The 72,089-nt window shown below is 37.7% G+C and overlaps 1 protein-coding gene across 1 annotated transcript; it reads left to right on the forward strand.

The window, feature by feature from the left end:
* The first annotated feature begins 3,272 nt into the window (after positions 1-3,272).
* Positions 3,273-59,649, forward strand: gucy1a2 (guanylate cyclase 1, soluble, alpha 2). Its single transcript, XM_059330738.1, has 9 exons — positions 3,273-4,791; positions 14,975-15,036; positions 17,933-18,057; positions 21,220-22,121; positions 37,601-37,813; positions 38,866-39,138; positions 41,926-42,069; positions 52,049-52,203; positions 53,323-59,649. Exons 1-9 carry the CDS (start codon positions 4,471-4,473, stop codon positions 53,540-53,542), a joined length of 2,415 nt encoding a protein of 804 aa, XP_059186721.1. The 5' UTR covers positions 3,273-4,470; the 3' UTR covers positions 53,543-59,649.
* The last annotated feature ends 12,440 nt before the right edge of the window (positions 59,650-72,089 follow it).

Genomic DNA, 72,089 nt, shown 5'->3' on the forward strand with positions numbered 1-72,089 from the left:
TCTCCCTCTCTACCCATGTATAATAAATTCAATTTTATGGCTCAATATTTTAAAGACAATAATATATCTGCTATTGGAATGGGCCCGTTTTGCTTTGATTGTAGATATTTTTTTAATTCAGTGATCCAAGGCAAAGAAAACTCCTGAACCTTTACATTGCTTATTTGCATTCAAAATATATTTTATTAAACAGTCATAACATACAGTCATGAAAAAAAATTACCCCATTGTTTTTTTCAATTTCTTCTTCATTTTAATGTCTGGTACAACTTAAGATATATTTGTTTGGACAAATATAATGATAACAACAAAAATAGCTGATAAGAGTTTAATTTAAGAGCTGATATCTAGACATTTCCCATGGTTTTCTTGATAATAACCAAAATCACAATAAAATACCCATTGAAAATGTCTAGATATCAGCTCTTAAAATTATACTCCGAGCTATTTTTGTTGTTATCATTATATTTGTCAAAAAATGTACCTTTAGTTGTACCAGGCATTCAATGAACAAGAAATAAGAAAAAACAAGGGTGATCATATATTTTTTCCATGACTGTATAATAAAATATAGGTAAGCAATGTACACAAAATATTTCTGTAGAAAGGGTGGGCAATTTTAATTTCCTGGCTATCATTACCAGCATACAGAAACATTTCTAGGCCAGCCTTTATGGTATTGCATCGTGTTTTCTCAATCCAACTTAATTATGTTTCATTTAAGGGCATCCTAGAGGGCACATAATATTGTTTTCATCACTGGACAGGCACTCTAGAGGGCCCTTCAGTAATCCCCCACCCCCAAGTCCACCAGTGAGCGTGGACAGGCTCCTTAAGGGTACTATTATAATACACCCAATGGTTTCTTCAATCAAGTTGTAATAAACAGGAGTAATGCCACTGGGAGTCAGGGTTGGGCTGCCCCCCACTTCATTTCCATGGTAATGTTATTAAAATTTGATGTCATCCATGTTAGAAGTACCTATTGAGTGAGATTACCACGATACCCTATCATGCCCTTTTTATTTTTTCTTACTCCACAACTGCACAGTTACTGAGCTGTTGCCCTGTCTGCACTCAGCTACAGACAGCCGGCTGCTAGTGGCCTTATCTTCTCTGGAACAGTATGCTGCTCCATCGCGGTGTTGCTTTATTAAATGCCCACATTATTACTGATGGATGGCAGACTGATTGCTAAGAGCAAGCGACCAGATAAGGAAAGAGAAAGAGAGACAGCGACTGAGTGTGTGTAGTGTGTTAGTGCAGGCTATGTGTGAGAAAGAGAGTGTGTAGGTGTGTGTTCGAGAAAGAGAAGGAGCTAAATTCTATGCAATGTATTGGGGTCATGCTGCTCCAGAAAGTCAAATGAATTAGTAGGCACCTCCAGGAAATTACACTGCCATGTGTGTGTTTGTGTGTGTGTGTGTGTGTGTGTGTGTGCATGCATGCACATGCATGCACTCCAATGATGCATCATATCTGTTTTAGTCTCTCTCTCTCTCTGTGCTTGTCCCTTTGTGGCCCTCGGTGAACAGACATGCTTTGCCAATCGAGGTCAAGGTCATGGCTGTGATTAGTGCCAGACATGAGCATCATTCTGTTCTCTGATGGGGGGGAACAAGCATGTGCCACTGCTGCCAGCTCCATTATCTGCCTGTGGAGCCATATTTGTCCTTGAATAATACCCATGTTGAACACATTTGGCACATTGCCATGAACTTTGTTATTGGCCATGACTGTTGTTTGATTACTATCAGATGTTGCTTAATTGCTATTTCTAGTTAGTTAATTGAGAAAGGTTTGTCACCTGCCATGATGTCAACATGAGAGGAAACTGTAAATGACACTATGTAGTAATAAGAGGAAATAACAACCAGTGTAAACCGAGATCAAGTCAATACCAAGACCACAGTGTACTGAGACCAAGACAAGACCAAGACTTTGAGGGGTCAAGACCGAGACAAGACCAAGACCAGTCCCAGCCGCCTCCGTTAGCGTTGCTTTGCAGAATTTACAAGTTGCACTGTGTTTTCTTTTTTCTTTGTGGTTCAGGTAACCAAATTTTATTACAGACGAGTTGGCTGACATCTTCTCACGGCCTCTACTCCTCTCACATGACCTTTTGCAAGGGGTGTGTGAAAGGAGGGGTGACAGCTGTTAACGGTGACAACAATTTCAAATAATATATGAGTCATGTTATTGGTTGAACTCGAAGCAGTATGATTTATGCAAAACCACAGTAATGATATTAACAAGTAAGTCCAAAAATGCACAGTTGTCGTCTTGACCGGTCTTGAAATAAAATCCAGAGTTCGAGAGACAAGACCGAGACAAGACCAAGACCTTCAAAAAGTGGTCTTGAGACCAAGACCGATCTCGAGTACTACAACACTGATAACAATCCAACGTTTTACCAAACAAATATCTGATGTATCCTCACAGATGTGGCAGGATTAATGTGTTAGCTGGCCGCAGGGCAAACATTTGCTGGGTCTCAATTGACCCTCCCCATCTTCATCTGCTTCCTGAAGAGCAGTGCACACAGCCCACTACACGCCATTTCTCATTATTGCGGTCCAAAAATGCAGAAAATTTCATATGGGAATTTCCCTTATGAAAACTATGTACACCAGGTCCAGTGCAGACACTAGTTCCATTTTCAGCTCGATACAACAAAATCTTATCCAGACAGAGAAGCTACATTATGTGACTTTGGATCACCAGCAGCTGGGATATGACAAAGAACATTATGTAGCTGCTACATATTTGTCACAGAAAGGGGCTAGCCATAACAGCTAGCATTAGCATCAAATTTGGGGTCCTACATTACTATTTTCAGCTGCTGGCTGATCTCAAGGCATACATTGTCCTTTGTTTGCAGGGGCGGACACAGGGAATCTGAGTGGCAGAGGCACCAAAAATAAAAAGGGCCCCAGCTGCATGTGGTGAGCATGAAATCTGCTGATACTTTTGTACTTTTACTTCAGTAAGTTTTGAATGCAGGACTTTTACTTGTAGTGGAGTAATTAATACTCAAGTAAGAGACCTGAATACTTCTTCCACCACTGTATCTAGCCTAACTGTACCACATCTATCTATCTATCTATCTATCTCTCTCTCTCTCTCTCTCTCTCTCTCTCTCTCTCTCTCTCTCTCTCTGTCTGTCTGTCTGTCTGTCTGCCTGCCTGCCTGCCTGCCTGCCTGTCTATCTATCTATCTATCTATCTATCTATCTATCTATCTATCTATCTATCTATCTATCTATCTAGTTCCATGCTATCCTCTGATTGGCTGTGGTTTGTTGTCCAACTAAAACGCAGAGCGGGCGCTGATGCGTACTTCGCAGCTCGAGCTCTGCAGCTCTGATCTGCTCTAACATCGCTGGTGCGTGCAGCTGTTGGCTGACCGCGCGCGCTCACTCTCTCCCGCTTTTCGCGCTCCTCCACTGTCAGTGGCAGTGCCACCTCTGTTTGGCCGCACTCCGAGCGACGACCCCCAAAAGAGACAAGACCAAGCCAAAGCCCGGAGCAGCGGTGACAGGAATATACAAGTGAAAGATGGAGGAATGATGAGAGGACGGTTAGTTGGCGGACAGACAGGAGAACCGCTGTCGCAGAGGACAAGGAGGAGGAGGAGGAGGAGAAGGGACGGAGGAGAGAGGAAAGCAGTCACATCTGCCGTGACTTTGGGGATGTCTTTCTGGCAAAGTGAGGAGAAAAAGGGGAGACGCCACATTCTTCAGAAGCCAAAAAAATCACCAATTTTGCGAGAGGAATGATTAACATGTGTCGGAATTAACGTGGTGGACCAACATGTCGATTTCGGAGCGACCTTTTGTCGTTTTTCTGTTTTGCAATTTCGTCAGTTAAGGTAACGTCTGCTTGAACATAGTTGCCTTGCGAAGTCAACCTTTTGCTGTATGTAAGGCTTAAAAAATAATAAATAGCCTACTGTCGCTAGGGGTTTTGTATTATATAGCCTATATTTTTAATTTGAAGCATCGTTTAGAGAATGCTTGTCCTCCCGGAGAGATTTGTTTTGGGGGTAAATGAGGGCGGTTTTTAAGAGGCGAGACCCCCACCTCCTCCTCCCCCTTACATAAATGTTTGCGTGCCGTTAGTGCTCTCGTTCTCGGTCGACCCCCCCTCTCCCTCTCAATAGGTTGCCGAGTCCCACACGCAGACAGACGCATCTCGTGCACACAGACGGACCTGGACATCATCTCACGCGCACGCAAAACACACACACATCTCATGCATACATAATTATACAGACAGACCTTCGCCCCCCCTCACCCACCCAACCCTCTCACCCCCCTCACTATCTGATGACTCCCCGGCGTAGAGGTGGACGTGGTACGGAACCGACTGTAGCATCATCATCATCATCATCATCATCATCACCACCACCACCACCCTTAACACTACCACTGTCATCACCACCATCCTCCTCCTCTTCCTCACAACCACCATGTCCTCGTCGTCGCGCAAGATCTCCTCTGAGTCGTTCAGCAGCTCGGTGGGCTCGGACTGCGGGCTCGAAAGCCCCGGGGGAGACGCAGGGGACGGCGGTCTGGAGCCGGCGGAGGAGAGCCGAGGGTGCCCCTTCTCCTCCTTCCACTCCTCCCACAGAGCGGTGCTCTGGAACGGCCGCAGCCCGGCGGAGAGGTCGGCGTGCCCGGCGGGAGAGGAGCTGCAGCCACCCGCTGGACCCCACAAGAGGGTCACCAGGAGGAGACGGGTGAACCTGGACTCGCTGGGGGAGAGCCTGAGGCGACTGACCTCACCCACGGTAGGCCTGCAGCTCAGTCTGAAGAGCTTTACTGTGCCCTTACGAAATATCATTAAATATTCCTAAATTGTAGTGCCACATTCGTGAAGGCATAGTGTATCACTGCAAAAAAAGGGTGTCTAAAAACAAGATAAAAACACTAAATCGGAGGGAAATGATCTTGCTGCATGGACAAATAATTTCACTTGACAAGATTTCTTGAATTTAAGATTGTTAAATATAGAAATACGCATGTTAACGCAAATAACACTTAAAATAAGAAATTAACTCTTAAAACAAGATCAATTATCTAACACTTCTAAATGTAAGAGTTTTTTTTTAAATATTGGTAAGAACCAAATCATTTGCAGTGTACATACTGTGTTATTCAATAGGGATCCTATAGTCAAACTAAATTTGTAGTTTTACCATACATTTCTAGAGCATTCGTCTATGATCTGTCAAAATATTGGTCTAGTTTGTTGCTCATTAGAACTCAACATTATTAACTTAACATTATGTGATTGAGGATTGAATGAGGATTACAGAAGACATTGATTTAACAAAAATAAACAGTCAATATGATGGCCAAACAGCCAGAGGTGTTTATTCCATCCCACACAGCTGTCTCCAAAGTTGAGGAAGAACACTAAGATCAGGAAAAGACAACATTCAAGCTATTCCACCTTGCCCAAAAATCCCAGACAGTGTCTTTTCCACATATCATGCTGTGACGTGTGCTGTCTACGAAAAAAGCCTCTTTTCATCCTTCACTTCTGATACCCTGAATCATCTGGCAGATTATATAATAAATTTGTTGTTGTGAGGGAGAGAGAGAGAGAGGGAGAGAGATGCCCATGCTCTGTCTGTGTATATGTAATGATGTGAGGAGTGTGACGAGAGAGCCTGTCTCTGTGTGTCTCAGTTGTATTACAGGCTGTAATGTAATAAAGCAGCTATTAGAATTGAGGGCAATTGTGATGGATGGCGCGTGATTAGGACATTTGTGATCGCAGTGTCCTTTGTGATGCTACATCAGTTTGGGATTTGATTGCATCTTCTGTAATATGGCCCTTGTTTAGCCTATAGCTGGACAACAAAGTCAAATTCAAGTATAAAGTGGAAAATGTGAATCTGCATCAAGCAACGTTGTACTTTAATGGTTTCAAATTAGAAATTTCAACTTGAAAGGTAGATACCAAAGATGTGACATAGGATAGAATTTGTTTATTTCAAACTTATTTCAGGCAAAATATTTTCTGCCACTATCCACAGATGGCAGAATACTGTAAAATCAGATTTTTTTTTAAATACTAAAGATAAAAATTGTTTTAATCTTCAATAAGCTATAATAATAAGCAAGCAAAAAAGAAGAAGAAGTAGCCTACAAACATTGATATGGACACTTGTACGCTGTATTTCAAACTGACAAATTTGGAAATACATTTTTTTTACATCAGCTCTAATAGTTAACATTTCATCTAACAAATGCTGACTCACACATCTAACAAAAACAGAAACGTGAGCTTTTAAAGTAATTTTCTCGCTGGCTACCTGTAGAGGGTAAGATTAGTTTTTTAAATAGATGTTTTCCTACATATTTGGTGTATCTGCTCCTGAGAAAAATATCTCTCTTTGGCTTGCTTATTGTTTAATTCTTTCTTGTAAAGCTGTGTTGTCCGCAATTTCATGCAGCTTGTTTGGTTTTGTTGGATAGAGCTGCAAAGTGTGGTGTTGATTCTCAATGGTACCATCAGGACTAACAAACACTTTAACATTACTGTGAGCCATTTGAATCAATGATGATATAAAAAATGTTGCTTTATTGTTGGTAATGTGTATCTTAGTTTTGAATTCACAATATTTTTTCCTTTGAGGAGATATTAAGGGTTAAAAAGAGGAATATTGTGGGGTATTGCTTGGTTAATCTTGGAGCCCATCAAGGCCAATGTGTTGGGGGTTCTGGTGTAGGTATTTTGATAATGGATAACTACTATCTGAGCCTAGACTTCCTCTTGCATGCAACGATCATTGTTTACAGTCTGATTAGCAACTTTGGAAGCTCGAATAGAGTTGAAGTTGAGAGATGACTTCAATGACCGAGTTTTTTCTCTGGGTATGAATGCTGAAAAATACCCCCCAAAAAACGAATGAAACCTAAATCCTAGTCAGATGAGTTCAGATGGGTTCTGAGGTTACATTTCGGCCAATGAGTTCTGCCTCTTTTACCCTTCATACAGACTGTTTACCTGCATGCAACCAAAGCGAAACATGGTTTGTCAATGCTACTTGGACAACAAACAGAAACCAGAATGCTTATTTGATACCAAAAAAATCTTGTCCTGTTGGTTAGAGAAAGGCCTGTCACGATAGTTATTATATGAACTTATCGTTCGATATAAAATGGACACAATAGTTTTTTTCTTGACTCAATATATTGTCGTTTACACGCCTGACTTTTTGTGCTTTTTGTGTTGTGTTTAAAGTAAAGCTGTAAATGTTTGAGAGGCAAAAATATATATTTCCCAAGCAGCCATTCCATCTGTTTATATGTTATTTTAATAATAAAATAATATAATACATGACGTTTATCTCAGTTCAATGTTTTGTTAACAGAGCCTGAAAGTCTATTTTATTTGTTTTGGTTGTAGTTTATTTATTTATGTTTTATTTATCTAGGATATTTTAATATTTATTTTTCACATTTCAATTCCAATGTTTAATATTCTCAAGATTTTTGAAATTTATTGTTGTGGAAAACGATGAAAGTATTATGCTCTAATATGGTTATAAAAGTAAAAGACATCGATACAATACTATCGTTTGTTGTGATAGTTTCTGGGAAAATATATTGTCCTAAAAAATGTGTTATGGTGACAGGCCTTCTTAGATACCTAAAAAGAGAATATTTCTTCATGTCCCAGACATGTTTTTACCACTTGCTCATCTTACTTAAACTGCAACAAGGGTGACTTCCTTTTGGCTAAATTTGTTTTCTCCAGTAGAAGCCAAAATGGGCTTAATTGGTAAACATAAGTTAGGCTTTCATCAACACTATGTCCATATATTTCTGTAGCTGTGTTCCAAGAAAAGCAACAGCTATGGTCTATGAGATGAAATGAAAATCAAGGCAATAAAATTGAATTGATCCACGGAGCCAAAGATAGTGCTCCGTCATGCCAACAGTCACATCCCGTTTGAGTCTGTATCACGACTGTCTCACTGACAGAGACAGAGAGGGGTTGATGGATTGCTGGATGGATTAATAATAGATAGAAAGATAGATAAACAGTTTTTTGCTCCACTTGTGGCTTCTAATCTCAGAGTTTTGAGCCCACATGGGTTCCAGGTTTATTTTTGTTGGTTCCCCACATAATAGAGCACTGCTGTGTTTTCATCAGACGAGTAGGTTGTGGGAATAGGTTTCTCCAAATTGCAATTGCTCAGACCCTGTGGCCCCATTCCTTGGAGAAATAATGTAGATGTTCCAGAGAAGTTGATGTAGGAGAGCAGCGATTGTCAGCCTTTTTTTCTGCACAGGCACAAGCTCGCAAAAATAATGAAATTCAACAGCGCAACTAAAAACTGAAGTTGGTGCATATTGGAGAGGGCCACTGAGAGCCAACTTTAGATCTCAACTGTAGCTCTTACTGGCCCTGATCTTTAATAGATCTGTGAAAAAATATGGCAGAGGGAACACTTAAAGACAGGTTTGTGTAACACTCAATAATGATAGTATCTAGCATTGTGGAATGGTGTGTCTGTCTGTGTGCAAGTATGTTTTTGATTGCCTATAATTGCAATTTCAGGCATCAGTTGGGCAACAGTGGAGCCTTTTTTATTTAAATACATAAGGGTCATTATGGTGTTGTGCTTTGGTCACAGGGACAGGGAAAGAGGAAACATCCAACGTCTTTTTTCAGTATCTGAAGGGTGTTAAAATGTGTGTGTGTGTGTGTGTGTGTGTGTGTGTTGGGCTCTGAGTGTGATAGAGCAGCTTAATGCAACACCACATAGAATTGGTATTTTTTGCAAGTGAGCACCCCTACAGTTTCAAAGTGCAATTCACATAAACACTGCTGTTTTAAATATGAACAGATGTACGAGTGTTTAGCTGAGCTAGCTAAAACAGCTACATTTAGTTAGCAGCAGTTTGTGGTTAGCTTTACTATAGCAACAAGTAAAGCAGGAAATTCACTATATCACAGAGAGTTGGGGCAGAGCAGGTCATCAGTGCTGTAAAGCCACATTTTGCAGGAGATCATGCCCACCTGTAACAGTGGCATAGTGAAAGAGCATAGTGCAAGCATTTGGGGTGCAGAGTTGGAGTACAAGTCAGTGCAACATCAGAATTATTTTTTAAATCTTAAGATAAAATCGTTGCAGCCAGATGGTGTATTTCTCCTCACCACTTTTGAAATACACTTACGGTGATGGTGCCGTAATAGAAAATATTCCAATATCGCCACACATAAATAGTATATTCACTCACTACACAACACAGTGTTTATTATGTTTTTTGTTCTCTCTCTCTCTCTCTCTCTCTCTCTCTCTCTCTCTCTCTCTCACACACACACACACACACACACACACAGTGGCTGCGTGCAGTGGCAGTGTCTGTTGTTGACTGCAACGGACCGTGACAGAGAGAACAGAGCAAGCTCTCTGTGGTTGTCTTCACCCTGACCACACTGACCCAGAAGCTACACACATACACACACACACACACACGCACACACACACACACACACACACACACACACACACACACACGCATACACGCACAAACGCACAAACTTACATGTGTGCAAACATTAATTTTCTGTCTCCCTCCCTCTCTCAGTTTCGTGTATACACATGGAAGGTGGCCATTAGCTTAGTGACCCATGTTGCTGATCAAAAGGCCACGAGTGTTGGCCACAAATATGAAAAGTGTTAGACAAGTGTGTGAGTGTGCTAATGTGTGTCTTCTGGTAAATCCACATCCCAAATCTCTGGTCACATCTTCCCTATCAGGGACCAGTTTTACAAAACAGTATTTATCTTGCTTTTAGTCAAATGCAGTTTGGTTACTGTACTGTACATGCTGGCAGTTTCATGAAATTTCTCCACTCAGCTTTCTCTGAGTTTACCTGTTGGCTGTTTGCTGTGATCATCCTGTCTTAGTTTGTGTGCTTTCCAGAAATGGGATAAAATTCGGAAAGAAAGTGCTGATCAATACAGCCTCTAGAAATTTTCATTCATACCAGAGGAGATTAGTCATTAATAACTCCATTGGTAATTTTCTTTACTCAAAAAAATGAGAACAACATGCCTGTATAGATTTTACAAAAGTGACATAAACAACACTCTAAAACAATCAATATAACAAAAAAACTGTAAAACATTATTTGTCTACTCTAAGTCCAATAATTAAACGTCCTCTTCAATGATCTCTAGTATACCATCAGTGCAGATAGTTAAAACATGTTTAATTAACAGGGTTATAAATAACTCTGATTGCTTCTTTATAAATCAAATGGATTTGTCATGAAATTATCAAGATGTAATTATTTTTAGCATTTCGCCTTTATTAGTCAGTTGATAGTGAGTTACAGGTAAGGATTACAAATTGCATGCTTTTCTCTGATTGATTTAAAAAATACCCAATTGTCTCCTCAATTAGTGGCCAGAATTCACTTTAGTAATTTAACTGAAATAATGCTTCCCTGAAGGTATACATAATTGTCTCTTTGAACCAACACAGAGAAAGGTGTTATGAATACGTCTTGCAGATTTGCGATTTTCAGCAATTTGACTGGTTGATTCAAATCCTGTATGGAGGCCGGTTCAAACAGATCAAAACATATGTAAACACACTGTATAACAGTCTAAAAGAAAGCTGCACAAACATGTCCAAGCAGAATCCCATGCAAAGCAAAATTCCAGCTTTATAAGGACAAACAGAAATGTTTACGTCGTGCATCTCTTTTGCATTGCACAACATTTATTTTGCAGTATACAGCTGTAACTTATAATTTTTCATTATTAATTAATCTGCTTGTTATTTTTTCGCTAATCAACGAATCAATCTGTCCATAAAATGTCAGAAATAGCGAAGAACATCCATCCTGACATTTTTAGAAATACCTGAAAGAAATATCCATATTTGAGAGGCATGAAAAAATTACTTGATTAATTGATAGATAATTAAAATAGTTGATTTTTCTGTTTATTAACTAATCGATCCATAGACTAAAGGTAGCAGCTGTATTTGTCAGACACTTTTACAGTAAGTGCATTCAACCTTTTTTTAAGGGAACAGCAGCTAAATGTGAAATATTTTGCCTAGTTAGTCAGTTAGTTAGTTAGTTAGTTAGTTAGTCATTATACTGTGTACAACTCAGTGCTTTACAGTCACATTAATTGCTGAAAAAAGACCCAAAAATCCTGATAGAAAGCACATTGCAACAGAATTGTTTTCTTGGTACCTGCTTTATTACTTTCCTCCTCCCTGAGGCCTGATGAGTCTCATGCTGGCTTTATCTTGCAGGGTCTCATCTGGTGTTGGAGTTTCTATTTTCTTTAGTAGTGGTGGCAGCTTTCCAACTGTGCTGAAGCACCAGTACCCGCTCCTCTGTGACCATAGACCACACCAGTTCACGCTAATGGAAATTTGGAGGAGGAAGATGCAATTAAAGAAGGGAAGGCATCATTCACACAGACAGACAGACAGACAGACAGACAGACAGACAGACAGACAGTTTGACCGAACCTCACTGGGAAAGAAATCAGTGCAGGGCAACAGAGGAAGCTGAATGGAGAGAGTATTGGTGAGATTCTGCTCCCCGCCCAATGTAAAGAAACAGAGCAAACAAAAGTTTGGATAAGGAAGAGAAAGAATTAGAGTTGAAACCCTCAACCTGAAATTTAGTCAGATTCTTTAATTTTAATGGAACATTTTGTTATTGTAATCTTCCCTTACAGGCCATTTCTTGTCTTTAGACAGGATCATAGTTGCTTTGATTACATAATGAAATTTAAAATGCTAATAATTAATTCCCATAATTTTGTTTTAGAATTTTTATTGTTTATATTGTCCTTATCAAATCCTCTAAGTGTAGATACTGCGGTTTGTTTTAAACAATCTATACTAACAACCAGGCGATGTATTAGCTGTGAGCCATCTAAGCAGGTTTGTATGTGTGTGACTGAGTGAGATTAATGTGTGAGGAGGCATCGAATTGTGTGTACAGTAAACATGCCAGCGATTGCAACAATGCAGACTAATGATGATGTATGTATGTTTGCACATGTGTGCATGTGTGTGTGTGGCTGATAACAGTTAATGCCTGTGTGTTTGGCCATGTTGTAGGAATCTTGTGTGCACACACTATAATGTGCATGTTCTGTGGTAAATGAGTAGCTAAAATCAAGGACACTGACAGTAAGAAGAGATTGTCATGAGAAACACAGTTTCTGTTCTAGACGTTCACAGAAACGTGTAAGTGGGGAATAGAGAGGTGACAGGGAGTTTTTCCTCACAAATAGAGTGTGAAAATGTGGCCCCACTGGGTATTTTTTTTTAGCTCTCAGTGCCCGTCTTACTCCTGTTGTTGCTAAGTTGACGTAAGGCTCACTGGAGCTAAAAGAAAACATTTTTTTGTATCTGCAGGTGTGGCTCTGATTGTTGCAATATTTTTTGTTACAATGCAGAGAAAAACAAGTCAGCACTGAGAAGAGAAGCTGCAAACATTTGTGATACGAATTAGGGGTGTGGCATATTGTATTGTTCATAATAATACTGGTATATTTTTTATGATTAAAAAAAATGCATATCGCAATAATGGCAACATTCCTACTTCTTGACATAGTGACGTCAAAATAAAATAATAAAAATGTTTAATCACATTTTTTATGTTAAATCTTGATGTGAAAAGTACAGTACTTTAGTAAATGTACTTAGTTACATTCCACCACTGACATTTGCAGTATTATTTTTATTATTTTCTAATACTTCCATTTTGATGAATATGAATTTGAATTTGAATATGATGTCTTAGCCTTATTTAACCTGATCGTGAAAGAACTATGTTCACCTTTAAAACACTTGCTGACTGACACAAATGCACTGTCTCATGTTTTTGCTCTACGACCCCACAAGTCAGTAGTCTCTCTCTCTCGCGCTCTCTCTTGTCCCCTTTCTGTCAGTTTATACAATCACACACACACAAAATTACTCCTGTATCTGTCCGGAGTGGGCGGAGGCCTCAGAATGACCTCTCCAGCTGGCACACTGTGTTCTAGTATTGTCACTACAGCCTTGCATCTAAAGCCGTATCACAGATAATCACATTGGACCCGCCTCCTCAAGCTTAGGCTGTCAGTTACGCAAAATATGCCACACACACACACACGCACACACACGCACACACACACACACACACACACACACACACACACACTCTCACACACACACACACACACACACACACACACACACACACACACACAAAATACAAACATACACACAATACAAATAATATCTGTTTTGATGGGGGAATTTCCCCCACCAACATTAGGATATTAGTAGAACTCTTTTATCATGACACTGACAAATACAAAATAAACTAGGACTGCAAGCAGTACTGAACGGGCCCTCGCAGTACACGCGTGTCGGGGCATGCTGCCGTCGGGGTGTGTGCATTACAGGGGCCAGTCCACCCCTATGAATTTCATTGCCTTAAGCGTTATAGTGTGGCCACGGTACCAAATATGAAATTAGACTGCCACGACAGTGCCACCTAGGGCCGATCAATAAAACCTTGAAGTTTTGTACAATAATGCACAAAAACTATCCCTATAATCCTCATACAGTGTCTGAAGGAGGACTCTTAACTGATATGTATAAGTTAGAAGAGGCAGGTAGCAATGGTGGAAAGTAACTATGTACATTTACTTATTTATTAAGTACTGGACTTAAAGTACAATTTTGAGGTACTTTTATGTATATTTTATGTAACTTTATACGTCTACTCCACTACATTTTGAGGCAAATATTGTACTTTTTTCTCCTCTACATTTAGCTGACAGCTTTAATTACTTTTCAGGTCAAAATTTAAAATGAAAAACATGAAACATTTAAAATTATTACCCATTTTTATAAATTAAACCACTTAAAAGGTTATTAGGTAGTTAAAATGAGCGGAGTGGAGTCATTTCATAGTGTGGTATTAGTACTTTTACTGAAGTAAGGATCTGAATACTTCTTCCACCACTGTCCTTTTTACTTCTTTACTTTTTTTTTTTTTACTTTTCAGGTCGAGATTAAACTTATAAAAGATGCGCAAGTCGCTGCGTCGTGTACAAATGTGAAGAAATAGTTTAGGTTCCACTTTTGGTTTTCATCATAACTCTGTAGGCTTATACAGTCATGGAAAGAAATATTAGAACATCCTTGTTTTCTTCAATTTCTTGTTCATTTTAATGCCTGGTACAACTAAAGGTACATTTGTTTGGACAAATATAATGATAACAACAAAAATAACTGATAAGAGTTTAATTTTAGAGCTGATATCTAGACATTATCCATGGTTTTCTTGATAATAACCAAAATCATTATCAAGAAAACCATGGAAAATGTCTCTTATGGGCTATTTTTGTTGTTATCATTTTATTTGTCCAAACAAATGTACCTTTAATTGTACCAGGCATTAAACAAGAAATTGAAGAACAAGGGTGGTCTAATATTTTTTCAATGACTGATGTCTTTTCACAGCAGTTTTCGACGTTTAAATAATAATACTGGCTCTGTGCTATTCAGGTGTGTCGTAAACCACACAGTGTGACAGTGAGCCAGCATGCAAAATACCAGGATCCTGAAAATGAAGCAGCTAAATGGATTTCAGTCATTTGCAAATGTTTCCATTTACCCCTGTGTTTTTCCTGCTGTGACACATAAAAACTGTTGGGTAAAAAAGGACTATTGTATATGAATGTGTCCTGGCTGCAAATAACACATCAGTTTGGTGTGCAGGAAGTCTGTGCACAACTGTATGTCATGCTCTCCAAGGTCATTACAGCATGGATAAGATGTGAGCTATTTACAGTACCATCAATGTGTAATATTTCAATGATTTTATTGGAAATCACTGAATATGTGAGCTGTAATTGCATAAACAGAACTACACAAATGCCTGTCTAATATTTCCACTTCTTCTTGCAGACACAGACTGTTCAGGAGGCTCTGCAGCGAACTCTACAATTCTACAGACAACAAGAGATCAGGTAAGACTGTCTCTCTTGCTCGTCGTCAGTCTCTCTTTCTGACTCCTGTCCTTTTCTGTTAATCTCCATGAGTCACTTGCTGTCTACCTGCTGTTTTGTCTTAGCATCCCTATCATTCATTTTCTCCCCTTTGCCTTTATTTCCTCACCTCTGTCTGTCTGTCTGTCTGTCTGTCTGTCTGTCTGTCTGTCTGTCTGTCTGTCTGTCTGTCTGTCTGTCTCTCTGTCTCTCTGTCTGTCACACACCTGTTCAGTCTCTGTGAGCCCCGCACTAACTCTGCACCCCCTCATACTTCTCCTCTTCGTCTTTTTCAGTCACACAGACACACAGAGAGTCATACAGTATAGATACACTCCTTCACTTATTTCATCTGCCCCTGTCCCTCAAATCATTCAAACTCAGTACAGAAAATTCTGCCAGACACAACACGTACTAACATTGTCCATGAAACACAAACTGAATACAAATACAGACACTGGATTAGGACCTCTTTGGATTTTTGGGAGTTTCTTTCTTTTTGTCTCTGCTTGATTCATGTCATGGAACTGACACCTGGTTTACTTTAAGGAAATCATATTTTGAAACATATTAGTTTTGTGGTGAAGGTATTTTTCTGTGTCCTTGAGAAGTATAATTGTTGCTACACTGTTTTCCTGTGTGTCTCTTTAGGGATTTGAATGAGTGACTTTGGACTAAATGATAATGAGCATTCCTGAAAGTATTAGATTTTCAGTAGACAATTATTGTAGCCAAATAAAGTCATGATAACAATGTTGTTGTGATAGGTATATATATTGCTATCACTAAAATGTATCTTTGTGTTAACTGTCCCTTTGTCTCACTTTTGGCAAATCAAATCGACTGAAAATAAAAGTATAGGGAGAAAGTCTTTAACCGTAAGCGCCATAATAGATTGTAAAAAGTCAAGTCAAGTCAAAGTTTATGGTAACACTTTATATAAAGGTACACATATTCAACATTAATTAGTTGCTTATTAGCATGCAAATTAGTACCTTATTGGCTCTTAATTAGTCATTATTAAGTACTTATTAATGCCTTATTCTGCATGGCCTTATTATACAACCAGTAAGCTATTAACTAAGAGTTTCCCCTCAGTAACCTCAGAATTATTCCTTATTCGTAGTGAGTAAGAAGTTGTTGTATATGAGTTACGATCTTAATATGCTTTGCTTTGTTTGGACTTTATAAGGTGGTAGTTATGTAGGAACAGACCATATTCATTAAGTGTTATTAGGGGGGAATAATTATTATTGTGGTACTTACACCTTATAAAGTCCATACAAAGCAAAGCATATTAAGATTAAGATATTAAGATTGTAACTCATATACAACAGCTTCTTACTTACTACTAAACAATAATTCTGAGGTTACTGAGGGAAAACTCTTAGTTAATGGCTTACTGGTTGTATAATAAGGCCATGCAGAATAATGCATTAATAAGTACTTAAAAATGACTAATTAAGAGCCAATAAGGTACTAATTTGCATGCTAATAAGCAACTAATTAATGTTGACCTTAATATAAAGTGTTACCACCTTTATTTATAGAGCACATTTAAGTGCACTGTAGTGCTGTACATACAAAATACAATAAAAATCATACACAAATATAGTAATAAATAAAAACAATGAAAACAATAAAATACTAAAAAACAATAAAATAGTAATGAGAACTTAATCTAAAAACAGATTTAGAGTTAAAAAGGAAATAAAAGAATAAAAGTGAAAAGTAAAAAAGCCAAGGATTCTTGCCTAGTTTGGACTGAATGCCAAGGAGAATAAATAGGTTTTTAATAATGTTTTAAAGTACTCAACAGACTGTGCAGCTCTGACCTGGACAGATAGGCTGTTCCACAGCTTTATACAGGCAACTAGAATCACTTAAAAACGTACAACCCTAACCTTTAGAATTACTTTCACAATATCAGCATACATGTTATTAAAATATATTCTATCTGCTGGACCCGTACATGCATGAGTGGCGCCGAGGTTAGAAATGTAGTTTGTGACCAGAGGGTGTCTAGTCTGATTCCCAGACTGAAACAAATCTGTGTGGGCAGTGAAAGAGCATTACTTGCTCATTCCTTATTACCACTGTGGAGGTGACCTTGGGCACAACTCCCTGCCTTTCTGTTCTCCAGCTGCTTCACTGGATCTGCTCGGTGACCAACAAATATAAACCTGCACAGGCTTATTAAAGTGTCAGTTCATCCAAATCACAAAAAAAATGTATACACTTTACTCTGACTTTATAGTAACTATCCATGCAGATATTGTCTCTGAGATTTTTGCAACCACCCAAAGAAAATGGAATTGAATAGAGTTTGATTTATAGGGTTCACTGCACTGGAAAATGGCTTTTAGCAATGCCAGAAAAAAACTCCCTGTCATTTAGAGTAACCCACAACAGTCAAGAGCTTTTTTAAATGGATCTACTTTCTTATAAAGAAATAATCCCAAAGACATCCTGGTGACAGCACAGTTTGGAATATTATACAGTCTGATGGCCCAAAAAAACACAAAAATCATCCAATCCAATCCACTTTATTTATATAGCACAATTTAAGCAAACACAAGGTTTCCAAAGTGCTGCACAACAATAAATAGATAACACAATACAAAGAGATGAAGTAAACAATAGAACAGTAAAATACAATAAGATAAAATAAATTAAAATAGAATAAAATAAATAAAATGTACTGCCCACACAAAATAAAATATGCATGTATACACATAAAAACATAAAATCATCCACCTTACATCTTGAGGGAACAATTTTTTTTTAGCTTATTAACACCTTATTAGGTCTTCTTATTTTCTCATCTCATGGCTAATCGTGGCTTACCCTGAGTGTATTTGGTTTGTATCTTTGACAGGTGTCAGGAAGTAGGCAGTGATGAGACGCGAAGAGAGAAGAGAGAGGAGAAGTGCCCATTTCTAGAAAATTCCGGTTCAGAAGAAGATGTCCTACAAATCCTACAGTACATGGCTACCATACTGGGTACGTATGTGAAGTAAATAAGATGTGTGTGTATTGTTGTGAGAATTTACAGTCATGGAAAAAAATATTAGACCATTGTTTTCTTCAATTTCTTGTTAATTTTAATGACTGGTACAACTAAAGGTACATTTGTTTGGACAAATATAATGATAACAACAAAAATAGCTGATAAGAACCTAAAATCTAGACATTTAACATGGTTTTCTTGATAATAACCAAAATCATTATCAAGAAAAACATGGAAATGGCTAGATATAATAATATTTATAGTGCAATAATATTTATATTCATATTATCTAATAACATTACTTCTTTATGCTACCACTCCTCCTCATTCTCCTCCTTTTCCATGTATATTTATTCTATATTCCAATATTTTCATGCCATTTCAATTATTTATTCTTGTTTGTGATATTTTTATACCTTTTATGCCTTTCTACCTTTATTGTCCTTAAGTTATTTTTTGTATTGTTGTTCTTAATTGTTTTATGCACCAATAGGAGATGCAGTCTAATTTTGTTGTATTATATACAATGACAATAAAGGCTATTCTATTCTATTATATTCTATTCTATTCTAGATATCAGCTTTTAAATTAAATTCTTATCAGTTATTTTTGTTGTTTTTATTATATTTGTCCAAACAAATGTACCTTTAGTTGTACCAGCCAATAAAATAAAAGACACACACACACACACACACACACACACACACACACACACACACAGACACTGCTTCTCTCTCTTCCCCATGCATGTCCTTCAGTATTAGCATTGTTTGTTTGAGTGTGTCACTTCCAGAGGCTAGACCTCTAAAACACATTGTAGACACTTTTAATGAAAAAGGGAAATACAGTACCACGGCCTAGGTAGCGCACATGCAGACACAAAAATAAAATACACCTATTTACACATGCAAAAACACACACTGTATGACTCACTCTTGAGGCTTCCACTGTCTCATGGCCTCACATGAGAAAACACACACACACACACACACACACACACACACACACACACACGTCCTGGTGAGTCACTCAGTACAGCTTTGTCCTCCCTCTGTACCATCTAAGATCTCTTCCTTCCTCTGTTTTAAACTGTTTGACCTCTTTCCAGATCCAACCACTGTATGCGTTAACACTACCTATTCTATTTGTTAACTCCTCTCTCCTTCAGTCTTCTTTTCTGACTGTTTATTTCCATCACACACCGTCATAGCACCTTTTAAAAACAGCAGTTTACAAAGTGCTTCCACAGAGAGCAATTAATCACAACGAGAATGATGCCATAAGGCGAAATACTATTCTTACATTAAAAGAAAAAACAATGAGGGACAGAGCAGGAACAATCACAAGACATTCTCAGATACACCGAAAATAAAAGGTAAAATGATTAAAAAATAAAAAGTAAAGGAGTAAAAAGGAGTGGTAAGATAGAAAGCTTTATATAAAAGCAAGTCTATAAAAGTGGGATTTTTCTGCTTGGGCAGCTTGTTCCAGAGTCGGGGCGCTCTGATGAAGAAAGCCCGCTCACCTTTGGTTTTTAGTTGTGACTTTGGAACGGTCAGAAGGACCCGAGGATCTGAGCACGTGGGTCGGCTCGTATGGAGTTAATAATTCTGTTAAATAGCTAGGAGCCAGACCTGAAAGAGCTTTAAAAGTGATCAGTAAAATCTTAAAATCAATCCTAAAATGAACAGGGAGCCAGAGCAAAGAAGCTAAAATCGGGGTGATGTGATGTCGTATGTTAAAACCGGTAAAAAGCCGAGCTGCTGCGCTCTGCTTTCCGCCGTGCTGCACTCTACATGTAGTTACAGCACCGGTTTTAGAAAGGCAGCCGCTTGGTACACCATCTTTACCTGATACAGCCCTCTACAGAGTGTATTCAGCAAATAAAGCACAGCTCACTCGTCTCCATTTATCCATCCATTTTATATCGCTTATCTTGAAGTGAGTCATGGTGGCAGCAAGCTAACCAGTAGCCCAGACATCCTTCTCCCCAGCCACGTCTTCCTGCTCTTCCTGTGGGATCCTGAGGTATTCCCTGACCAGATGGGATATATAATCCCTGCAGCATGTTCTGGATCTGTCCAGGGATCTTCTCCCAGATGGATGTGCCTGGTGGCATACAGGAGGCCAAAACTGACCAAACTGAGTTTCAGTTCTACTCTAAACCCTAATGTTCAAGGTCCTGCATTTGTCTTATAGATAGATGGATGGATGGATGGATGGATGGATGGATGGATGGATGGATGGATGGATGGAGAGACAGGAACTTTATTAATCCCTCAGGAAATTGCAAGCAGCACAACACCAATACAATACAATAGAATAGAATAAAGTTAAAAACTAATATGAATGTGCAAAATTAGAGTGCAAGAGACAATAGAATATAAAATATAAATACAAGGAAATAATATACAAGAAGAAACACTGTATGATATTGACATTATGTGCTCTTAATGGCACAAGTCTATTAACAAAAAAAACGTTTGAACATTTATTTATTTTTAAGAATTAGCAAACTTCTTGCATTGCATTGTTTGCAGTTTTCTTTTTGCAGGTCTGTCTGTCTAAGTTGTGTCCCTTTAAGTCATTGCTGATGCTTTCCAAATGTTTTCTATTTTCCTGCACATTTTTAGGATTTGTGTCAGGTTTTACTTCACCATAATCCTCTAATCCTGTTTTCTTTCTTATTATTCAGTCAGTAAGCATGTGACATGATTATTTTATCTTATCAATATTCATTATTTTGGCAAGGCTTTGATGTCTGATTATTTTGAAAACAGTTATTTTGTGGTTGATGTGCTTAAAATTATTTTTGCTGAATTAAAATCTCAGTCAAAACATATCATGGAACAGAGATAATGCTAAGTTTCATATAAAAGGCACCTGTAAGATGAAATTGGTATAAACACTTAGGGAGGAAAGTGTTCAAGTGCAGATTTCTGCATTAGAAATAAAACTGAAGACAGTGAACCAAGATGCACGTCTGCTTTGCAATCATATTGCTAATATCCATATGTAGGCTGTTTTCCCCAGTGAAGGTATTTGATTCTGTGCACGTGGGCAGGTTATGTGTATTGTGTATAAGTTGTGTGTGTCCTTAGAAGAGTGCTATTCTGCATTGCTGACATCAGTGTTTTGCACCTTCTCTGTCGCAGGAGTCCCATTCTGTGAGCTCAGAGAGCATTTTGGAGAGGAGTTCTTTGGCCTCTGCTTCGAAGAAAATGAGCGAGTGCTTCGGGCCGTAGGCGGCAACCTCCAGGACTTCTTCAATGGCTTTGACGCCATTTTGGAACATATTCGCACCTCCACGGGGCGCCGTGCTTCGTCTGAGAGCCCGTCCTTCCAGTGCAAGGATCCCTACGAAGAGGAGAAAGGGAGAAGAAAATTGGACAAAGTTGGAAAAAGAGATGGAAGAGGGAAGGTGTTGCTTCTGCATTGTTTTAACCCTGCTCCTGTTGTTGGATTGGTCATGCCAGGATTGATCAGAGCTGTTGCCAGGCGGATCTTTCATTCAGAAGTTGAGGTGGAAGAGGTGCCACCTCTAACTCCCTTATTGCCCATTGAAGACACAGAACACACAGACGGCGAATCCACAACCCCCACCCCAACCGCGTCCCCCACCGCCTCACCCTCCTCGTCCCCGTCCCCTCCCTCTCCTTTCCCGACCTCTGTTCCCACAGTTTGCTTGTCCTTCCAAATCCAGGAGACAAGCCCTCCTTCCCTCTCCTCCCTTTCAAACGCCGCTTCTGTGAGCACCAAACGGCCCCCCCTCTCACTCTCCACCAACCCCAGTGATCTGCGCATTGGCCTGGCCACATTTTGCCGTGCCTTTCCATTTCACCTTGTCCTGGGGCCTCACATGGAGCTACTGCAGCTTGGAGAAGGATTGAGGAGACAGGCTCGCATTGAGCCTCACCGGAGCCTCTCATTCAGGGAATGTTTTGAGATTGTCTCACCCAAGATGGATCCTTCGTTCCAGGGCATCCTGCTGAGGCTTGCATCGCCATTTACCATCCGCACCAGGCCCGATACCACACAGTCTGGCACCAAGGAGAAGGTAAAGTTATCGTTAACAACTGATGAAGCTGTACCCAAATCCTACTTTTCACACTGCAAAAAAGGGGTGTCTGAAAACAAGATAAAAAAACACTAAATCTGAGGGAAATTATCTTGCTGCCTGGACAATATATGACTGAAATAACATTGTTAAATCTAGGAATAAGCATATTGAACACTTAAAATAAGAAATTCACTCCTAAAACAAGATAAATTATCTAACACTTCTAAATCTAAGGTTTTTTTTATCTTGGTAAGAACCAAATAATTTGCAGTGCACCAGGTATTATAGAGAATTATTGGTGGCAGGTGTTTTATCTTTTTTATTCATCAAGAAATCCACTGAAGAAATTAAAATCAGCAACAAACAAATGTCATCTGTAAAGCCACAGACAGACATGAGTTAAGCCTCTGCATCATGGAGCGCCAGAAATTATTTAAACACATTAAAGACTTAATTTGTTGCAGTAGGTGACATATTCCCCTTATTCGAACGAACATTGCCAGGCTAGTTTATTTGAAAAATGGCTCTGTCACTACATTATTGAACACTGGAGAGTAGCTCCTTGATGGCAGATGGTTTAGTGTTTACCCTGCTGAGAAGGGTAAAGTACACTGATTGTGTTCATTGTAATTAACAAGAACTGTATATCACCAAATGCTGTTATAATGCTCATTTATGGGTTCAAGGTCAAGTACAGAACTTTCTGTACTGGAAAATATGTACAAAAATCACCATCTCTGTGCTGTTATGTTATCAAATAAGAGATGCTAGTGTTTCATTTGAAACAGGGAGAGTGCAAGAAGGCCACAACTTGATTCTATTTCCAGTTTGTTACATACAGTCATGGAAAAAAAATATTAGACCATTGTTTTCTTCAATTTCTTGTTCATTTTAATGCCTGGTACAACTAAAGATACATTTGTTTGGACAAATATAATGATAACAACAAAAGTAGCTCATAAGAGTTTAATTAAGGAGGTGATATCTAGACATTTTCCATGGTTTTCTTGATTATGATTTTGGTTATTATCAAGAAACCATGGAAAATGTCTAGATATCAGCTCTTAAATTAAACTCTAATGAGTTTATGACTGTATGTTTCTATTGAATGCTAACACACAGGCTTCCACTGTGTAGTGTCTGAGTTTGGTATAGTTGAATACATCAATTATTTGCTCTATGGTCTTGTAGAAAGTGCAGCAGTTTTGTTGTAGAACATTAAAGTTTGGTTGAACAATCTTAAAACAAAGTAAAGAAAAGCTGTTGATGGTACTTCATTGAATGCCCTTCCACTATGTAGCACTGCAGCTGCAAGCCTGTGATGTTTTTTTCATGGCAGGAATGAGCTTTGAATTGGTTCCAATTTGACGGAAACAATTAATCAATCTGACTTGTATGCTATATCCAGTTCTTTATTGATTGGATAGTCTCCGCAGGCTGTCAGTGTTGAAACCAAACTCCCTGACGTTAAATAGAACTGACAGAGAAGATAGGCCAGACCAGCCACTGTGTGTGTGTGTGTGTGTGTGTGTGTGTGTGTGTCTGATTGAGGATCAGTAGATATTTTACTAAGAATAACTTTTTCTCATATATGCTGAAACTATCACTATATCCTAATGACAGTAGTACATGAGACAGATAATCTGATTCCTCTGGCTCCTGGTAGTGCTCCTTAAGAATCCAAGGCGCCTGAGCAAAAACAACCAATCAGAGCCAACAACAGGATGCATGGCAAAGACAAGAAAACACCTCAGAAAAGCGGATCAGATGTTTACTCTTGCTTTGTCTCAGGCATGGTTGAACTCTTTCTTTTAAGCTTTTTTTGTTGGTATGTACATGACAGCACATATGAACCATTTGAACCACTACTAAACTATAATCTAGTTTCTGATAGATAGATGGATGGATGGATGGATGGATGGATGGATGGATGGATGGATGGATGGATGGATGGATGGATGGATAGATAGATAGATAGATAGATAGATAGATAGATAGATAGATAGATAGATAGATAGATAGATAGATAGATAGATAGATAGATAGATAGATAGATCCCCTGTGGAGCCCTTGTGCTGCTCATTAATGTCCCAGAAACACAGTTCCCCAACCTGACATACTGTGGTCTTCCTGTCAGGTAATCTGTGATCCAGGAGATGAAGGAAAGATCCACTCCCATCTCTGTGAGCTTGTTTTTGAGTATGTTGGGTTGGATGGTAGATAATGGCACATTGTGACCATTTTGGGTAGATAATTGTAATTTTGGGGCTACAAAATGGATCAAAATGTATAAGGCCACTGATTCTGAGGCAGCTCTCACCCTTCAGTTAAACACAATTCCTCCCAGTTGTATTTACTGGTTGAGGCATTTGGAAATGTGCTTTTACATCACTGTTTCTTCTCTTCCTGCGCTGTGATTCCTAGTGGTATCTTGTGTAGCTGGGGGCTGATTCAGTGACTGAACTGAATGAGATAAGGATTTCTTTGAGAGTGACTTGAACACAGTTGTTATGCACACGGACTGTGTGAGGCTTTTTCTAAGCACGTAGGCAGTAGAGGAAAATCATTATCCTTTCAGTAAGTTACTTTGCATTTTAAACATCTGTGCCAATTCATAATGGTTTAAACATTGCTTACAAAATGGAGAGAAGGCTTCTCTGAATTGGAAAATAATATTATTTTATGTATGTAAATAAACAGCACCACAGATCTGCAGCCAAAGGCAGATGGTGCAGTTAAAAGTCCTGTCCTGTCCTGTTTTCTGTCATAGCGCTGTTTGCACTCGTCTTTGCCCTGGCACGTAAATAAACCCACAGACAGCTAGCATACTCACACGGGATACAAACCAGTTAAAATACGCTTCTAAACAACACTGATACAATTAGTGCAGATTATGGCAAGTAATTTGTTTTAGCTTGCTGCAGGATGATAGATGATTGGGGTGTTTACCTGCTTCATTTCAGTTTGTGCTCCGACAGTGCTGTGTGTTATGATCAGGATCACAGAGTGAAATACATCCACTATTGATATATTTATTATATTATATTCAATTGTGTGCTGTAGGTGTAAGGACCACTGCCCTTCTTGACTACTATTTAGGGCTGCAACTAGTGCTTACTTTTAAACAGCTGCTGACTCTTCTTTTTTTTTAGGATTATTTGTGCTAAAAAGAGTAAAAAAAATCTGTGATAAATTACAATTTAATACAACCAAAGATGATGTTTTATAAACAAATCTGAAAAATAATTTGTTGTTAAACAGTACTTATAATGTCACAATTTTGTTATGGAGATGCAAAGAAAAAGGCAAAATTGTGTTTCTGTAAGCAGAAAAGGCGTCTAGTTTATTCATTTAAAAAAAAAGAAATATCATAAACATAAATACCATAAACGCCCAATGTAACATCACAGATCTTTGACATTTAGGGGTAGTATTTTTTTAAAAACATCAGAAATATGTTTTATGTGGTCCACTTGGTCTGTGGTACATCCCCCATAATTTTCCTTTAAGGTTAACTGGGTCTGGGTTCTTATGGGTTAAAATATTTTGTTTCATATAACTCATAGTCTAAAACTCAAACATATTACATTCAGAAAGATGTCAAATTCTCACATTTGAAAATCTGGCAACAAAATTTTTTTTTTTTTCTTGAAAAATTTAAATGAAACAGAATCAGTCAACTATTTGCTGCAGCTCTCCTACTATTATTATATTTTAATTTTAATTGTTAGTATAATTACTAATAGGAGTTGGACAGGCTTTTATCATTCACTGGTCATACTTATACCTACAAGAAGTAATGCACTATAAATTGTATATATTTTAGTGCCTAAACGTTAACACATATTTCAGCTTCACGCAGTTAAACACAGGTTTCAAACTGGATTGGTGACATGTTTAAAACAGCAACCATGCAACCGTTTTCCAGTGTTAAATAGAACGGTCATATTTTGCAAGATATACAGTCATGGAAAAAATCATTAGACCACTCTTTTTCTTCAATTTCTTGTTCATTTTAATGTCTGGTACAACTAAAGGTACATTTGTTTGGATAAATATAATAATAACACAAAAATAGCTCATAAGAGTTTAAATTAGGAGCTGATATTGAGCTATTTTCCAAAGCTTTCTTGATAATAAACAAAATCATTATCAAGAAAACCATGGAAAATGTCTAGATATCAGCTCTTAAATTAAACTCTTATGAGCTATTTTTGTTCTTATCATTTAGTTGTACCAGGCATTAAAATGAACAATAAAGTGAAGAAAACAAGGGGTAGTCTTATCATTTTTTTTAATCAAACAGTTGTATGAGGATAGTATGTCACAACTTTAACACCTCATAGGGGCTCCTCTTATGGTAGCTGTTTGTGCTGCACTATGAAGGCTGGGATAGTGTTTCAGCTTTGTGTATACAGAACAACTAATTGGGTGATTTTGGTCTTACTTTGGCCAGATACACCAATCCCATGGTTGAGTGCATGAATCTGAACAAATGGCAGCCAAACACAACTTCACAAATCCTCCATACATCAATGCAGATGCACATGAACAGACACTAGGATGCCCAGCCCTCAGGAGTAGCTGCAGGATTCCCCTCTTCACAGTCAGGCCTCAAGGGCCACTACAACACATCTCCTCTGTAGATGTCATGTATTCTCTGTCAGTATCTCATACATTCACTGTCATTATCTCTCCCTCTCTACTGCTGTTTTTTCTCCTCTCAAAGAGGAGTTTATTCAGACAGTAAATTAATTGGGGGATGGGTTTATAGAGATACAGTCATCATTTTTTTAGACCACCCTTGTTTTTCTTTAATTTCTTGTTCAGTTTAATGCCTAGTACAACTAAAGATACATTTGTTTAGACAAATATAATGATAACAACAAAAATAGCTCATTAGAGTTTAATTTAAACTCTATCCATCCATTTTCCATGGTTTTCTTGATAATGATTTTGGTTATTATTATTATTATTATTATTATTATTGTTTTCAGTGTCCAAACAAATGTACCTTTAGTTGTACCAGGTATTAAAATGAACAAGAAATAGAAAAAAATGGTGGTTTTATAATTTTTCCATGAATGTAGTTTGTGTTTGTGACAGTAGGGCTGCAATTAACAGTTATTTCCAATATTGATTCCTCAGTTTGTTTATAAAATATCAAGTAAAAGTCCTGCATTCAAAACTCACAAGTACAAAAGTATCAGCATCAAAATGTACTTAAAGTTTCAAAAGTAAAGAACTCGTTATGCAGAATGGACCCACTCAGATTGTTTTATTTATTCCAAATATATTATTCGATTATTATTTTTGATGCATTTATGTATGCAGCATTTTACTGTTATCCAGATGGGGATATTTTTTACTATGTTTAATTAATAATTCATTAATTTTCGTGATCACATTTTAAACCAACTGTAAAATGTGATTTTCAAAGCACAACAGCAAAGGTGGTGCTGATGCAAACATAATAATATTTTTTCATGTTAAATCTTGACCTGAAAAGTAAATAAAGCTGTCAGCTAAATGTAGTGGAGAAGTAGAAGTTTAAAGTTACATAGGTGGAAATAAGAAACAAATGCCTCCAAATTGTACTAGTACTTGAGTAAATGTACATTCCACATCCACTGACTTTCACCGTTTTAGATGCCAGATGAGTGTGATTGGAAATGTACAGAAAGGAAGTTGAATGTGAGGACTGTATTTGAGTTCAGGGTTATCTGAAGTGTCCTGGTTCTGTGTGGTGGTCTTATCTTCTGTCCTTGTCCTCGCTTCTATCCAGTGACCACTGGTTAAAGGTACTTCAACAGCACATTCATGCTGGCTCTCGTGAGTCAGTGCAGCTGCCTTTTCTGTTCCCTTTTATTCCCTACAGCTCCAGTTTAAGTTACACACTGCTCCAAGCCCCAAACACCATCAACTAGACACTTCAAAGATTTGTGCTGCAGTATGTGTTTGTGGAGCAGGGTGGGCGGACATTTTTTTTCTTTATTTTTGCCGTATGAATCTTGTGTCACCTGGTCAGAGAAGCAGCACAAAGCGAGAGAGAAAGAGAAGGATGGCTTGACATTTTCACTAGAAAGGGCAGCGAGAGAAGGCGACAGGCCAAGGTAAAGAGGCCACAAAAGAGCAGTCCCCTGTGCTGCGCTGGTTGTGTGTGTGTTGAGCGGCCTATAGTGGATTTTCTGTGTGACTTCTTTCCTCTCTTCGCTCGGGGACATGGGCTGTGCAAGAGACATCCAAAGAGCTACTGAAAAGGTCAAATCGCATCTCTCTCTGTCCCTCCGCTTAGTGTGAGCACTGTGGTCAGCACACAGGGGAGTGTACACAGGTTGTACTGTCAAAAGCTCTCTTCATCTTGTTCATCGTGTTTCCCCTTACAACACCAGTTTCCTACATCCTCAATATGAATCCTCCTTTCCTAGTCTTGCAAAGAGACGTGGAGCAGGGGCCAGATTCACAAAAGTATTCTTAAGATAAAACTTAAGAAAATTCTTAAGAAAAAAAATAAGATGTTCCTAAGAATGTTCTTAAATGCTATTCACCATTTTTTTCTTAAGAATTGTTGTATGTCTTAGGAACGTCTTAGTTTTCTCACTTAGGACGTTCTTAGATTTTTAACTTAAGATCACTAGATCATTAATTAATTAGTATAAAATACAATGACTGCCTATGTAATTTACTAAGAGTACAGTGTGGTGTAATCTAGGAATAACTAGAACAGAATAACCAGAAAACTGCCAGAATAAGCTTTATGTAATACATTCACAAAAAAACTACCCTGTCAACTTCAATGAACAATACTTGTTAACACATTTTCTAGGGCTAAACTAAATATTAAAGAAATTAAATAAATGTCATAAAAATGTGTTCAAGTAAATACAAACCAAGACTGTAGCTGTTTTAAGACTGCTGAAGGCTTCTCTTAAAGTTGTGAAGAAATATGAGCAGAAATCTAAGAACTTTTTTTTCAAGAATCTCATTTGTTTTCAAGTTCTATCTTAGGAAAAAACTTAAGAAAAGATAAGAATTTCTTCATGAATGCCAAGTCTTCTTAAATTTTGTCTTAAGGGCAAAATTAAGAAAAAAAGTGTGACTTAAGAAGCATTTTTTTCTTAAGAATGCTTTGTGAATCCGGCCCCAGGTTTTGACACACACATTCACATGTTGTTACATGCAGTGGTGGAATGTAACTAAGTACATTTACTCAAGTAGTGTACTTAAGTACATTTTTGAGATACTTGTACTTTACTTCAGTATTTCCATTTTATTTAACTTTCTACTTCTACTCCACTACTTTTTGAGGCAAATATTGTACTTTTTACTCCGCTACATTTAGCTGACAGCTTTAGTTACTTTTTCTAAATTAAACCTCAAAACAGTATATTAAGTAGTTAAAATGAGCCCTGGCTTGAGAAAATTTAAATAGGATTGGGAGTATAAAGTACAATATTTGCCTCAAAATGTAGTGAAGTAGAAGTATAAAGATGCATAACATAGAAATACTCAAGTAAAGTGCAAGTAGCTCAAAATTGTACTTAAATACAGTACTTGAGTAAAAGTACTTCGTTACATTCCACCACTGCTCACTATGCATGTTTTCTGCTCAATGTCTGTTATTTTGTAGCTTTGTGCCCAAAGGGTGACAGAAACATCCTGAACACAGAAAAATGAAAAGAGAAAATACAGAGTCCAGGATCTCTGCGGATACAGACAGCACCAACCCTTCTAGTGTTTTTAGTCCTGCATTGACAACTTAACACAGGGTTATGCTGTTTTGAGGCATGTGGATTATATCCATCTTGATGTATAACAGAGAAAATTAATTGTTGATGCCATTTGTTTTGGCCAAGCTGTGGCTGTAGATGTACTTGGATGCTGGTATTGTTTTTTTTGTTAAAAATAACAGGATGAATAAGACAGAGAAATCCATGAATCACAACACCTGCCTCCACAGTAGTGATGCCATGGCTGTAAACATCCAAAAGCTCCCAGACTTTTTGGGTCATAAAGTCAAAAATCTGGTTAGGATGAGTCATTGTTTTTCTTTTTTATGGTCCTGAAATTCTAAGTGAACAGTTTGTGTGGAGATGAAGCCTTAAAAACGGCAGCCTTAACCATTTATTTTGCAATTGTTGACAAAATGGCATGTTTTGAATATTCAGACACATACCCTGCTCTTTTCTATGCCATTTGCACCCAATGTAGGCTAGTTAAAGAGATTGAGGACAAGGAATATTTGTGAAATCAGGATGTTCAAGTTTGCAGTGTCATACTTGTTATTTAACATAGTTTATTGTTTTGTTTTGCATTTTAGGGGTTGTTTAATGAGGTTTATTGTGTGTCTATGTGTGCACCTGCGTGTCTGAGTACAAAGGCGAACTTGACATTAGCACCACCTTTGATCTGTTTCTAGATAAATCACTGCTGTGAAGCTTTGTTGGTTCAGTGGAGAGTGCTTTGAAAATCACTGCCCTCTATGTCTTTGTCTGCTCTTGATAAATTTGCAAAAACAGGGGGAATGAAAATACAAAGGAGGAGGAAAAAGAGGCATAGCGACAAGGAGAAAAGAAACACCAGAAATAGGAAACATGACAAAGATGTCTGATTGTTGAAACAAAGATAAAGACGATTGTAAGTTTTTAATCAACTCTCTCAGATTTACAGTTGGTTTAAAATGTGAGCATGAAATAGAAGAAAAGGCTTTCTACTTTGTCACAAAAGTCCCCTTGAGTTATGCCTTCTTCAGGAGACAACTGAAGCAACAACACTGGTGCATTTTCCTTGATGCAGATCAGTGTCCCCAATGCATCATGTCCTAAAATGGCCACCACGCTAGTGGACATAACTCTCTGTGATATGTTGGATAGTTAAAGGTGGAGTCAGTGATTCTAGAGAAAGATTGTTGTCATTTGAACTTAACGTCCCAAACAAATACACCCCTCCCATTAGTGCTCCTTCAGCATGTGCCAGATTTACGAGCCTTTCTCTTTATACGTCCGTGGACTCCCCCCTGGCCTGTGCACGAGCATGAGCGAAATAGTGTTGTGTGGCTATGTACAAGTGAAGGGTATGGAGTTCAACTACTGCCAAAACTCCACAAACATGCAAAACATGTTTTACTCACACACGTTAGCTTCAAGCTAGGTGGGCGTGTTTCGGCCGCCTCAGCTGCAGCAGGGGTCTTCCTGGCGGCCTTAAATTGACTCAACAGCACCACCTGATGTTCTGGAGTGTGGAGTTACAGGACATTTGTGTTGGATGTCAGTGCATTTGTGTGTGGATCAGATTGCATTTATGTGTGGATATCAGTGCAATAGTGTGGGGATCTGCAAGGCGGAGTATTACTGCCAAAAGTCACGTGACAGTTCTGTAGTTGTAGTCCAAAAAAATTGGACTTGAAAGATTTCAGTTTGTACTTGAAGAATATTTTTTTGTACTTGAAGAAATATTTACGTTATTTGTTTCTGAAGCATGGTGTATTTTGTTTTTTCATAATATGACAGTAGCATTTTAAAGCTCCTGCTGACTATTTCATCTGAAACAGCAAGGTACAAGCACATCCCATGCAGATACATGTGCTCTGTTTCTGTAATTTAGTGTTTATCTAGGCTACATTCTGTGTGTGAGTGTGTGCATTTGTTTGACTGTGAGAGTGGGATGTAAGAGTACGACACAATATAGCCAGGGCCTGACAAGATAAGAGCATTGCAGTGTTGTGCGTGTTTGTGTGTGTGTGTGTGTGTGTGTGAGAGAGAGAGAGAGAGAGAGAGAGAGAGAGAGAGAGAGAGAGAGAGAGAAAAGGGATGAGAGAGGCTGACTCATTGACTCTTTGCTGCTCAGTGCTTGTTCATGCAAATGAGAGTGTGTTGACATGCTGGAGTCTGCTCACAAAAGACAATCCATTAGCTGTCCGTTCCACCTCCCGCTTTATCCTTAACTCCATCTTTCCCTCTCGTTCCTCAAGTCCAGTGCATCTCCTTCTCCTGGTGTCTCCCTCCTGTCTTCCCCTCTCTCCTTACTCCCCCTCTCTTCCTGCCTCTATTTCCACCTCTGGCCCTTTCAGCTGTTTTTCTCGCTTCCCCTCCCTCTCGCTGTTTCATCTACCTTCAGCTCCCCGTTGCCTATGGCGATAGCAACCTATATCTGTACATTTAGATAATCTTAGTATGTAGAATGTGAACATCACAGTGTGTGCTGCTCAGGCCTTGCAATTATAAGGCATAACAACATTTACATATACTTGTGCAGTAAGATATCATCCTCAATCATGCACGAATTGATAAAATAAGCAAATATGCAGACAGAGTGACTAGGAGTCAGGTGGCAGAAGGCAATTCTCAATGGCAAATCACAAAGCTGAAGGACAGCAATGAATATACAGTCGCCCATTAAGTTGGAATGATTTAGTTTTCAGACTCAATCCTCTGTTATTGTGGTTTTATTTTCATTGTGATATGTTTGGAAGAGATTGATTAATAAAGTTTTGAGAAGATATACACTTTATCCGTCAAGAATAAATCACATTGTCACAATCATTTCATGGAAAGAGGTAAAAAATATTTTATTCCAACTTTTATGGCGACCGTGTAGTTAGGTTTGATCTGAATAATATATTTATATATTTTTTAATTATATAAATATATATTTTTTAAATGTATTGTTCATATGCATTTTGTGCATATTGGCCGTGGAAAAAGAAATTAAACAAAATAAATAAGTAAAATATTATATATTTTAAAGGAAATAATATGAGAGTAGATTACTACTTAACTCATTAGTTGAAGTTTTTAACCAGGCTACCAAAAACATAAACAGCAGCTCCAAACAATCTGTTTCCATGCCCTAATTTATATCTAGCTTGCATTGTTTATCTGTGAAGAATTCTCATCAGAGTTACAGATGGAGAACTACCTTGAAAATGTTGTCATTTCCTTGTGGTGACAATGCAGTGACCTTGAACAAGGCCTCAGTATAAAGGTGTAACAACTTGCTACAAAGAAGAATCAATACCACATACTGACATACTCTCTCAGTTTGCTGTGTTGTTCACACCCTCTCTGCTTTTTGCCTCCCCAAAGTTGGATTGCGCTTTACTCTTTCCCTCTTTCCATCCAGCTATTTCTACCGCTCAAACATTCCTCAGTTTTCTTTATTGTTTACACACCTCACTTTCTCTGTCTCCCATCTCTCCTACCCTTCCCCCCTCTATCTGTCTTGCTTTCCTCCTAACCGCTGTGTTCATTTTGCCCTTCGTTCCTTCTTCGTTCACTTACCTCCTCCTTCTCTGCGCTGTGATGACAGAGATGCAGGCAGAAGGAGAGGAGAGTGCTGAGTTAAACAGAGACGCACAACTAGGCCAACACAACTGCCTCCAGGGATGTGTGTGTATGTGTGTGTGTGTGTGTGTGTGTGTGTGTGTGTGTGTGTGTCCATGTAAATTTGTATCTGTGCATCAGTGTGTGTGAGAGTTTGTGACAGAGTAAGACAGAAAATGAGAGTGACAGAGAAACACAGACAGACACTGAGAGTAAGGTGGTGAGACACTAGTATAATTATACCTACTGTCCATGATTAAAAAAGCAACAATAGTTGTTTAAAGGCAATTTCAACCTTCATTGTGTAACAGGAAGATGCAATGAAACTTTTAGGTTAATAGCAGTCATCTTGCAGTCCCGTAAGGATTATTATGTCAGTCCTGCAGGATGGCTTGACAGTGTTGTTCCTCCTTATGCTGCACATATTAAGCATTACAGTGTGCACAGGATACTGACTTAGTCTAGACTTCATAGTGTAGAGTGCCCTTAGGTTTCTCTTAGGGGCTTTTTGAGGTTTGACTAATTAGGCATTGTTCCAGCTGGTGCTTGTCAAGTAAAAGTGCGTCTAGCAATTTTTCAAAGCCTAGCTGCACAGTCTGCATTGCTACCCATATTGCTTGAAGCAAACACACTTGTAGCAAATCATTAACCTGTAACTTTAGCAGTCTCATTCCATGCATTGACACATTTATTTGTCCATTAGATCTAACACAAATCTATGTGAACTGGATTGATTTTTGCAAAGAAAGGGGCCAATTTTGAGACAAATACATGCATATTTCCTAACTGAAACATGTGAAAATAGCGCAGGATAAATCAATCAGGGATACTTATCACATTGTGTGTCTTTTTTATGCAGGTTTAGCAACTGCAAAAACCGAACAATCGTTTTTTAAACTCGCCTGGATACGTACAAAATATATTTTCAAACCAATCTTATTTTTTCTTTTTAATCAACATAGATTTTAAAGACAACATGGGTCTAATTTTTCACAGTCTTAGCCGTCTTCTTATCATTGGTAACATAACATAACATAACATAACATAACATAACATAACATAACATAACATAACATAACATAACATAATACACACCAAGTGAATTGCTGTGATCTCTATGAGTAGTAGCATGTGCAGTACAGTAGTCTAATGTGGTACAGTAATGTAGAATAACCGCCTGTGTTCATGCCGACTGGATCTTGCCAAGTTGTGTTTCAGGGGATGGATGTGTTTTGAACTTGGACCCTGTCGGTCAAAGGCTGCATATGTGTTGTATATGTTTGTATGTGTGTTTTTATGTATATATGTCAGTTATTCTAAGAAACAGACAGTCAGAAGCAGTATGTGTCTCCCTCTTGGATGTATTCTGTGTGCATGTAGGGAAATACTGTGTGTGTGTGTGTGTGTGTGTGTGTAGATGTAGACTGTATGTATTATGCAGACCTAGGAGAGCCTTGTGCTATAAATAAAACAGGGCTGCAGTGTGCTCACTGGCGGAATAATCTATCTGACACTATGGAGAAAGAGAGAGAGAGAAGTAATTGAAGAGACAGAAGAAGAGCAGAGAGAGAGAGAGAGAGAGAGAGAGAGAGAGAGAGAGAGAGAGAGAGAGAGAGAGAGGCAGGAACAAAAGACAGGTGATGATAGAGAGTGTAACTAAAACTAGAGAAAAGGAAGGAACGGGAGAACGAGAAATCGTTCCCAGGGAGAGAGATGTGAGTGGCTGATCCACAGGGAAGTTAGTCAACAGCTAGTAATCATATTCAAAAGGGCAGCAATGTCTTCCCTTAACATCTTTTGGGGAAATCAGCCACCCATGCCTGTGTCAATCTCTCTCTTCTGTGTTTGCGATGAATAAGAGGCAATCTGTTTTGCTTGTACTCTTCACACCTGTGTTAAGAACATTCAGCCGGACCTGTGTTTGTCATCGTGTTTAAGTGCTGGTGAGAAAAATGTCAAGAAGCTAGTGAAATCAATTTCTATTATGCAAATGCTGTTGGGAATGATACTGCTTTTTTTCCTTTTTTTTCGAACTGCATTCTTGCAAGTGTAAAAAACCCCAACACCATCTGATAGAAATATCTGCATCTAACTGACTAGTTAGCTCCCTGCTTTGTCCTATAACCTATCTAACAAAAGGTTTCTCAGATGTTTTTGTAGTATTAATGTGTCCTTAATAACATACTAAAAGTTTACCAAAATCTAACCACTAGAAAGGTGTCATTTTCAAGATGGGCAGGAAGCCACCAACAAAGCCATATGAGAGAGTATTTATTGAAGAGAAACTGTAAAGTGTCTGTGGTGCAAGGTGCTCATGCAGGAAGGCTCAGTGGAACTGCACAGATCTTTGAGGTTGTACATGTAATAAATGATACGAGTGAAGCTAATAAGTTAAATTAAATGTATGCATGTTATTCATTTTTCAGAATATATGTACTATATGACCTATATTAATGAGTTGGAAATTACATAAATACATGGCCAAAATGAACATATCTATTGGATCAAATAACCATCTAGTGATATTCTCAATAGCTTCATATGACTCCCAGGAAATGTATATTTTGACACCAAGATTAACCAAGATTTTATATAGCTTGATGAAGTGGCTCCCATCAAAAATTGGAACTTTTGGTTATAGAGAGCATCTGGAAGAAATGTGGAGCTTTTGTCCGACGTGTCCCCTTTATTTAGCTGCCTGACTAAAAGGAGTAATGGTCATTTTGAAAATGGGGCATTTCGTGGAGTCAAAAGTTGTTAAACTATTAGTATGTTTTTAAGTACTAGTGTAAACCACTGAGAAACCTTTTGTTAGAATTTTTTTTTAGGGTTAAACCATATTTGCACCTGACTAACTTGAATATCTAATCTTCAAATGCATTTTCTATGTATATGACCTTTGGTCAAGCAATGGTTTTTTAAGGCCATCTGGAAGACTGTGTGGATCAAACCAGTGACATTATGCTGTTGACAGGATTATCTCCTAAACGAGGTCACCAGTTTACAGTTTTTACAGGCATTTTCCATACAGGTCAGCATGCATTATACATCAGGCCTTGTCTTGCTGAATGAAATTTGCTGTCATCTAGATCACAGTAATCTGCTGTAATCATCTCTGTTGTATGCAACATTGTGTGCATGTGTATATGTGGATGTATGTGTGTGTGCAGGCATGTAAGCATAGAAAGGCATGTTTGTATTCATTACGTCCATTATTGGTATGCTTCTTCAGGCGTTATCAAAGCCAGAGACTTTGCCACACCTGAATGTGTTTCCATAGACCTGCAATGACGTAGGAGATTGGAAAAGTAATTACATATTTTATTAGATATGCATTGAAAAGGTCAGGTTTCTGTCAATCAACATCAAAGAGCAAAAGTGTCATTCTTGAATCGCCCTTTTACATCAACATTTATGTTGAGAGAAATTCTAGAAGAGGTAGGTACAGCACAGACACAGAGAAGCAATATTTGTCTGTTGATGTCCTATGTTGGAGCAAATTGGTTTGATTTGAGAGGCTAAAACATACTGTTTAAAACTCACAATCTGTAAATATAAAAAAAAAATCTGTAAACATGTTGCTCATATACTTCCTGTACATATTGACCGTGAAATAAAATGAAATAAAATAAAATAAAACAAAATAAAATAAAATAAAATAAAATAAATGACAAACAAAAAACAAAATAACAAATAATAATATATTTTAAAGGAAATGATATTAGAGTAGATTAGTTTTTTAACCAGGCTACCAAAAACATAAACAGCAGCTCCAGTTTCCATGCCCTGATTTATAGCTTGCTCTAGTTTATCTGTGAAGAATTCTCAGGTTACAGGTGGGGAACTACCTTGAAAATTTGGCATTTTCTTGTGGTGACAATGCAGTGACCTTGAACAAGGCCTCAGTATAAATGTGTAACAACTTGCTACAAAGAAGAATCAATACCACATACTGACATACTCTCTCAGTTTGATGTGTTTATAATAATACATTGTTCACGCCCTCTCTGCTTTTTACCTCCCCAAAGTTTGATTGCACTTTCTTGTTGTACTCTTTCCCTCTTTCCATCCACAATCTGTCTTCCATCCCCCTTCTCCTCTGGCTTACTTTATTTCTGAAGATTTTCTTTTGTATTTGATTTATCTGCCCTCCAGGTCATGGAGTTGAAGGGTCAGATGATCCACGTACCTGAGTCCTGCTCCCTGATGTTTCTGGGCTCTCCACGTGTTGATAAGTTGGAGGAGCTGATGGGCAGGGGCCTCCATCTGTCAGATATCCCCATTCATGATGCTACGCGGGACGTTATCCTGGTGGGGGAGCAGGCCAAGGCCCAGGACGGTCTAAAGAAGAGAATGGACAAACTTAAGGTAGAATTATTATTTATTATGGGTCTATTTGTATTTAAAATACAAAATAACTGATAAAACCATTGCCGTTCTGAAAAAAATGAGATCATCAACATGATTCATGTTTTGTTTTTTTTAAGATATCTTATCAAAACAACCTAACACCAGTTTCATATCCCCTGGAGCACAAAACAAAACAAAAATATATTTTTGGAAATAAGTGAAAATACAGATATTTGTTGTTGCAAATTAACCCTTGAACGGCTCTGGCTGCCAACAGCAAGAAAGTATGCAGGCCTTACATAAACCCTCTATTTTTTACATGTAATGTGTACCAATGCTTTTAATTAATGAAGTTAATTTAGGTTAACAATAGGCGTAGACAGATCAAAATACAACAAGGAGGCGGGTTATCATTAATCATCCATTATGGCCTAAACAACAAGAGTTACTGTATCAGCAAGGAACTTCCAAGCTAATTAAATAAATAAATACATAAAATCAAAATGTGACCATGACATTTGAAATGATGCAAATACACAAAAATATTCAGTATACTTTCTAGGTCTTTATTTTTATTTTCCATCATTTGAAACAACTACTACTGATTCAAACATGTTAAATCCAATTCATCAACTGCACCGACTGATTCATAATGGCTGGAAGAACGTTGCTCCTGGGACTTGCTCTTTTAATGCTTTCAAAGTACCCTTGAGCAAGTCGCTGAGTCTTGACCCAATCCTTCTGCTCACTGCAACACTCTCTCACTGCCACTACTCCCCCAGGCAACTGTTATAAATAACTATATCTTAGTTGACTTGCCCGCTTGAACAATGGTGTAGCACTGCATCAGACAGATTTGGCATTAAGAAGCTCGCCCACAGACACAATTACGCATATGCAGATACACACAATCAAAAATAAATCAAATTAATACCCAAATACATTTACATGCACCAGCAGTTTTAATTTGGTGCAGTACTCCCACATGTCTGTGTTGTTTGTCATCAGTGCCTTCATCAAAGCAAAGCACACAGAACAAAACCTCCCAATCTCCTTCTCTCCTCTCCTAGGCCACATTAGAGCGGACTCACCAGGCACTGGAGGAGGAAAAGAGGAGAACCGTGGATCTCCTTTATTCCATATTTCCAGGCGACGTGGCACAGAAACTGTGGCAGGGTCAGCCAGTGCCTGCTCGCAAATTTGATGATGTGACCATGCTGTTCTCAGACATCGTGGGTTTCACTGCTGTGTGTGCCCAGTGTACACCTATGCAGGTCATCTCCATGCTGAACGAGCTTTACACACGCTTCGACTACCAGTGTGGCATTCTGGATGTTTATAAGGTCAGTAAACAGAAATATGCACACATCTTAATGCGATGTAGTAATACCATCCATTACCTTATTCTGCCCCCGCTCCGCCTCCATTGTCATTTCCAGCTCCACTGGCTCTGCACTCCACCACCACTATATTCTCCTTCTTTACTGCTTTAATAAGCATGTCCATCATCATCATTACATCTTCTCCTTCCACTTCCACTATCCAAGACCTGCCCCCACCCTGGCACTGTGACGCACAACACTGTACCCACCCTGTAAAATTGAGACAAATTACAGCCAATGCATCACCATTTTTGTCTTAATTGATCATAAAAGATAAATTGTGATAAATTAAAGTCACAGTGTCCAATGAACTTGCTTTCCCCTCCGATAGAGTCTTAACAGTGTGTGTGTGTGTGTGTGTGTGTGTGTGTGTGTATACACTGTATGTGTATGCTTGTTGTGGAAAAAGTAACTGATTAATGGCCAGTCTGTGAGAGCTTAACAAAGATGTGTCAATATTGTCCATCTGACAGCGTGGCTTTGGGCCTAGTTACAGCCTCTACTGTTGTCTGCCATCTTTTTCCTCATTTCATCCCTATTTTCTATCATCAGGTCAGTTTTTCTCTTAATTTGTACTCTTTCCACATATGCTTCTCTACTTTATCCTCTCCATCTCATTACCTCAGTCCCTGTGGCAACAACATAAACTCGCCACTTTCCCGTGAAAAAACACGCTTTTTCTCTCAGAAAAGTCATGTATCAGATGCCTGTAGATTGGAAAGAAGAAACAGAGAAAGGCAGAGAGATTTAGTGTATGTAAGAGGGTTTATGTGCATAGCAGTAGAAGAGAGAGCAGGAACAGGAGGACAAGACGAGAAGATTGAGGCCTGCATATGTTGCCATTGTCATGGTTACTGTCGAAATGATTTAGCCGGTGGCAGGTCTAAATGAGAGCAGTTTGTCTCCTAGTTTTCCTTCCCCCTCCTCTTTCTTCACTTGTGCCATCTTTTTTTTTTTTATAAGATCTATGTCAGCTGTCATTATAGTGTTAGATAAGTTACTTTCAAAATGTAATACATTGCACACTACTAGTTACACTACTTTGAAAGTAATAAGTTACTATTACAGTTATTAAAAATATTTTATACAATATTACTGTTTGTGTAGAATAATGCATTGCATTACTACATACATTTTTTTTAACTTCCATTAAAATAACCATGTAAATACCACTAGGCATTATAGAATAGATGAGGTTAATCAAAGCACAGTAGCTAATTGCTGTTCATTATAAATCCAGAGAGCATTGTCCATATAGTGTTTTTTTCTGGCAGAAAACTGCTGACAAGGCACCGGAGAGCACTTCATCCTCTGGGTTGTGTTTCTATGACAACATCTTTAAAAACATATTGCCACTCTAACCACCACTGTATGATAGGTTACCATCGCCCATTTGCTTTTTATTACCTTCTTGGACAAATATCAATTAGTTAACATTGTTTTTTTCCCCATGAGAAACAACCTTTAATGTCACTAAGCTCTCGCCAATGACTAAAAGTCAGTTCAGGTCAATCAATCAGACTTTATTTGTATAGCACTTTTCATACAAGAGAAATGTTACACAAAGTGCTTCAGTTAAAAAAGGATCTCAGGCAGATCTCCATCTCAATGTGGAGCAGTGAGGAAACACTGGAGGCAGGTTGGAAATTAATTAGATAAAATAAATAGAAATAAAGTAAGGTAAGATAAAATAAAATAAAATAAAAAACAGGAGTAAATAATAATAACAATACAAAGTAAAAAAGCTAGATAAAAGAAGATGAAAATAATAAATAAATAATTAAAAAGTAAAGCATGATGTATACATGATGTGTGTGTATATACGTATATATATATATATATATATATATATATATATATATATATATAGACTATATAAATAGACAAATATATAAAACACAAGATGTCAACATCAGATGCATGAGCAGAAAAATATTTAAAAATGGTTCAAGTAAAAGCCAAATTAAAAAGATAAGTTTGCTCTTTAAAAAGTCTCTTGTCCAGCTTTAAATTGATATAATAATGGACAGCATTATTTTTTGACACAGTTTTGACATAGCTTTAGGCTAACTCTATGTACTATGAAAAATGTCAAGCATTTATATTTGTTATTCTTCATGGTGTCTTACAAATAAACCTACATGTAATCCATTTTATAAAATACTGTAAAAATGCAACTCAAAACATTTTTGCTTTTGTGAATATTATTATAATGTTTTCAGACTACTTTTTTGGCATTTCTCTGTCATTTGATAGTGAGAGAAGAGAGAGAAGGAATGACAGGCAGCAAAGGGCCTCGGGCCAGACTCAAACCCAAGCCGCACGGTATCAGGACTCAGAGTTAATGGTACACACTGTACCAGGGTGCCCCAGCTGTTGTGATGACCTTATGATGGTGATCTTCAGGGTGGATGCCATGGTGTCAAGAATGAATGGAAATGCTTTTTACGTTTGAGTTTTTTGTCCTCTCACACTGGGCCAGAAGCAGTGTAAGGTGCTGTAAGTGGCTTTGCAGAGATCCTCTCCAAACGCTCACCAACTCTTACTGTGAGTGATGTAGGCCAAGAGACAGGAACAGGCAGATACTGTTATAATACAAGAGGAATGAAGGAGTGCTTTTAATTTCTACTACTCAGTGGAGATGGTATGAGTGATTGAGTGGCTACTTTAGTTTCACACATCAGCACATCCTCACTGCCACACTTATTGATTTCACTTTCTGCCCCTCCTCCTCCGTTCCTCATGCAGATCGAGACAATCGGTGATGCCTATTGCGTGGCGGGAGGACTTCACAAGAAGGTCGATAGTCACGCAAAGCCAATTGCACACATGGCTCTGAAGATGATGGAACTTTCCGAGGAAGTGCTGACACCTGATGGGAAACCTATCAAGGTGAGTTTTTATGTTTTTGTAACACCACTTCACTTCTACTAGACAGATACTAGCCTCGTTAGCTTATCTTGTTGATAAGCTTCCATGGTTTGCTAGGCTCACGTTTTTTTTCCAATCCGTCTTTCCCCCCTTAATGGCACTGCTTTAACATACAGTCATGGAAAAAATGATTAGACCACTCTTGATAATAACCAAAATCATTGTCAAGAAAACCATGTAAAATGTCTAGATATCAGCTCTTAAATTAAACTCTTATGAGCTATTTTTGTTGTTATCATTATATTTGTCCAAACAAATGCACCTTTAGTTGTAGCAGGCATTAAAATGAACAAGGAATTGAAGAAAACAATATTTTTTTCCATGACAGTATAAAGATTTTATGGCTACATGACTTGTTAACAGTGTCCAGTGATCTGCATGTTTGTTTGCTTTGTTTATGCATTCCCTCTCTTGCTACTTCCATAACTTTATTTATGTTTGCAATATTATATTTTGTGTGTTTTATTCTACAACCATGACTCCAAAATAGTTGGGACTCTGTGAAAAACCGAATAAAAACCCTTTGTAACCTACATTTAATTGAATACAGTACAAACACATCATATCTAATGCTCAGACTGGGAATCTTGGATTTTATGATTGTATGTACTGCCTTTTTAGCAGCCATTCATTCATCTCTTTTGTTAAGTGTAGTCATCAACTTAATTGAGCATTCATTGTTTGTCTAACTCCTGTATGTTTTGCTTATATATGTGAGTCTGTGCCTGTGTGTGTGTGTAAAAATATTTAAATGTGGGTACAGTTCAGGATTCCCCATGGAAATAAAGATAAATGATGTGTCCAACTGCTGATTATCAAACTAACTGAAGCCTGGTGCGTGAGCTGCAGTTCTGCTGTGAGTTTTTTTTAATCAGCACCTGATTGTGACTGATTGGGCCATTTGTCTCTACTTTACAATTATTTTTTTACCCTAAAATTGTGGCAACCCTAATTACAATGAAGCGAACGTACAATCAATCACACAGATCCTGACACATGTTGTCGTGTTATCAATAGCTACTATATGACGGTTTAAACAATCGCCCCACTCATTAAATACGTGGCCTTTGTTGTGTGATGTAGCGCCACTGCTCGCTCTCCCCGGGATTTAATAAGCCGAATATTATATTCTTTAGAAAAATGTAACAATTTCTTCTGCTTCCTCCACTGTAATGCGCTGCAGGAAACCCTGCACAGTGCATTGTTAAAATGTTAATAGTGGCTTGTTCAACCCCAATTCCAAAAAAATGAATAAAAAACAGAAGTTTTTCAGTTTGATTGAATATATATATTGAATATGCAATGCATTTTGGGGCTGCTAAATATGGCTAGTAAGCTCATAATTTCTGTTAATGTAGTATACATCCACCATGTACACAAAATCAACATGCTATGCAGTTGGAATGCACTGCATACTTTTTTTTTTTTAGTATAAATAACATGCAAGTATGTGGTTTTTAATACAACCTTTGGTTTTAGACAATAGTGTGATGTTGTAATTGAAAGACTGTGTGCCTGTGTCTGATTCTGCCTGTATCTAAATGGTTTTCTCATTCTGAATATATTTGTGCTGGTATTTGCACATAATTTCAGAACGCACATTGACAGTCAAGGTTACAGCACTGTAGACCACGTCTTGTGCAGTTGTCATGGTGACAACAGAATACATTATTGACTTTGAAGGCTTTGTGTTGTGATTTAAATAGTTTGGATGGACAGATGGGTGGATGGATGGATGGATGGATGGATGGATGGATGGATGGATGGATGGATGGATGGATGGATGGATGGACGGATGGGTGGATGGATGGATGGATGGATGGATGGGTGGATGGGTGGATGGATGGACGGATGGGTGGATGGATGGATGGATGGATGGATGGATGGATGGATGGACAGATGGGTGGATGATGGATGGATGGATGGATGGATGGATGGATGGATGGATGATGGACAGATGGGTGGATGGATGATAGATGGATGGATGGATGGATGGACAGATGGGTGGATTGATGGATGGATGGACGGATGGGTGGATGGATGGATGGATGGATAGATGGATAGATGGATGGATGGAAGAAATAAAGAAGATGGATGATATAGGTGTAAGGGATCTGAACTGACAGATGGGACAATGATATTTGGAAAAACTTACCTCAATCTACTCAAACACTTTCATGAATAGAGACATTGAGAAATGCTTCACTTTAAAAAAAAAAAGAGGAGGTGACGTAGTATAAAGAGCATTTTAACCCAGGAGACTGCTGTTAATGTCTTGTGGGAAACCAAAACTCAACATTGAGTTATCTTACCATATTGTAACTACCTAAATCACGTAACAATGTAAATAACATAACCATCTAAATAATTTAACTCAGTCTTGTTCTACAACACAGAAGTGAAGTGAACATAACCAATTTATTTAATTCTTTTTTGTAATATAGGTTAGTATCAGATATGTCATCAATAAGTATTTAGCATTCGCCCCATCTGGCACATGCATCCCATTAATGCACACCACTGTGTGCAGTCTGAGGGAGAAATTGATTCAGATTGTTAAAATGTATTATCAGGATAAATAGCAAAGCAGTATGCACCCTCTGCGTGCTGTGTTGGTGATTGAACATTTTCATCAGCTCGTTAGTGTTTAAGACATATGGCTTATTAAAACATTGACTAAGACATTCAAAGCTTTTCACTCAATAAGAAAGGTATTTATGTGCGGTGTTCATTTAAGTAAACTTTCAATAAAGAACCACACACCATGAAAACACAATAATTGTGAACTGGCAATTGTCTTGCATGACAAAATCCAGAAAACTCTCACTTCTATAAACAATAATTACTTTAATATTTAATACAAAAAGATCACAATTCCAGTAGTCTTAAGGGGTAAGGTAGAGGAATAGAGAAAGAGTAAAATATGTGTAATAGAGAATAGTTCTTAATCTTCTGCACTAATGGTTCAGTGGAGCATGTTTTCATAAAATCAGGCAATAGACATGGAGAACCTTAATAGTGTGTGTCTGTGTTTGAGTTATTCTTATTCTCTCCCAGCCAGCTGCTTGTGTCATTCAACTAAAGACAAGTTGTTTTTAATCCTTTTATTATATTTAATACTGAATCCTGATCCATTACTTATATCCATCTGAAGTTCCATGAACTATTAAATTCATCATCTTAAATTATAAATATGATATAACTAAAAGTTTAAGATTTTTAACCACAGTTATGCATATACTGCCCACACTGCAGTGACACAGAGCTGGTCTCGCCTGTTTACTCACAGAATTAATGTCAATTAGCGAAAGCAAATATGAGCTACCACTAGTGATGCTTGTCATACTGGATGATGAGAAGCTGCCTCCTGAATGTTTACCACTGTCTCTGCCAATTAGAAAAAGAGACAAGAAATAGGAGACTTGTTGCTGTTGGAGCTTTGCGAAGTTTTCCAACCCAGGTGTCTGAACTGAGTCCATCAATGCTACAACTGAATAATTTCCTCACATTCACACACTTTCATTTTCACTCTGATCTGCAGTAAAACGATTCACTGTGGAGTCTGACTCTCTCGTGTCTGTGGACGTTTACTTATGTAGATGCATTTGTGTTTACGTTGGGAGATGATTACTGCCTGTGTGTGCTGCGTGTGATGTTTTGTTCTATTTATAAACCTTATGCTTCTGAGTGTGGTGTGTGTGTGTTTGTGTATATGTATGTGTGTGTGTTTGTTTGTTGGTTTTAAACGGTCTAAGATTTGTTACTCTTGTCCTCTCTCTAAGCGTCTCTTCCTTGGCCTCTCTTGTCCTCATCATTCTCTTTTCTTAAGTCTGACCTCTATCCCTTTATTCACACTTTATGTTGTGGTTATATATAAACGTGCATATTTCATCCTGATGTCGTATCAAGATGAAATATGATGTGTTGGTTAGCTTTGCTTACTGTGTATTCACCTTACACAACCTCTCTAAGCTTGCTTGGTTGACATTCATGCAGAAAAGCCACACTTTTCTTTAGTTTTGCACATAAATTTGCTGTATTTCACCCATTTTTTCAAACAATATGTAATATCACAATTGTTTATTTTTGCATAGTGGCTTTAGGACATTTAAAACAGTAATGTTACTGTTGGAAAATTATATCAACTGCAGTAAAATGAAAACACATTAGTGTTGATCCACTTTCAGAAGGTTATAAGAAACTACTGCTCAGATTACTCGTTAAGACAAGATTAATATTAAATCTGTCTCGTGTGGAACTGCATTTAACATTATTTTATGTATGTTTGGAGTCCAAGCTGTCTTTTAGAGAAGACAAATATGAATATATTAAATAGAGAGGAAAGGAAAAACGCACAGCTGAAATAACACACTTTATTTCAATTCATGAGAATGAAAAGGGAACACAGGATATGGTTTATTAATGTCTATCCTCAGTCCAGTCTCTGTCAAGGTCAACCGTCACCCTTAGGCTGCCTTCGGTAGCTCTGCAGGCCTGGCTGCAAACTTGCAATGACTTAAAAGCTGGTGACATTCTATATTTTACTTACTGTGAACTATTCTTGTGAAATTTTAAAGTCCCCTATTAACTTCTGTTTGAGCCACATTTGTTAAAAACTAATGTTGGGCTTCGCAGTTAATTCGATTTTATTTTCAATTCCAATTTGCCTTCAAATGATTATGAAAACAAAATAATCAAGATAAAAATGATTGTGTCCCACAATGATGCTCTGGTGTTATGCTCTTGCATGTTTACCCCGAGTTATTGAGTGGAACATGTTAAATATAATTGTATTTATTTTTTATTTTATTTATTTTTTGTATTTTTTGTTTTCAGTTTCCAGTAGGTTGTGGCAGTGCACTGCACCATATTTGGTCATAATTATTTGCATTTGTTTTATATGGAATATTTATGTTCACTAGTTTTCGATGCACTAATGCTACATCATAGTTATTTATTCTTTTTTAACACTTTTTATTGGTGAGAAGCATGAATACACAAACACAGCACTTGTTAACCGTTTTTTTCATATTTTTTGTACCACCCTTCCCCACCCCTAGAACTAATCCTTAGAATAACGAAAAACAACAATAAACTTAAAAAAACAGTACATTAATAAACAAAAAACAATAGATACAATTTAGAGAAAGAAAAAAAGAAAAAATTGAAAAAAAAGGGAAAAAAGGAAGGAGAAAAAAAGTTGTTATTTATTCTGATCAAATGTATTTATTTATATATATTTTTATTTTATTTTTTTATTGTCATAGTTGAATCTATAGTTTCAGGAAATGGCTAGGCCTTTATATAAAAAATAATTAACTAATTGAATAATAATAACTAATTGAACTACATTATTTTATATATGTAGAAGCATTTAATAGGCCTGGGACTGGTAGAGACATGTTGGGTAATTCTGGGAGTAATAAAACCGACTAACGCGTTTGTTTTGTTCTTTTCTTGGAATTTTGTCGACAATAACAAAAATATAGAACAGCAGCAGGGTAAGAATGATTGAACCTATTTATATCTATTTTTGCAGATTCCTTTTCTTCTTCTTTTTTTGCCACCAAGAGCATCTTTGCTTAAAAAAAAACACAGAGAATGACTCAGATAGGAACAAATGGTGTGTGTGAGAAAGACGGTAGGACAGATAGCTGCTGAATAACAGATAGGACACTGTTCTGTGCGTTGCTGTGCTCCTAACATTGTCCATTTGTCTCAAAATAGAAAGGCCTTGCCAAGCATTTTTGGCCTGCTCTCTTGCTCTTCCACTTCCCTCGCTCTCTGTCTTTCCTCTTCCCCTCTTTATCTCTCCCTCCCCCCTCACTCTCTCCTCTGCAGCTCCTCTCTAACTTATTCTTTTCATTTCCCCCTTCAGCTTCTGACTTTCTTTCCTCTCGGTTTTCATTGTCGTTCATCTGCTTTTCAATATTTTGCGCTGTCTGTTATGCTCTCCTCTTTCTTATCCCTCCTCGCTTCATGTTGGTACAAAGGAGAGTTATAGAGATATTCAACACTTCAGCATGATAAATGCTGTTCAGTGAGTGCACTCAACTCTAGCCAGTGTTGCACTGTTATGCAAACTAGCATGAGAGCTGTGAGAGAGAACTGAGAGAGAGAGAAATGGAGAGAGTGATCTAGGGACACAGAGAGCAATATACAGGAGTGAGATGTCAAGAGAGAAACATATAGAAATAGTGGGTTGTAAGTTGTTTTAAAAAAAAAAAAATCTATATTACTGCTTTAATTTTAGGCCTTTAAAAAGCATTATCTTTTTGCACATGTGCTTGTCTGTATGAGTGGGTGTAGATATTAGGGATCCAGTGCTTATCTTGTCACTACTATAATATTGTTAAAATGTGTTGATGTTGGCTTATGTCTGCCAATTATACAGTACGCCAGCACTATCTGAGTGTCTTGACCACATGTTCATCTTCCAGTAGCACTTTCAGATCTACAACATACAGAGGTTCGAATAATTGTTTCAGCACTAAAAAACCCAAAACAGCTTTTTTCCAAAACTAAAATTAATGCAGTTCAACCTCTCTAAATATTATAACCTTATAGGATACCTATTATATACTGTTATAATGTCAGATGTTCATATTAAACATGGCCAAAGTTGGGCAAAAACCTTGGGTTTCTATACAGTCATGGAAAAATTATTAGACCACTCTTGTACTCTTCATTGCATTTGTTCATTTTAATGATTGGTACAAATAAAGGTATATTTGTTTGGACAAATATAATGATAACAACAAAAATATTGCTCATAAGAGTTTAATTCAAGAGCTGATATCTAGACATTTTCCATGTTTTTTTTGACAATGATTTTGGTTTTTATCAAGAAATCCATGGAAAATGTCCAGATATCAGCTCTTAAATTAAACTTTTATCAGCTATTTTTGTTGTTTTCAATATATTTGTCCAAACAAATGTACCTTTAGTTGTAGCAGGCATTAAAATTAACAAGCAATTGAAGAAAACAATGGTCTAATATTTTTTTCCATGACTGTATGTACCTGAAAATTAGCTTAACTATTAGCTTTATTGCAGGCCTGTTGTTTCTGACTGGATTAGTTTTACCTCGATGTACCTAATAAATGGACCATGGGGTGTATATGAAACAATATTAACTCTATAAAAACTCCCTACTTTATCTGTCTCAGTCTGTCTCCATCCCTGTATCCTTCTGTCATCCTGGCCAGAGGCTACATTGTGATTGGTCGTCTGTGCCGCTGCGCCATTTGCTCATTGGCTCACTGAGAGCCATGTGCTGTGGATGCTGACTCATAGCGAGAAAAAAAAGGAGGGGAAGAGTGTATGAGTGTTACTGTGTCTGTGTTTTGAGACTGAAGAAATAAAGAGGAGAGTGGGCGCTGGATGCAGATTTGTTTGTGTGCGTCTGTGAGTGGTTGTGTGTTGTAGAGACAGACAGACAAGTGCACGGCCATCTGTAGGCAGTTTAGCTGAAAATAGGTCACACTAGTGCACCTACGAGCCCTTTTCTCTCTCGCGCTTTCTGCCTCACTTTCTTTATCTCTCCTCCTGTGCTGTCAAGGTTCTGCCGTCTAATTATAAGTTTATTTTTGCCTCTTTCTCTCTCTCTCTCTCTCTCTCTCTCTCTCTCTCTCTCTCTCTCTCGATTGTCTTTCTTTCTTTCTGTCTTTCTGTATGTCTGCCTGTGCTCTTTCTACCTCACTACCCCCATTGCCTGTTGTTGCCATGACTACCTCGCAGTGTGCTGGCATGCACACAGGGCTGTTGGATACCTAGGTGATGAGATGCTCAAGTAGATCCTTTGAAATCTACTGGGTTCCACCGGCTTTTTGTTGTGTGTGTCTGCGTGTGATGACTAGTTGTTCCCAAATGGAGAAAATCAATAGTCGGTCGAGTGGCCATGAAGTGCCATGGTCAAATTGGAATGATGGCTAGATAGTTTTCCCTCTGCCTCTAGCCATTTATAGATTCATACTTCAGCCAGATTACATTATGAGCACCATGTTGCTGCCCTATATCTGTTACCAAGAGGAGATGGAGGCAATTATTTATTTGATTAATTTTCCTCTCTCACTCTTGCTATTTTAAGATTTTCATCAAATCTGCTGCCACAGGATATCAGATTAGATAATAACAGCTGCACTAATATGGAAGTATGATTGCTACAGTACAATTCCCATTCAGCGGATCAATGCACACACAGCACTTCTGGCTCAAAACAACATGGCCTTTGTGCTGCAGGATAGGCGGCACATGATTAAATGAGATCAGTTGAGCAGGGAGATCTAATTTATGAACATTCACAGTAGTGTTGATGTTACAGGTTAGTCATTTCAGATGACTTTGACATTGCTTACAGATTTTCAAAGCCAGACATGACATCAGTCTCAGTGAGATCAGACTAGGACTGCAAATAATGACTATTGACCTGAATGGAAATGCAGAAAAATCATGAAATATCACAAAACTTGACAGAGGGGGAAAAGTGGGTGTGTCAATAAAAGCACAATGCGACAAAGTACAATAGAAACAGCTTTAGTGAATAAATGATGACTCACATGCAGTGGTGGGTTAGGTATTCAGACCCCTTACTTAAGTAAAAGTACTAATACCACACTGTGAAATTACTCCACCACAAGTAAGTCCTGCATTCAAAACTTGTAATGTACTAATGTAATGTAGACACGGACTGCAGCAGCAGAATAATTTCCATTTCAGGCCAATTTCATATTTGTTGTTGAGGAATTTATATGAAACTAAGGATGGGCGTTACCTGCCAACTCGATTATCTATAACATTAGCAATCAATTAATTGACTAATCGCTATGTTTTTATACATACTCCAGTATAAAAACATACATACATGGATAAATACAATATATACATACAACAATATGCAAAAACCTGTTACGATAACGGACACTTTTATTTTGAAAGGAGGAAAAGAGACTTCCTGTCGATCGTAAAACTAACTCAACTGAGATTAAACTGTAAAGATAACGTCAAGGAGTTCAATGTTTTATGTTTTAGCCCCAAGGAGGCATGAGTTTAGTTTTCACATTAATTTTCATATTTAAATGTGTTTTGTGTTTAAATAAGTTTTGGATCAAATTAAACCCAGTAATTCATGCTAGCAAGGTTTGATACAGTAAGCTAGTTTTGCTCAAATGAATACTCTTAGTACTTAGTACTCTAAGTACTAATTCGTACTAATTTGTTTCCTCACAGAGAAACATCCAAATGAGTGAATGATCCCTGACACTTAAGCACTATAATACACTAAAATAAGACATATTACACAGGGAAACTGCATGTGACACTAGCCTATTGAAAATGTACATACAACACTCAGAAGTTGGTAACATCATTTGAAAACTTGTTACAAAGACCTAGGGCTGTACAATATCTTCCTAAATAAGTAATGGTAACAGCAGAATGTTAGGGGAAACCCCACACTGAGGTAAACACTTGTCTATACAAAATAAAATAGTGTTCTTAACCTCATGGCTACAAATGTGCCACCTAAAACAGTTGATCTTCTAAAAATAAACAGTTCTGAAAAGTCTTCAGATTTTGGTTGCGATTAGAACTGTGTTTTATAATTGTTATTGCAACTTTCAGTTTGCAAACTGTAGCCTTATCCAACTTAATTCTCAGCTCATTGGCTGATTGACGTACGGCCGCAGAACTGAACGCTCGGCGTGTTTCAGGTCAGTGATACTGATACACAAAGATAAAATATAAATACACAGATCGATTAAAAATTCCATGTGATCTACCAAATTCTTATGACCATTAATTGATCATCAATTAATGATTCCCATCCCTACATGAAACACAAATGAAACTCGTTGTACTTTTAACATCGTGCTGTTTTGTTGTTGCTCTAATCTCTCTCCCATTCTATCTCTTTTTTTCCCTCCCATCCTTTCCCTCTTAGCTAAGGATAGGTATCCACACAGGTTCGGTGCTGGCAGGCGTGGTCGGAGTTAAAATGCCACGTTACTGCCTGTTTGGGAACAATGTGACACTCGCCAGCAAGTTTGAATCGGGGAGCCATCCGAGATGCATCAACGTCAGTCCCACTACATACCTGTAAGTAATGCTACCTATACATCAGAAGACTTTGAAAATATTTGGAAAAGATTCCTGGAAAACTATCAGCTCACACCTGCTCACATCTAAAGACAAGTGTTTAGAGCTTTTAGTCCCAGCATAGTCTCAGACTGAGATTTTACTGTGAATCGTAACTATTTACAGACTACAGCTAGATTCTTTTAACACTTTTTTCCTAGCTTGCAGTTTTTTCCCCATCATGCTCTTAGTAAAAACTTACAAAATGGAGGAGAAGCAGCTTTTGGCTCCAGCTGCTCTAGTGTGTGCAGTGGTTTGTGTTAAAAAAAACCCAACAACAACAAAAAGAAGAAGAGAAGACGCCACAAAATGCCCCCCCACAAAGCTGAAAAAGGGGTTTCTGTTTTTCTGACATGAAAAGTTGACTAATTTACAGTTAAAATAGATATAAGGAAAAATGAAGGAAAGGAAAATTTGGAAATGAATTCATGATATACATTTATGTCCTATTTAATTATTATATTATTATGTGTTTAATTGCATAATTATATTTATCAGCTCTATCAACTTTCATTTAGTTAATCATACATTAATCATCAATCATGTATTACTTATTTATGTATACATTAATTTATACATTTTAACTGGGTCTCCTTTCTATTCTCTTTTCTAAAAAAAAAAAGCACCCCCAAATATCCCGCTTGTGGTTGTAAATATATGACATCACTATATTTTTTTTTAGGACTGAGCTTACTAGCATTATTGTGATGTTACTTTTTCCTGTCGAAGTGGTTTTACTGCCTGGTTTGGAACCGGGGACCTTTCCCCCGCTCATTTGAGGCTACAAATGATTGTGTTACGTCACTGGCACTTGAGATAATATCAAACACGTTTGATATGGTCGCAAACCCAAGACAAGACTGATATAACAGTGCAGATTACTACCTTAAACTTAACCATGGAGATGACGGTAGCGCCGTGACTCCAGTAAAACTCCTAGATTTACTAAAGTCTTTCAGTTTTTATTCTGGGACTTTGGAAATCTTTTGGTGTAAGCCCAGCATAACAGCACATGAACACATGATCTTGTTTTTAACTAGTCGGCATCACAATAAATATGTCTGCTTTTCCTCTCAACAGGTTGCTAAAAGACGACCGCTCTTTTTCATTTGTCCCTCGCTCACGGCTGGAGCTCCCAGAGAATTTTCCCAAAGAGATCCCAGGGACATGTTACTTCCTAGAGGCGGGGACTTCTCACAGCCATGCCTCATTGACCAGCTCTCGCTCTGCTCCCCCGGCCTCTATGAGGAAAGTCTCCTACAGCATTGGGACCATGTTTCTAAGAGAAACTAGTTTGTAGGTCTCACATACAGATATTTACAATGTGAGAGACTTGATTTGAACCTGTGGAACATGCAGAAAAACGGATCACACGGATCTTTGGATATGCAAATGCAATCTGTGAAAACTTGGATTCAGACCTGTGGGATGGCTTACATGAATGAAACTTTAAAAAACAAATCCTCTCATCATAGGTGAAAAAGAATAACACGCCCTCATCTCCCCTGAGCAAGGGAGACACGGTTTAAAAGACTTGAAAAACAGCAACTGTGCTCGTCTCACATGGACCCTTCCCCAAGGAGGAGTACTGATGGAGAGAAACCTTAATATAAAACATAGTGATCTCGCTGGATTCAGCTCCATAACTGGTTTCTCTCAAGAGGTCGTCTCTCCCAAACGGCCAAATCTAGAGGCAACAAAGCTTGGAGAAAACCTGGAGAGAGACCATTTACGTGACCAGTGTTTCACTCATTAACAACTGAATTGCGCAAACAGAACAAATCCACTTTTTCATTAACAGAGTGGATGCAGAGGAATGAACTTTTAGAAGATGTGCATCATGGCCTCTTGTACAAGGATGACCACTACTAAAAAACAATACAACTCCCCTACTGGCTGTCCCTAAAATCATGTCACGCTTTACCAAACATACTTCTAACATCCGCTGCTCGTTACATCCATCTGACCACCGAGGACCAGTTGGTGTGTGTGTGTGTGTGGAGAGACCAAAGAGAGGAGATAGGTTTGAAAAGGGGTCATCAAAGGACAAATGCCAAAAACACTAGAACTCAGCTGATCTTAGAGCCTTTTTCTGCTTCTAACCCACAGCAAACTATAACCAACAACAATCCAGCCATTTCATTGCAGGTAATATGTTTAGGACTGAAAATTATTCCCAGCTCAGTGCCTTTTTACTGCTCAAATCAGGACAAGTACAAGATGGGTTCATTTTAAATATCTGAAAAACACAAGGAGCGCTTCATTTATCTTATGTTTCTTCTTATTTTTTAAATGTTTTTATGACATTTCTGTGTAGAAAGACAGATGTGATTGGGGGAATGACATGTGCCAAAGGTTATGAGCCTGTAATGCTGCAGGCGCCTTATCCAACCGAGCCACCAGGAGCCCCCACTAGTTGTGTCTTTAATTTTGAGTAACTGGAAGATAAATTAAGCGCTTTTCAAGTAGTTCAAATATTTGAAATCCTATTCATCTTTTTTTTTGTCCAGATCAACCAATAATACACACAATATAGTACTAATAATATAGTACTATACTAACTTGTACACATAGTCACAGTATGCATGCTCGACACAGTTCACATTTACATACACAATCTTTTTTCTTTTGCATTATTTTTTGTCACCATGCGGATATAAAAGTAAACTCTAGCCCCATGCAATTGTAACCAACAGATTTTAATTCATGTTTACTAGTCTGCTGGTAGACTGAGTGTGATTTTACTCTCTTTGAATCTCAGGCCTTCCAAACATTTTAGCGTAGCTCAGTCATGCAGACACAAGAAAATAAGTTTTTTCCAAGATAATCTTTATAAAATATCATCATAAAGTGGGAAGTAAAGAGATGAAGTTGGATAATCTTTTACAGACTTGGCACATTGCATTCCTGCCATTGTTCTCTAGATCTGACATCTGTGAAGTTGTAGGCATTACTTAACAGTGAATATTATGTTGTTTTTTTATGTTGATAGGATTGTTTTTATTATTAAATTACATACACACAGAGATTTGTCAACATCACATCCAAATTTTAAGTTATTTTTTGACAAAAAAGTTCTGAAATAATCTACTTTGTTTAAATGTAAACATTCTTGGTTTGAAGAAAGGTTTTTTTTGTCAATAATACAGCAATCGAACAATATGGCTTAAGTTACTGATAAAACAATTTAAAGGCGCAATGAGTAGAATAATAATTATTATTTTTCCATGACTCTATTATGGCTATATCAACATTGAATGTTGTTTTTACAAACCACAGTGGACAAATCCTACCTTTAATAACTAAACTGTTAAAAGCTGATCTTCAAAAAAGGCAGAATACATTATTGACAATGGTAAACTCCAGCACAGGTTTTAATTCTATTTTAAATCACGCACCTCCACCAGGAATGGAAAGGCATGTTGCAATGTCACTACATCTTGCCAAATAATCATACTGGTTGCTGAACCTATGAAATAATATTTAATATCATGTGCCAATTCAATTCTGAGACCCCACCAGCACAGGTTAATCTTGAGGATGTGGTTCCTGCTGTTTGCTGTGTACATTCAGTTGTTAAAGGGCGGGACCAGCACAATTTGACAGCCAAACACTTTGTCAACTCACTGACCTTGGCTGGGATTCAGCAGGAACATATGTTGGCTATAATATGTAAAACACAGCTTGCAGGAGAACATCCGAAGAGTAATTTACCTGGGACATGAAAACTAATGCCCATCTGGCCGAAGGTTTCACCCACTAAAGGGCATCGTGCCCTCCAACTGAGATTGACACCAGCATAAAAAAGCAATGTGCCATATATGTAGAAAGAACGAGAGGAGGGGGGGAGGAGTAGAGTAGAATAGTGAAAATAGATTTCCTTTCAACCTGCCAGTGTTTGAAATGGTTATTATTGTCATAAATAAATATAACGACTGGTATCAGACTCTCTGACAGCAGTAGCATCAGAAAACTTGACCAATTACAGGGTATTCTGTAAAGGTCCAATGAAAATATACATGTTTAACAATGTTTTTCTCTCATCCATATTTACTGTAAATGAAAATAACTTTCTTGCCGCTTTTAATCTGCTATGCAGTATAGAATTAATACGCAACAATAACACCTAAAGAAAAATCCAATCAGTTAAAGACTTGGAAGCATAGTTTTAGCCTATAATATCAGGAATTGTAACACAATGAAAAAATGTGTATAAACTCTGGATTAGGTTCCATTGTGTTATGAGTTGACATGTAAACTTAAGCCTAGATATTTATCTACAGTATAAATTGGTATAAAGAAAAGTGCCAACTAAAAATTTAAGTCAGTAGATTTTTTCAGCATCATGTTCACATTTTATTGCTTTGTGGTGGTATAACATACATACTTTTTTGTGACACTCTAGAGAACCAGAATCTGCAACAGCTACCTGGGACATCAGTGAAACGTACATCTTGTATATTTACACATCAGTGGATTTTCCCTTTGACATTTGTCTTTATAGTAATCTTGACATGCCTGTCCAATAAAAGTCACCAAGGTTCCATATAATTGCCAAATACACCAGAGAATAGTTCACATCTTACAAGAGCTGCGGGATGTTTCCCATGTCTTTAGGGCCTGGGAAAGTGTCTCCTGATGGGCCTTATGTTTTGCAAATTATAAGTATAATTGAATAATTTGAGAGGCCACATTTACCCTTTCCCAGAAGACAAATCTAAATTGAGCCAGAGAGCAATTTTTTGTGTGAAAAAGCCTTTAAAAATATGTATCTTAAAATTCTGCCCTACCAAGCCTAACTGCAGTAACTACATTTTAAGTCGAAAATAACTAAAAATGAACTCCTTGATGTCTATTTTATCTTGTGACAAAGTTTTAGATTTCAATTTTGCATTATTTCAGAGAAATAATAAAAATTGCAGTAACTACAAAATCCAACTCAAAACCAAAACAGACCGCAGCAAGTTCACTTACACCAGTCTGAGACAGTGCAGCCTAGTATTTCTTCATTGTGTTGAATAGTAAAGACAAGAATAATAGAAAGTATAGGTTTATTTAATAGGGAAATTATTATCTAGATAGTGATAAAATATAACATTACTTTATAATGGTATGTCTAAAATAAACAAAAATGTGAATAGAGTTGTTAAACACTTTTAAATACACTTACAACAAAATCATTTTGAAAATGTTATTCACTGAAAACAAAATATAAAAGTTGAAAGAAGACAACAACATTGTAGTTTCTGCATTACAACTAGAACCTTTTACAGCAAAACCAGAGTGCAGTAACTACATTTTTGGGGTCAAAGATCAAATAAATTGTCATGATTTTTGAGCGTAAAAATTCCTTCATCAATACATGTAGAAATAAGTGTTGTATCACTAATCTACCTATAACCCATTTGGCTGGCCAGTTAAAAAACGTTAAAGCAGTTTTTTTCAGTTTTACCCTTTGGGTCGTTACTGCAGTTAGACATTGTTGGGCAGTACAGGTGAATATGTTAAATTGTTTAACTAATAGATATCACCTTGAAACTTCCCAAGTTGATTACTTTTATTTAGACACTGAAAATAATGTATTTTGGATGTTTCTACAGAATTTACCTGTATATGAAAAAAAACTATTACTATTATTGCATTATTGAAGCACTAAAAACAGAAACAAACTGAATTTCCTGTAAGGTAAACCACTCATGAGTGTATCTGACAGTTGTGTTACTGCCCCTTGGGTGACCTTTTTGTAAGACAGGCTGCCACATATAGAAACACATAAACACTCTTATTCTGTAATGCATACATGCATTATTGTGTACTTAATAAATATATTGTAGCATAAATGTAGTGCAGGTGTCATTCCCACTTAACTTCAGCAGTGTCTGAATTCTGCATCGAGTCTAAATAAAGAACATTACACCAGCGATACACCCACGCAACTTGTGTCCAACGCTCATGTCTCCAAGTCTGTAAATTTTCAGCATAATATTCAACATTTGGTCAGATCTTACAAGTCTTGCTGTTGTGATGCTGAGGGGTTGCAGGTACTGGTTCTCTACTGTGTTGTTGTCACTAATGGACCATTACACTGCAGCATATACTGCAGGTCACTTACTCATACACAGGCATGCATCGCAGTTACAGCGGCAATACAACTGAGCTGTACTGTAGAAGCTGTGTCAAACAATGAACATGAACAAATGTTGTCATGAGCCTGAAGTGAGTGTGGGAGGGTCCAGTGAGACGAAGCCAAATACATCCGTAACTCCAGCAACTGTTGTGTTTGCGTGTGTGTGTGTGTGTGTGTGTGTGTGTGTGTGTCCGTGCCAAACAATATAAGGACATATTGAGTTTGCAGATGTACAAACATAATAATTTGTTAATAAAGGCCTATTGTACCTGGAACAAATCTGTACAATGTAGATCTATTTAATATATTAAAACTGAAAAAATGGAAATTGTAATAAAAATATATAGCAGATTTCTTTTGGTATAATCACAAAATGATTTGACGTTATCACATTTTCCATTGCTTTGTTGTCCCTTTTCTATTTCAGATACTTTTTGTCAGTATATGTGCCATCTAAAGCCACGCTAGTTTTCCCAACATGTCCCTACAAAAACCACCCCACCCACAAGAAATGTCTTTTTTTCAAGACTAAAAAAAAGGTAGATTTTTCCTTTGACACTATTGTATTTTTTCATTCCAAATCAAATTTTGAATGGTTTTCTTAAATGATGGATTCATGAAACATTTTCTTCGGCTGAACGAGCATGACACTGTCATTTTTATTGAAAATTATATGTTTTTTGCAGGACATTGTTGTAAATTGTCTTGTTGCCAAGATCAACTCCACCCCCACTGACTTGCAGTGCAAAGGCTCTAAGCTGACGGGAAACTGGTCCCTATTTGTTCAACATTAGCCTGGTTTTAACAGCAGCAACAAACATGGTGGATGCTTGTCGTCCATGTCCAGGGTCAAAAATAAATAAATAAAAATCCAGCACTCCTAAAGGATGCACATTACTCCACCAATCTATAAAGCTTCGCCCTCATGAGAATAGTAGCTTCCATAACATTTGTTCACCAGCTCAGTTCAAAACTAATAAAACATCTGTGACATTTAACAATTCAACATTTCACTGGGATCTCTCTCAGATGAGATGCCACTTTGGGAACCGCCGGACGATGTCAAAAAATGCGGTCAGTGTTTTGTACTTTGATTCATGTTGTAAACACACAGAGTCGACCCTGGACAGGAACCCTGTTTGACCCTGTCGTTGGAATCAGGAGTGTTTGTGGAAGAGGCTTGATGACAGCTGTTGGTTTCTGACTGACATGAAAGGGCACATCTTCTGTCTTATATGATGTAAATAAAAAAACACCAAGTATCTTTAATAAGGAAGAAAGACTCTGACTCTTACTGTTACTGTATTATTTATTATTTAGTGTTTTTATTTCCTTAAAATAACCGTTTCCTTTGAAGACAGGCTTTTATTTTGAAAAGCCACCATGCATGTAACAAGCTGAGACTGGTCTCACCTCAAAAACGTCATTATGCAGTCAAATTATTAGACCATTGTTTTCTTCAATTTCTTGTTCATTTTAATGCCTGGTAAAATAAAGATACATTTGTTTGGACAAATATAACAATAACAACAAAAATAGCTGATAATAGTGTCATTTAAGAGCTGATATCTAGACATTTTCCATGGTTTTCTTGATAATAACCAAAATCATTTTCAAAATCAGCTCTGAAATGAAACTCCTATGAGCTGTATTTGTTGTTATCATTATATTTGTCCAAACAAATGTACCTTTAGTTGTACCAGGCATGAAAATGAACCAGAAATGGAAGAAAACAAGGGTCTAATATTTTTTTCCATGACTATAGGTTTGAACAGGCAGCAAAATACAACTCATATTTACTTGTTAGACTTTCCTCCGCCTCGATTGATGGCGATGCAGAGTTTAAATGTCGGATGTCACACTCAGGGCAGGATCGAAGAAACGTTGCTTACATAACTTGTGGCTCACATCAACCTCATAAATATCCCGACATTTACATACATTTACTTATTTTTCAAACTGTCCTTTATAATGTCTAGGAGTTTTTGCCCTAAACCTAGGTCAGTGGTTTTGTAGCATACACCGAAACTGCAGCTTTTTTTACAGCCTCGTACAGCATGTGTATGTACAGCCTGTCCTCCTGTCAAAACATCAATATAAGTCGTGTGTACAGGCAGTGAAAAACAAGCTATATTTACAAATTTCACCATCTGCTGTAATGTGCCCGCCGCCATCTTGCTGACGTAATAGTGACAGCCAAGCGAAGTTTAGAACAGCGAATTCCCACAGTCAATTGGAGGATGGGGTGGTGGATGGGTTGAACAAGCAACGGACTCTCCCCCAGGAGAGCTCGGTTTGAGTCCTGTGTGAAAGCAAAAGCAAACCGTTTTTAACTGAAATTACATTCTTTACGTAAGTTACATGAATCAAATTTTTGAACATAACTTATGTTTTTTACATAAATTACGGTAGTCACATGACCCTTGTAACTACTTTATTTCCGGCATTTACATACATTTATTTACTGTTTAAACTGTCTTTTATAACGCCTTACCAGAAGTTTTTTGCCCTAGACCTAGGTCAGTGGTTTAACAACATAAATCCACAGAAACGGCAGCCTTTTTTTACAACCATGGGCCGTATGTGTGCTATTTTTAGAACGTGCCGCTGTACCGCGAGCCGTTAATATGTGCCCTGAAACACGAGCCGCGATAAGTGCCTATGTGCTGTAATTTGTGGTACTGACACACAACCTCTTCTGCCGTTTATGTTGGAGAACTTGTTGATGAAGACGTTGGTGGTACTGTGAGCTGCGAAACGCTCATTTCTGTTGTTATGGGTGGTACTGACAAACGGTCTATTCTGTCGTTTAGGATGGAGATCTTGTTGAACTAGCGAGAAGTGTTGTTAGGATTAGAATGTGTTGATTATCCAGAATGCCCCCACCCATCCTCCACCTGACAAGAGGTCTAATTGAAATCACCTGTGACTTCAGAGTAATGCTCTCTGTCAGTGGAGACATACATTGTCTATTTCAGTGTAAGGTTTATGCTCCTTCTCGAGTGTCAAAGAATAAAAAAAAAATCTTGATGTTGATGAAAACCATCTTTACAATGTGGCTTGTTGTGTCTTTGTGAGTTTCAGCTTGTCTTCAAGTTCATCCTGAATCTAACAGAGGTATTTATGTGCTTTTTTTTTCTTTGTTTCACTATTTTATCTGTTTGTACCTCCAATTTCACCAAATGATTTGCTTTTGTTATCTGTGCCAGCTTTCATAAACTCCTTCAGCACAGTGCTGTGTGCTCACTAATGACAGCTAACACAGGTGGTTGAGATTCATCTTGTTTAACTCAGTACTCATGTCAAGGTGCATTTTAGTCCATTAAAACTCAAAAGCACAGATGTTTGTGTAAAAGAGAAGATGTGACTGTTCAGGAGGCTTTCAAACTGTGTTGATAATCTGCAGCGTGCATATAATATGCAAAATGAAATTGGTTGCCATGTAAACCATGGTAAGCAGCAGTTTTTTTGTGCTATCCCCTGTTATTTTTCCTCTCAGACAGTGCACCTTTATGGCTAAATTAGTAACAGTCAAGAAGCCTGTTCAATGACGATTTCAATGATGCTGTTGATTTCCCTCCCATGTATTCTCGTACTTCACCCTCTTCTATGTTGAGTTTTAACTTATCCTCCAACCCTCCAGCCCCCCATCAGTCCTTCTCCCCTTTATCTTTTATCCCCTCTCTCCCTCTGTATATGCAAATACATGCCAATTACACTAATTGGCTCAGGGAGGTTTGAATATTTCACATGGACCATCTTCTCTGCACACATGGGAGAGTATGGGCTGTGGCATAACATCACACAAATCACACACACACACACACACACACACACACACACACACACTGGAGCTATGAATGAGTGAACAAGGGTCATGTTATTTATACACTGGGGTTGTCATATTAGCCAAATGAAGCAGGGCCAAGTTATGGGCTGCTGACAGTATTAACTGTTTGACAGGGAGTTATGAGGGTGCTGTGGGGTTAAGGTGTGTTTACCGTAAGTGTGTGTCAGACCACACTGCATCAGAGTGAATTATGCAGCCAATATTCATGGACGCATGTGTAGAGGAGATGCTCTCTGATGTCTCTTTCTCCCTGTGTGTGTAGACTGTATTGAAGAACATCAAGTGAGATTTGGTATGTTTTTCTTTCAGCTTGACCTTATTTCTGCTGTCAGAAATGAAAAATTGCCTAACATCTGTGGAGAAAAAGTTTCTGGATGTTGTCAGAGGTCAGTCTAACAACATTCATTGTTCTTACAAAACAACCCAACTCTTATTTAGTGTTTTCTGCTGTACTGTTAGTCCTCATAACTTGAGTTTAAACAGTTGTCTTGGAATATCTGCAGATATGATTTGATCTATTGCAGTCAGTGTTAGCCAAAGACTGTATAACATAAGTGGACACTAGCCTGGGTATACCCATACTGCCTTGCACGCTCGATTTCATTTCGAACCTGCAAACAGTCTGGAATCTATGGATGTTTCTTAGCCCTGTTTTAGGGATCCAATCACAGAATGGGGAGGGACGGCAAGACGATGAAGCGTACTACTTGACAGACGGACGCTTGTAGTTTTGTCAAATGGTCAAACTGTTAACAAAGCAAAACTAATTTGGAAGACTTGAGTGAAAAAGCTACATTGTTAGGCTTAGGAAAAGATAGTTTGAGCTAAAATAACTACTGCCGGATGCTGATTACAGTAGTTATATATAAGTGACAAGTGATAAAATGTGAGGTTCCTACTCACAGAAGTTACATTACAAACCTAACCTAAAATTACATCGCTGACTTTGTTTCACTTGGTCAGGGACACTGGTAAGATTGTACTTGTAAAAAGAAATGTACAGACCTAATAAAATACTCTTTAAAGACCGAAGAGAAAAATGCATTTAAAGACAGAAAGCATGAGCTCTTGGTCTTCATCGACCTTCATCAGATTAATGTGTATCTGTAGGCTGTAAACATGTAGATGAAGATATATGAAGGAAGGATTGACCTTCATCTTCCTCATGGTAATAAACTGTCATACATTCTCGCTAACAGGGCGTGTCTGCTCACACCCACTTCACCACCGTACCAGCCTTCCTGTGTGTGCCACTGCAAGTGTGTGTATCTGTATCCATTAGAATAGTTGAGGGGCGTGATCCTCAGGAATGAATCACTTCTTTTGACGTTCTTTTCCTCCATCTTTTCTCTCGTAGATCACTGAGGGAGCCAGATCTCACTGGCTCCCTCAACTCTTTCACGTCGCTGTCTCTTTCTCTTTCTTTCAAGCCAAGTTCCTTTTCCAAGCAGCTTGCCTGTAAATTTGCTCTGTTGTCCAGCTATGTTTTTCCCCCTTCAGCTTAAGGCCAGTAAGATATTTTTAACTTTTTAACATCCTAAAGCCAGACTATGGTTACTACCTCCCCATTTGCTTCCCCATAATCCGCATTTATTTGGTCTGACGATACATTATTTACTTTAAGTTAGCTTGAGTTTGAAGTGTGACATAATTTAAAACCACTGAATAACCGGAACTTCCAAGCATACCAAATATGTGAGACTGAAATGTGTCTTAAAATATGCACAAGACCTCCAAAATATTTCCATTTGATGCAATAATACAGCCATAAATAAATAAGTGAGTCTTTGGTTTAAATATTTAAACTAGTGTAAACACCATAAAGCCTCAGTGACTAGTTGGAAAAAGGTAAAACAGAATATACAGTTATGGAAAAAAATATAAGACTACCCTTTTTCTTCAATTTCTTGTTCATTTTAATGCCTGGTACAGCTAATGGTCCATTTGTTTGGAGAAATATAATGATAACAACAAAAATAGCTCATAAGAGTTTAATTTAAGAGCTGATATCTAGACATTTTCCATGGTTTTCTTGATAATAACCAAAATAATTTCTCATCTTTAGTTGTACCAGGCATTACATGAACAGGAAATTGAAGAAAACAAGGGTGGTCTAATCATTTTTTCCATGACTATATGAACCTACAACTCTAAAACTACATAAGGAAATCAATTAAGTTCAAGTGTAGACTATCTGTTGAAGAATCTTTAAAAACAGTGAAAGAGATGCAGACAAACTAAAACCTCACACGACTTTATCCCACACAACCAATAATCCGCATGTCCTGCCTCGTTCTGATATTTTCCACCCGGGTCACCAGAGTGGAAAAGAGATGAGTAGGATTGGGGATTAGTGTTGATCCATGCAAATTAAAAGATCATGGAGGCAAGCTCACAAGGCCTTGTGAGTACGAAGCCCAGTGCCTGAATCTGAATGTGTTTGTTTGTGCATTTACAGTACATGTGTCTCTGTGTGACAGCTTGTAACCACCCCCAACACTTTTATCTCCCTGCACATGTGCGTTTTCACTCTGCTGTATGCATTTGTATGGACATGTGGCTTTCATTAATCCTCATAGGATAAAGGAAATTATGATTTTTTTAATGGACTGGAACATGAATGTATAATTTTCATTGAAGTCTATATATGCGGTCACCAATATGTGAAATCCTGGTTAATCTCAGAGATTTGTGTGTAATATTGATTAGACAGCATTTTTACCTACAGAATTATCACTACAGGAAACACACCATTAGCATCAATAGTCGCGTTTCCATCAACACATTTCTGTGCACATTTTGTAGATTTGCATGTGAAAAGCTTGACTCAAACACCAGAATTCGATAAAACTTTTGAAAATGCGCATAAATGTTTTTACGCTCACTTGAGGTGTTTTTTTTGTGTTTTTATCGAAAAAATATTTAATGCGCCAAACAGGAGATGGAAATGTCTTTTTGCAAATAAGTTCTGAGGTAGTGTACAGGTCTCTTAGGTTTGTGAATTGGAAGCCCAGAGAAAACACACACCATAGAAAAAGTCTGGTCTCTTATAAAGTCACAGGTAAAATTATGCAGTGCTGGACTCACTCTGACACAGCTTTCGCAGGATCCCAGTCAGAATGAGCCCCGATCTTAGTCATAATTCACATTTTCATTCTTCTACAGAAGTATGACTTACATGCAAACCGAATCCTATTGGCCAGTTACCTCTGACATGGACAGGCCAGCAGCTATTCAAGTCTCTTCGAAGGTTGTTACAGGCGTGTATCTAGCCTAAACAAGATCATACATTGTGAGAACACACTGCCCTTTCTCCTGCCTATCTGTGAACAAAAGACACATACAGTGAAGAAAAACACATTGGCAATACTGTCTTCTTATAATTATTAATTAACAGGAGCGAACATTTAACTCACATGATAGATCAGTGTTTCTGCTCTGCTGGTCAAGATGAGCTGACATGAAAGAAAGAGTATAAGTTGCCCAATGAAATCCAATTCGTATAGACTTCTCTCCATTGTTTCTCGCGGATGACCAAAGTTGTCCGATTAGCAACCTTTTTTTCTTTAATTTTCTGTCTTGCGCAATCTCTTTTTCTTCTTTTTTTTCTGTTTTCTGTTTAATGACTTATTAGCCTACAGCAATACGTTACACTGCCATTTTCTGAGCAAAGTATGTTGCTTTGTTTATTTGCTCTAAACCAGTTGATGGAAACATCCCTGATTCACATTTTCTTAAATTTTTCTTAAATGCGACATTTCAAAATTTGGCTTCACAATTCAATTTGATTTTTGCAGTAAATCTAATGTCCACTCTACAGAGCATTCTAGCATATTCAAACCCCTAAAGATTGCAATTTTCACACTTCAGCTTTTGTATAAATTCAAAGTCTCTGCTCACTCACCTTCGGCTTTCATCCAGCGGCGTGTGGTTCATGTGCACAAACTGCCTGTGCCACAGTGACACAGAGACGGCCGAAAAATAAGCAAAGCTCTTCCTGAATGATTCGACCTCAGCCACAATGTTACTTAAAAGCAGTTTTGAGTACTTTGCCAGGTGTTTATATGTCTGTCTGCTGTGACAGATTTTGTCAGCATTACAACCATTGTCACAACAAACTAACAAATCGTAGCTATGTACTGCAGATTAATTGACAGGTGGACAATGGTATCAATCTGCAAATTGCATATTTACCAAAATGTTTGGCTGTTCCTTTTATGTGAAACATATAGGGCAAATTTTTACCGGTCAATTTTGATCCCTAATATTTAGAAAAATGCTGCTTTTATACTGTACACAGATGAACAGGGGGTAATACACATTGTCCTCATGTAACACTCTGGAGACTAATTGTGTATCTGTGTGTGTGGATTTATGACTTAGGCAACCTTCAGGGACACATTTCAGAATAATGACCAGTTAATCGGGGACAGCTTGACCAATCTGGTACAAAAGTTGTATCCCAATTTGAGGAAAAGCTGATTGTGTGTGTGTGTGTGTGTGTGTGTTTGTTTGTTTGTTTGTGTGTCAGGCTTTGAAGTCAGTCCATCACTGTTCAAAGACACGAGCAGGACACAGCTGACGAAACAAACTGCACATAATGTGTGTGTGTGTGCGGTGTGTGTGTGTGTGTGTGTGTGTGTGTGTGTATGTGTGTTGTAATGGGTGTGATTTAAGGATACGCTCTCACTAGCCTCCTACTTCCTGGAACATTCTGTAACTTAATTACCATGCTCCCATTAGATACTCATTTAGACCAATCAGATTGCTCTGTAATTTAATCATTCCGCATATATTATGAGAGAAATCCATTATTACTGCAAATATCCAGCTAATTAGAACTGGGACGCACCACCTGCTGTGTGTTTACTGTCTTTGTACATCGTTGGGGATTTACACTGTTCAAGTGAGGACATCTTACACAGTCCTCACCTCATATTACAGATATTAGTAGCATATTTCATAGCTGTTCTGTTGTCATGAGTGTGTGTAAGAGAGAGTAGGTTTATGTGACCATGTGAATGTGTGTGGCCTTCCAATAAACAATCAGCTCCTGTAAAGTAAGAGCTTTGGATGGAGAGACAACACGTTCGCCTTGACCCGATATTCAGGTTGTGTGGTGTTCAGGGAGTTACTTTTACTTGGCTTTGATCATTTATGACTCAGAAAGCTTGTATGTGCTCCAGTGACGTGCGGTGAGGTTGATTGCTGGTGAGGCACTGACTTCCTTAATGTGAGCAGAAGAGGAAGATTTTGAGGAGCAGATTTGGGTATTTGGCACATTGTTGAGGAGCCACTGACAATAAGTAAAAAAGAATAAATATATTAAGGTGAAGTTGAAGAGAAAAGTGGGAACGGACAAAAGAAGAAGGGAAAGTAGACACTAATGGACATGCAAAAAAAAGGTGGTCATAAAGAGATGTGAATAAAAAGAAGACAATGAAAGGGAGGAACAAGAAATACACAAATCTAAAAAAACTTTTGATCAAGACTCCCTGATATAAATCCTACAGAGACAACTGTAGAAATTAATCAATAACATATTTAAGTGCTAAGGTAACATTTGTTGACATTAGATCATTTTTAACATTTAACACACTGTCACGCTGTCATTTTCTATTTATTATCTTAACATGTTGTCAGTGAAACATATGATGTTAGAAACCTGAAACTGGAAAAAACACATTTTTACTTAAATATTCATACAATAATATAAAGCAGTAAAGGGTGTTTTAAGCTCCAATATATTAGGACAAAAAAGAATAAAAAACCTAATTACAGCTGTCAGTCTGAAGATATGAGACAATGAATAAACATAGTTCATCTCCAACATTACCCAGACTTCATGAAGCTTGGATTTTTATTTTGCCAGGTTTTCATTTACAATATCCAAATTTGGGCAATATGGTAGAAACACACCATTAGCATCAATAGTCACGTTTCCATCACATTTCTGTGCACATTATTTGTAAACTTGCATGAAAAAAGCTTGTTGCAGACACCAACATTTTATAAAACTTTCGAAAATGCGCATGAATGTTTTTATGCTCACTTGAGGTGGTTTTTGTCTTTTTTGAAAAAATAGTTAATGCACCAAACAGGAGATGGAAACCCTTTTTGCGAATAAGTTCTAACATATCGAACACTCACATGACTGATCAGCTGTTTCTGCTCTGCTGGTCAAGATGAGCTGACATGAGAGATAAAGTATAAGTTGCCGTATATAAGGACAAAAAAGAATAAAAAGCCTCATTCCAGCTGTCAGTCCGAAGATACTAGACTGTGAATAAACATGGATGTTTAGCCGATACTCTAACATTACCCAGACTTTATGAAGCTTGGATTTTTATCTTGCCAGGTTTTTATTTAGAATATCCAAATTTGGGCAATATGGTGGTGGTAGGATGACCAGATCCCTACAAGCCAAACATAGAACAAAGAGTTGTTTACGTGGGACAATATTGGACACACATTAATCTTCTTCTCATCCTTTTTCTGGATAGTGTGTATTTTCCTCAAGCTCTGGTCCTCCACCAGAGGCCTGCTGGGACTTTTAGGGCTCTGTTGTGGTTGACGGTAACTCCACTTCTGAACCTGGATTCATCTTCACTCTTTGTGATTATCTCACTGAGGGGGTTCAGGCCTGCAGAACAGCTGTGAGGACATCACCTTACTACATCCCACATGTGGTGATTGTCTTTAAGTTTGCCTTTAGTGTTGTTTTCCCCACCCTCCTGTGTGAAATTTAAAAATAACAAGGAATTTTAGAAGAAGAAAATAACTGATATTTGCAGCCAAGATGAGCCAAGAAGTCATATGGATCTTTCCATAACAGTTCGCTGTGAATAATTTGTATATGGACGAAATTAAAGTGTGATGTTTCCTTCAACACAACCATCTTTAGCAGCCGTGCATAGTGTAAAAAAAATATTTCCCCAAAGTGCCAAAATGACACATCTCTTTAGAATTCAAAATCTCTTCCAACAAGCCTTATTTATTTATAACTAAGATAACACAGTAATGTGATCCTGGATATTAATTTTCTCTTTCACGGATAGTTTGATTGCAGCATTAATTTACGACATAAGAAAAAAAACCAAGATTCATAAATTATCAATAGATTAAAGTGAAAGCTGGATTGGAATGTTCTCCACGTTTTCCTCGCTTTGCCCTCTTCTTCCCTTCTTCTCGTCTGCTTCTTTTCTTTAAATCAAAAGGTGCAGGCATGTACATTCAACATAAACACGTTCATAAACACTTACTAAACAGTATGCAGTGTCATGATTATGGACTTTCATGCTTGTGTGGAAACGAGCACGCACACAGTTTAAATACAGTTTAACAGTAAACATTCCCCCGGCCTGTCTGACATTTGACCTTCATGAACTTCGTTCTATTCGTCTTCTGCTCCTCAGCTGCAACAACAACTGTGTTTGTGCGTGAGAAGGATTGTGTGTGTGCGTGCATTTATCCACATAGATGGGAATTTATTGATGTTTTGATAATTTTTCAACCTTTAGTGGGCAGAATAAGGGAGAGGAAGGTGTGTTTGTGTATTTGTTGGCTGAAGAAACTTTTGGCTTCTTAAAGTCAATATGTAATGTTATTTATGTTTTCAAGGCCTTTGACCTGACACCTAAAAGGAAGAAAGACAAGCAGTGATCGGCTTATAGTGATAAATTTGCCCTATTAAATCTGGGGTAGGCAGTTTTCCAGACAAGGCAAAAAAGATAATAGAATTTTAAAATACAGTCCTCCTCTTGCAGCTCTCCCCAATTTTGTCCTAAGCCTCTCTCATCAGACAAGAATGTGCTCATGCTTCATACAGTAACTTGTACAAGTCATTCATTTAAATCATCCGGGTATTAATTTTGATCTTTAAACCGTTACCTAGCAGCAATTCTATTTGTAAACCAGCCAATAGGAACTCTCGTTCCGTCTCCCGTCGTGGGTTAGATTTTCTGAAGCCTGAAAACAGCCAGGAGGAGGTGCAGACGTCTAGTTTTCTCCAGGCGGCAATCTCCGTGTCTGAGCATGGAGGCAAACCAGGAAGTGCCTTAAACTGCATTCTACTGAAAATTCCACTAGGGGGTGCTAAGTTTAGCTGCAAAAAAAATCTGTCCATTCATTTCAGTGCAAAATGAGAAAACTTCTCACTTGATTTACTACCTCAGAATTTTTTTTAACACTATGGTCTCAATCACTAGTAAAAAATCTTCTTCAAGACAATTTGATGTTAATAGTTCTAATAAGTGTCCAATTTAGAAGAAATGGGGCCCTTGATTGACAGGTCACTAACAAGGCGAGCCGTCATCAGGAGAGAAGCAGAACAATGCGTATCCACGGCAACGTGTCAATAAAGCTATATATAACGTTATATAGATAGGAAAGTGGACGTTTACCGATTTGGTCTCATAACTTTGACCCTTTCACTGTATTTTCACTTAATGACAGTTTATTTGAACGTTTTGTTCAGTAAAAATGTCTTGTTCAGTGTTTGGTTGGACTAACAGACGCTCCAAGGAGTCGCTGCTCAGTTTTCTGAGGTCAGTAACATACATTTTGTTTTTGTTTTTTGCTAGCTTAAACTAACATCCCAGTTAATGCTCCAGTTAATGCTAACATGAATTAGCAGCGGCTTCTCTCAGTCAGGTTGAGGTGTAGAGAGGCGTGTAGTCAGTGTCGTCAGATCCCTCTCGCTCCTCCACAGTCCAGATATGGTCTGCTCCCCGTATCGGAAACAAGATGGCGACACAAGATGGCGATGATTGTAACACTGAACTCGAGGCTTCCAACGGACCACAAACCAACGGGTAACATCACGGTGACTATGTCCATTATTCATATAAAGTCTATGGTTTTCTCTCAGATTTCTTTATTTACATCCAACAATGCCCCAAAAACTGCCTAATCGAGTTTTAAGGGAGATTTTTGTTTTTCATCTATTTTAAACATTTATTTAAAAATGTTCAAGTAAAGGTTAAATATTTGTGCATGGCAGTGGTGGAATGTAACTAAGTATATTTACTAAAGTCCTGTACTTAAGTACAATTTTGAGGTACTTGTACATTACTTGAGTATTTCCATTTTATGTAACTTTATACTTCTACTCCACTACATTTTGAGGCAAATATTGTGTTTTTTACTCCACTACATTTAGCTGACAGCTTTAGTTACTTTTCAGGTCAAGATTGAACATAAAAAACATGATACATTTAAAGTGATTTGATTTTAAAAAAAAAATTAAACCCCATAACAGCATATTGTTATGTTAATTATTATTATATAACAATAATAATAATTGTAATAATAATAATTATTGTTATTATTATTATTATTATTATTATTACACAATTAAAACACTGCTTACATTATTGCATCAATACAAACAATCCAATAATATATTTAGAATATATAAAACAATCTGAGTTGGGTCATTCTGCATTAAGAATAGTTTTACTATTGATACTTTAAGTACATTTTGATGCTGATACTTTTGTACTTTTACTTCAGTAAGTTTTGAATGCAGGACTTTTACATGTAGTGGAGTAATTTCACAGTGTGGTATTAGTACTTTCAGCGATCAGACTACTTTTTTCACCACTGGTATGGGGTCTGATATTTATATAATTTGTGAAATATTCTTCATCAATACTGAACAGCACAACCAGGGGAAATTTATGGAAAAGGCTTTGCTCAAGGGCAGCATGGTGGCAGCTGCAAAGAGATAAAAACCTGCTTAACATAAAGACTCTAACCTCAATGATGTAGAGAGAGCATGTGTCTCTGTCAGTAGTCTGTTCTGCTGCAGGTTTGACTGTCCTCCTGGAGGTCACACGCTCCTATTGTTTTGTAAAACATTTCCCAGGG

The sequence above is a fragment of the Centropristis striata genome, chromosome 4, assembly GCF_030273125.1.
Source record: "Centropristis striata isolate RG_2023a ecotype Rhode Island chromosome 4, C.striata_1.0, whole genome shotgun sequence".
NCBI classification, from domain to species: domain Eukaryota; kingdom Metazoa; phylum Chordata; class Actinopteri; order Perciformes; family Serranidae; genus Centropristis; species Centropristis striata.

Bases quoted from the DNA above. Each gene is read 5' to 3' on its own strand.
- gucy1a2 (XM_059330738.1), top strand. From the start codon at position 4,471: ATGTCCTCGTCGTCGCGCAAGATCTCCTCTGAGTCGTTCAGCAGCTCG. The intron at 18,058-21,219 runs GTACGTATGTGA...TCTCTGTCGCAG, and splicing joins GTACATGGCTACCATACTGG to GAGTCCCATTCTGTGAGCTC. The intron at 37,814-38,865 runs GTAGAATTATTA...CTCCTCTCCTAG, and splicing joins AGAGAATGGACAAACTTAAG to GCCACATTAGAGCGGACTCA.